Source organism: Arvicola amphibius, chromosome X (assembly GCF_903992535.2).
Source record: "Arvicola amphibius chromosome X, mArvAmp1.2, whole genome shotgun sequence".
In the NCBI taxonomy this organism is placed as follows: Eukaryota; Metazoa; Chordata; class Mammalia; order Rodentia; family Cricetidae; genus Arvicola; species Arvicola amphibius.
The window spans coordinates 59,547,882-59,616,828 of record NC_052065.1 but is presented as its reverse complement, the minus strand read 5'-3'; the positions used below and the strand labels follow the sequence as shown (position 1 = coordinate 59,616,828).

At 49.0% G+C, this 68,947-nt stretch overlaps 3 protein-coding genes across 9 annotated transcripts in view; 1 reads left to right on the top strand and 2 right to left on the bottom strand.

Moving 5' to 3' along the window:
- Positions 1–11,473: 11,473 nt before the first annotated feature.
- On the bottom strand, positions 11,474–29,996 carry Nlgn3 (neuroligin 3). Of its 3 annotated transcripts, XM_038316873.1 has the most exons (7): positions 29,540–29,996; positions 28,860–28,919; positions 24,898–24,957; positions 23,107–23,256; positions 16,149–16,334; positions 12,980–13,769; positions 11,474–12,317 (listed from the first exon to the last, which is right to left on the bottom strand). In XM_038316873.1, the coding sequence occupies exons 1-7, from the start codon at positions 29,994–29,996 to the stop codon at positions 11,474–11,476; spliced, it is 2,547 nt and encodes an 848-aa protein (XP_038172801.1). The 3 variants fall into 3 exon arrangements, with proteins under 3 accessions (XP_038172801.1, XP_038172802.1, XP_038172803.1); XM_038316874.1 differs by lacking the exon at positions 28,860–28,919; XM_038316875.1 differs by lacking the exons at positions 24,898–24,957; positions 28,860–28,919.
- A 4,499-nt stretch (positions 29,997–34,495) lies between these two features.
- Positions 34,496–59,376, bottom strand: Med12 (mediator complex subunit 12). 5 transcript variants are annotated; one of them, XM_038316338.1, is made up of 45 exons: positions 59,065–59,376; positions 58,425–58,529; positions 58,033–58,224; positions 57,740–57,899; positions 57,116–57,297; positions 56,845–56,955; positions 56,480–56,734; positions 55,718–55,864; positions 55,291–55,390; positions 55,039–55,175; positions 54,685–54,816; positions 53,437–53,563; positions 52,217–52,446; positions 51,742–51,822; positions 51,458–51,628; positions 50,944–51,088; positions 50,725–50,775; positions 50,311–50,429; positions 49,988–50,131; positions 49,388–49,551; positions 49,045–49,176; positions 48,475–48,702; positions 48,155–48,299; positions 47,863–47,983; positions 47,352–47,453; positions 47,140–47,253; positions 46,713–46,888; positions 46,367–46,546; positions 45,298–45,369; positions 44,739–44,872; positions 44,455–44,616; positions 42,927–43,038; positions 42,669–42,758; positions 42,047–42,156; positions 41,711–41,846; positions 40,796–40,957; positions 39,052–39,429; positions 38,680–38,830; positions 38,340–38,548; positions 38,101–38,178; positions 37,795–38,012; positions 35,862–36,096; positions 35,226–35,390; positions 34,953–35,034; positions 34,496–34,770 (listed from the first exon to the last, which is right to left on the bottom strand). In XM_038316338.1, the coding sequence occupies exons 1-45, from the start codon at positions 59,161–59,163 to the stop codon at positions 34,727–34,729; spliced, it is 6,588 nt and encodes a 2,195-aa protein (XP_038172266.1). In that variant the 5' UTR covers positions 59,164–59,376; the 3' UTR covers positions 34,496–34,726. The 5 variants fall into 5 exon arrangements, with proteins under 5 accessions (XP_038172266.1, XP_038172267.1, XP_038172265.1 ...); XM_038316339.1 differs by having other exon boundaries at positions 38,349–38,548; XM_038316337.1 differs by lacking the exons at positions 34,496–34,770; positions 34,953–35,034; positions 35,226–35,390 and having other exon boundaries at positions 35,554–36,096; positions 37,795–37,882; positions 37,958–38,012.
- A 5,972-nt stretch (positions 59,377–65,348) lies between these two features.
- Il2rg (interleukin 2 receptor subunit gamma) overlaps positions 65,349–68,947 on the top strand; it is a 3,811-nt gene continuing 212 nt past the window's right edge. Inside the window, exons 1-8 of the mRNA XM_038316740.1 lie at positions 65,349–65,481; positions 65,690–65,828; positions 66,047–66,228; positions 66,434–66,573; positions 67,225–67,387; positions 67,837–67,933; positions 68,123–68,192; positions 68,527–68,947. The exon at positions 68,527–68,947 is cut by the window's right edge and continues 212 nt beyond it. Coding sequence (XP_038172668.1) covers positions 65,367–65,481; positions 65,690–65,828; positions 66,047–66,228; positions 66,434–66,573; positions 67,225–67,387; positions 67,837–67,933; positions 68,123–68,192; positions 68,527–68,712 — 1,092 coding nt within the window. The 5' untranslated portion in view covers positions 65,349–65,366 and the 3' untranslated portion in view covers positions 68,713–68,947. The remainder of the gene's footprint in view (positions 65,482–65,689; positions 65,829–66,046; positions 66,229–66,433; positions 66,574–67,224; positions 67,388–67,836; positions 67,934–68,122; positions 68,193–68,526) is intronic.

The following is a 68,947-nucleotide window of genomic DNA, read 5'->3' as shown; positions in this document are numbered from 1 at the left end:
ATGTTACTTTGGAAAAGTCCCCCCTCCTATCCCCCACAGGCTGTGGTATTGCACACTTTTTTAAAATCCCAGCACCCAGAGGCTGAGGCAGATGGATCCCTGGGTTTTGAGGCCAGCCTGATCGACAAAGAGAGTTCCAGGACAGCCAGGGCTACACAGAGAAACCCTGTCTCAAAAAACAAAAGAAAGACAGACAGAGAGTCTCTATTGTGCAGCTCTGGCTGTCCTGGAACTCTCTTTATAAAACACCTTGCTGTCCTCTCACTCATGGATATCCCCCTGTCTCTGTCTTCCAAGTGCTGGGATTAAAGACGTGCACCACCACGCCGGGCTCGAAAAGCGTCTTAATGAAAGGATTAAAAAGGGATGTGTTCACCTCTCGGGCTAGTATAGTTAAGGGACGTTTATTCGCGGAGCCCTGCTAGTATTGTGGGGGCCAGGAAAGAAAAATTAAAAGGCAATTAATTATCTAAGAGTCCGAACAGTCTAAAGTAGAGATGACACTTTTTCTTGTTTTCTTTCTGCTGTTTTTTTTTTTTTAAATTTTTTTTTTTTTGGTTTTTCGAGACAGGGTTTCTCTGTGGCTTTGGAGCCTGTCCTGGAACTAGCTCTTGTAGACCAGGCTGGTCTCGAACTCACAGAGATCCGCCTGCCTCTGCCTCCCGAGTGCTGGGATTAAAGGCGTGCGCCACCACCACCCGGCCTGCTGTTTTTTAACACCCCCTGCAGTTATGTGCTCTCTTCACTGGTGCTCTAAACTGAGAGCTGTCCCACGATTCATAAGCAAACAGAAGAGGCAGAAAAGCCTAAGCCTGGGATGGGTTATGATGGAAACAAACTTCAAGGGTAGCTGGGATGGAGACTGGCAGAGAGAGTAATGTCTTCACTACTTAGTCTTTCGTGCGCCACTCTGCTCATCCCCCTCCATGCTATTGCTCCTGTATGCTATCTAATACCACGTTATGAGGCATCACCAGGACAATGTTAGTGGATATTTTAAATTTGAGACAGGATTTTTCTTTGTTGTCCAAACTGGTCTTGAACTTGTGATCTTCCTGCCGAAGCCTCTTCTGTATCTGAGGTTACGGTTGGGCCCTAACTTTTTTTTTTTCCATTTCATGGTTCATTAGGAACCCAATCCAAAATGGGTTTTCAGAGAAAGCAGGGCTGCCATCTCTCAGTTCAGTTTTCTGAGGCACAGCTCTCTTTCAACCTTTCAGTGGGGCTGTAGGAGTCCTAAGTATAAGGCTAACCTAATTAGAAGGAAGCATCGCTGAAGCCTGAGTTCACAGAGAACTGGACCCTTTTGCTCAGTGTAAAGGCTCAGGGCAAGTTCTCTGGTCTGGCTGAGAGAGTATGGCAAACCCGATCCTGTAGTGCTCCGGAAAAATACACATCCCCAGAAGCACTCTGGGGAAATGGAAACCCTGACAACATAGAAAAGAGCTCCTTGAGGCTCCAAGCAGCACTTGTCCTCTCCTCTTCCATTCCACAGACCCCAAACAGCATCTTAACAGGCCATTAGGGAAGGAAGCCTGTCTTCTCCCTGAGTGCTGGAAAAGCCTTCGGGAAGGTGGCGGCTGTAGCCCATCATGGACACCAGGTGGCACTAAATCCCAACAGTAGTTCTGAAAGCCCCATCTGGAAAATGGACCTTGAGAGCCCTTGAACTAGTTTCCTACTCAATGTTCCCCACACAGAACTGGAGAATAAGAAGCCTTTCAGGTGTGATGGATAGCCGTTCTTCAGGGAGCCACTTCCAGCTGAAGCTTCTTCAACTCCTTCACCGGGAGTGCTGCCTTCTCTCAGCCACCTCTGCCTGTTAGAGCTGTCCAATTGTTGGAACACCGATTGCCTGAAATACGGCCATAGCTCCTGCTCTTCCCAGACACGCGTTTCTCAGCTGCAGGTAAAGAGGGGCTGGAGAGATGACTCAGACGTTAAGAGCGCTGACTGCTGTTCCAGCAGACCTGGGTTCAATTCCCAGCACCCACAGGGCAGCTCAGCGTAGTCTGAAAAGCCAGTTCCATCCCACATAAAAGTGATGCACACACATGGGGACAAAACACCCATACCAATAAAATAATAACAAAAATGTTTTTCAAAAGGAGAATAGTTTTCTTCTAGGGGGCGTTTCTAGATGTCTTTGCTCCCTAGAATCCTCCAAGGAAGTCAGTTGGTCAAACATGAGAACTAAGTGTTTCTGCTCACATTCGCCAGCCACTTCTTGTGAAGGGCAGAAGGCTGGTGTCTTGGACATGTTGAAAGTGGTGTGGTCTAGAACACTGTGATGTGACTGTCCCGCCCCACTGCCTCTTTCTGTCAGCCATGACCGACCGTTCCCAGCACCTCAAGTCACACTTGAGAAATCACACTTGAGAAATTCTCGCTCCTGGACTCTTCTTCCTGGAAATATTGTCTTCTCTCAGTCATTTCTTTCTTTCTTTCTTTTTCTTTTTTCTTTTTTTCAAGACAGGGTTTCTCTGTAGCTTTGGAACCTGTCCTGGAACTAGCTCTTATAGACCAGGCTGGCCTCAAACTCACAGAGATCCGCCCGCCTCTGCCTCCTGAGGGCTGGGATTAAAGGCGTGCGCCACCACCGCCTGGATCCTCAGTCATTTCTTTTGTCCCATTTGTTGGAGCACCTATCAGGATGCCCGGAAGTCTGTCTTTTCTGTCTTTGAGTCTGATGGACTCCCCGCACATTTCGTTTTGCTTTTGTTTTTGTGATTTGTAATCCAGGCTGGGCTCAGACTCATGATCCTCCTGCCTTTGCCTCCTGAGCTTTGGGATTACAGGTATGTGTCACCACACCCAGGGGGATCATCCCTCTTGTCAGAACGACGTGTGCCCTGTGCCCTGTTCTTGTCCTTTATCTTATGACTTGTGAACAAATCTGCTCTACAAGGACCAGGTCTTATTTACCTTTCTGTACCCTGTTCTGATGAAAACAGCTGGGGCCCACTACGTCATCAGAACAATATGTTATGTTTGCAAAGCGCTGTACAGAGCAGAGGCACCACATTTTCACGTTTCAGTCTCATGACAGCCCTGTGAGGTAGGTGTTATCTTGTCTAGCTTGCAGATGAACAAAGCAACTTGCCCAGGGTTATCCTGCTGGGAGGAGGCGGAGGTAGACCTGCATGCGGGATTTCTAAGCCCCTGTCTAGTTCTTCCATCTGTCTGTGCCTGCGTTCTTGTCTGGAAATTCCTTCTTGGAGTCTGAAAGCATGAGGGCTCATCCTGAGGCCTGGAGAGGAGAGGGACATCCAAAGGCCAGGCTGCCTTCCTTTCGTTCCTGCTCCCCATCCTCCCTCTGCCTGTTTCCAAAGGTGTTTCAGTGCAATCGTGTTTTGATTAAGAATGATTGGCATGAGATTTTCCAGTGGATAAGAAGGGGGAACTCTGGGGTAGAGCAGGCAAGAATGTGTGTCCACTGTTGGTGACTAACGAATTTTTGTCAGCTTGGACAGTAGTCGTTGGCTCATCCAGTTTTGGTATGAGCTCATCTCACTCTGTAACCCATGCTGACCTTGAACTCAAGATTTTCCTGCCTTGGTGCCCGTCTCCCCCGTACTGGATTGAGAAACATGATCCACCAATGCTGGTTGTTTATTTTTTTATTTTATTAAAAGTAAGATTGATTTTTATATGTATGAGTGTTTGCTTGCGTGTATGTCTATACACTTCTGTTAGGCATCAGATCCCCTGGAACTGGAGTTACAGATGGTCATGAACCATCATGTGGGTGCTAGGAACTGAACTTGGGTCCTCTGGAGGAGAAGCCAGAGCTCTTAATCACTGAGCCATCTCTCCAGACCTCACCCCCTTTTAAAGACCCATTTCTATTCATGTGTGAGACTCTTGAAGTAGTTGTGAGCCAGCTGATGTGGCTTCTAGGCCCTGAACTTGGGTTCTCTGTAAGAGCACTGCTCACTCTTCTTTTTTTCTCTTTTGGTTATTCAAGGCAGGGTTTCTCTGTGTAACAGTCCTGGGTGGCCTGGAACTTGCTTTGTAGACCAGGCTGGCCTCGAACTCACTGAGATCCACCTGCCTCTGTCTCCTGAGTGCTGGAGCAGTACTCACTCTTAACTGCTAAGTCAACTCTCCACACTCGCCACCTCTGCCCAGTAATTTAATTAATGACTTGGATGAGGTATCGATGGCATGCTGTTCAAATTTTAAAAGCTAAGGAATGTATCTCAGAGGCAGGGCCCTTGCCTAGCAGCCACAAGACCCATGGTTCATTCCCCAGCACCACACACACACACACACACACACACACACACACTCACGCACGCACATTAAATGCCATGAACCTGCTTTCAGAAAGCTCCCAAAAGGCCATCATGAAATGAAATGTAAATCTTCAGAGCCCAATTTGTCAAATGCTTCAGTACTTGGTAGGAGAGACGTGACTTCCCATCCGTGCATGCTTTCAAGTGTTGGAGGTGGCTGTGTGCTCATCAGTTTTGGGCATTAGCTCCCCAGACTCTAATCAGTTCAGCTCTCCAAGGGGGGAGGGTGCAGCTCTGCCTTCTGTTGTGCACAGTAGGTCACCGAGGATCCAAGATCCTTCTGAGCTTGGACCTGGACACTACAGAGAGACATTAGCACCCTGGAGCAAAGTACGGAAAAGAGAATGTGGGGGTGGAGTGGGGGGCTGCATCCCAGCTGCTGGAGCTGCTTATCCTGGAGAAGAGATGGACAAACTGACAGTGTGCTGGGTCAGGGACCAGTTTGCAACCCTGCACAACAGAAGATTCACCTTGTTTTGCTTGAGACAAAAGCATCGCTAAGAGAAGAGTGTGGGTATATATGGAAAATGAACTTGGGCTCCTTCCAATATGGGACTCCAGAATAGATTGAGAAGATCCAGTCTGCAAAGGTCCGACCTGAGAGAAGAAGACTTTCCCTTCCCTGGAATTACTCAAGCAGGAGCAAGATCAGTACTTGGTGAAGAGTTTGCCTAACCTAGTGAGGCCATATAGCATGAATTTGGAATTCAAATAGAGACTAGAGGTGAAAACCAGCTGTTGCCGGCTGAGAAGGTACCTCTTAACCAGCTGTTCCCTCTGCTTTCAATCTCCCTGTCTCTGGCCCACTCTGCCCCTCTGCTCCAGAAGTATTTTCCTGAATACTTTCTCATGGGACCTTCCAGATCAAGTATCACAAGATCTCAGTGAGCCTAGAGGTTATCTGGTCAGCCCTTTAATCAGACACATCAGCGATTATCCAGTCACTGCTAGACTGTCTCTGGTGATAGGGACTATTGCCCTTTGGGCAGTCCGCTCTAATTGCAGAACGCTATTAACACATCAAAGCGGGCATGATAAGATCTTAGGGCATTTGTTCTCTCCCCCCCACCCCAACACACACACCTTTGAAACGATTGATAAGAAATTCCAAAAGACTCCAAGGGACTGCAATCATGAGCTGAAACTTTTATCACAATTTTTCTTTATTAAAAAAAGGAAAAAGCAGGGTTACCAATGGAGCTCGGTGAGTACAGAGCTTAGCAAGCATGCATAAGGCCTTGGCTTCCATTCCCACCAGTGCCGAAACTGCACATGATGGCCCACACCTGTGGTCCCAGGACTCAGGAGATGGAAGCAGGAAGATCAGAAACTGGAGTCATATTCGCTACACAGAGAATTTGAGGCCAGCCTGGGCTACATGCAGAAAGCAAAGAAAAAGAAAAAAGAAAAGAAAAAACCCCACAAACAAAACAAAACAAAACCAAACCCCCCACAAAACAATAAGCAAGTAAATAAATAATTATTTTTAAAAGGCAAAAATAGCAGTTTTTTGTTTATTTAAAAGAGCAGCTTTTTAATGCTGAATCCAAATCTGCTTTCCTAGAAGGTCCACCCATCAGCTCCTGGAGCATTGCAGTCACATCCACAGAACAAGCCTACAGCTTCAAGCCAGCACTCGGGAAGTAGGTGCAGGCAGATCTCTGTGAGTTTGAAGCCAGCCTGGTCCATAGAGAGAATTCCAGGCTACATATGAAGATCCTGCCTCAAACCAAACCAAACCAATATACCAGGCCTACATTCCTCCCGCACGATCCCATAATACTTTGCCCACATGAGACACCCATCTCCAGGCACACTCTTGTCCCCTTGCTGTCACCACCACTCTTCTCTAAGCATTTGTGGTCATCTTTGTTGAAATCTGGTGCCTGGAACTGAACAGCGGGTGCCAGATGTTATCTGAGGAAGACAGAAGAGGACTCAAGCGGCTCCTCTCTCAGTTTGAGGGCTATACTCTCAGTGATACCGCACACATCCTTCGCTTACGCTGCTACATTTTGGACTTCGGGAAAGGGAATTTACCTCTAGTAAAGTTAGTTAGTTGGTAAAACTGACCTAGTGACCAAAACAGAACCCTTTTGCATATGATCGCTTGAGCAGTTTAGAGTCGTCCCCTGCACCACAGCTACCTTTACCCACTCAGAAATTTTCGTCTTGTCCCAAGAATGCTTTGTCTAATTTCAGGCAAATGTGGCCATGACCTTCTCTTCATGGACTTTTCCGGTCTCCCCAGCGAAAGGGGTGAGCCGACTGGGGAAATGATCTCTGTTTCTGGACTCAGTACAGGGCTGAGCAATCTTTATTTTGTTTTGTGAGTCATACCCGAGGAGCCTTGCATTCATGTGCCTTCCATGGGTTCCACATTTGTTGATCTGTAACTGTGGGATTCACCTTTCCTCATAACAGGTCACCCCAAGGCTGAAGAACACATCCATTGCATTTTCTGTGGGGTTTTCAAAACCACCGCCAGGTGCTCTTCAGATATGCTGTGTGGGCTGTTACCGAGCAAACTGTGATGTGACGTGGAGCACTTCTGAGCAGCCAGAGGCTCCCGGGGGCTACACTGCTTTCCTTTCAGCCTGGTTCCTGATAATATGTGCCCAGATGAGTGTCTTCAGCCCTGATAGTTATATAAGATAGCACAGCGACAGCCCCTCCTGGCTACCATTCTTGCATGGACATTTTAAACCTCTGCATATTCATACACACTGCAAATATAGATCCTAAGATAGTTGTGTCCAGCACCCTATACTTAAATACTACTGATCTGTGAGATGTGGGCTCAGGGCTGCTGCTCAGCAATGCGGCCCAGACCATGAAACAAAACATGGGTCTAGGATGGCTGTCAGTCATCTTAAATTCCTGTCTGTCTTGGAATTCGCCTTATCTCTTCAAGCCTTTGAAAGGTGTGGGGAGCAACTGCAGCTTCTCACTGGGGGAGGGGGGAGGTCCTTGACTTTGTTATGGTATCTTGAGGGTGTGAGAAGAAATGCTGTCTAAATCACCCCAATTTTTAGCCTCTCTACTACGAGAGGACTCAAGGGAATACCGGAAATGGAGCATCTAAAGGTTAAACCTGAAAAATACAGACAAAATGGCCCCAAAAGGTGGCATTAGCCAGGCTCCCAGAGGGTGAAAGATATCGCACGGTCCTTCTATTCGGCAGCTGCCATTGAGGGCTTTTAGGGTACCCAGAGCCCCTCCTCACCACACCTCCACCACTCGTTGGTTTTCTCTTAGTCTTGTTTCTACTCTGTCATCCTAGAAGGAGTGCAGCACACAGGCCATGAAAGAACACAGCTCGGTCTTTATTCAGGAGTCACATTTTAAAGATGCTCATAACACACTTGTTACATAGTAGGTATTTGGCAAACCATTGGATGTTCTTCATCAGTTTCCTTCTTTCTATATTAAAAAAAAGCAACCTAGGGTCGGGCATGGTGGTGCACACTGCCTTTAATCCCGGCACTCGGCGGCAGAGGCAGGCAGATCTCTGTAAATTCAAGACCAGCCTGGTCTACAGAGTAAGTTCCAGGACAGCCAGGGCTACATAGAGAGACCTTGTCTCAAACAAAACAAGACAAGACAAAACAAAACAAACATAAAAAAACAACCTGGTGGGGGGGGGGGGCTGGAGAGATGACTCAGTGGTGAAGGGCATGTGTTATGATTGCAGAGGACTTGAGTTCAGTTCCTAGCACACTTGACCTATGATTGATAGCTGCCTGTAACTACTGCTCCAGGGGATCTGATGTGCACACACATATACATAAACCTAAAATCCGGGCTTGGAGACATGACTCAATAGTTAAGAGCACTTGTTACTCTTGCAGAGGACCTGGGTTCAGTTCTCAGCACCCACGTGGTGGCTCACAATCATTCATAACTCCAGTTCCAGGCAGGGGATCCAATCCCTTCTTCTGATTTCCATGGGCATCAGGCACACACATGTTGCACGTCCATATATACAGGCAAAACATTCATACATATAAAATAAAATAAATAAATCTAAAAAAAAATAAAATCTTTAAAAAGAGAACATTTTGCTGGATGTGGTGGTGCACACCTTGAATTCCAGCTCTCCAGAAACAGAGACAGGTGGATGTCTGTGAGTTCCAGGCCAGCCTGGTCTACACAGCAAGTTTCAGGCCAGCCAGGGCTACATAGTAAGACCCTGTCTCAAAAAAAAAGAAAGGAAGAAAATAAAAAAAGAAAACAAAAGAAAAAGGTAAGAAATCAAAATCAAACCATACAAAGCAACCCATCAGCAGAGCCTTTGGCCTAGAGATGTCACTTTTCTACAGAGCTTTCCTGCTTCCCCACCAACTTGAAGTCTGCTCACCAAAGCTAGATCTGCTGCTGCTTTGGGTGCCTAACCACTGCAGGACGAGAGTTCACGGCAGTGACGACAGGCTCATAAACTATCGGGTCAAACTCTAGGTCTCTTTTTCATTTACTTTTGTTTTTCTCTCTTGACAGGGTATTGGGGATGGAAGAATGGTTAAGTGGTTAGCACCTCCTGCTCCTCTAGAGAACCTGAGTTAGGTTTCTAGCACCCATGTCTGGCAGCTTGCAAACACCTGTAACTCCAGCTCCCAGAGATTGGATACCCTCTTCTGGCCTCCAGGGCACCTGCATATGTATGGCACACACACACACACACACACACACACACACACAAGAAAAAAAAAGACAGAGCCTCAGGTATTCCAGGCATGCCTCAAGTTCACTATGTAGCTGAGGATAACCTCGAACTCCTGATCTTCCCTTTCCTATTCCTCCTCCCAGGTGTAAGTGGGCTGGACTATGCACCTCTGGGGTGACTTATTTTTTAAGAGTCACTCTATGATTACTTCCCAGGTCCTCCCTGATGTTTTTGTTACTATATGCTAGTATCTTTGTTTCAAACAGAATAAAGGAAAGAAGGAAGAGAGGGCCCAAAGCTATTTCCCAATCATGAAATCACTCAAAATGCCCTCCTCTCCCAGCCCTTCTGTTAACTGCTCCTGTGCGTTGGACCAACCATTGACCCCACTCCAGTGCCAGGCACCACATTAGCGTATTAGTCCTGGCTTTGGGTCTTTGTGTGCACTACCCGCCCTTGCTCCCTCTGCACATCAGCCTGCCGTGGGATGGCTCATCTCCCTATTTTATCAGGGTCACTTTGAACAAATTCTATTCCTGGCTTCTGAGGTATCAGCAGCCCTGCCCAACTGTCACACTTGATGAACAGATTTCAAGATCGCCCTTCAAGTCACAGAGGACAATAGGAAGCCCCATGATGCTAACTAATCCTATGGGACCTCTTCCTGACTCCATCCCCCAGAGATGTCAGGGAACCACTAGTGACAGTCCCCGAGAGATCTCCGATGACTTCTGCTATTCCAATTCACAGAAAAGGAAACCTGCATCCCTTGAGGGAAGGAGATTGGCCCTTCTGTAAGTCAATGGAGGCAGAGGCCACAGGCTGGTGCCACGTGTACTGCATTTCCAAAGGAGAAAGAATTTCAGCAGGTCAGAGGTCAAGCCTCCCCCTAGCCACCAGTCCGAGTTGGGGGCAGGGTGATGACCATGGTAGTGGTGGCATTGAAGGAGGTGGTGGCAGCAATGGTGGTGGCCTGGTAGCAGAGGAGGAAGGAAGTATTATTTTTGCTGTTTCATTAGGAGGCCTGAGGCGATGACAGGTTTCAGCTGCAGGAACTCTGAGCGCTGCGGGCAGGAGGGTGGTAGAGCAGCATGATTAGCATCAGAGAGGCTTTAGGCAGGGGGCCCAGGGCAAGTAGAGCACAGCCTGGACTTGCAGGAGCTACCAGGCAGGAGGCCTCAGGCTGCTGGAGGACTGCGCTTCCAGTCTGAGCAGGCGCCTGGCTCCAGGGGTTGCTCGGGCAGGCCTGTGCATGGGAGGCAGGTTGGGAGTGCTAACTGGATTTTTTATTTTTATATCAAGACACTGTGTTTAAAATTTTTACAAAGGACAAACTCCATGGGTTTCCGTTAGTGTTTTAAGAACTTTTCTTAAGAGAAGAAGAAGGAGAAGGAGGAGGAGGAGGAGAAGGAGGAGGAGGAGGAGGAGGAGGAGGAGGAGGAGGAGGGGGAGGAGGAGGAGGAAGAAGAAGAAGAAGAGGAAGAAGAAGAAGAAGAAGAAGAAGAAGAAGAAGAAGAAGAAGAAGAAGAAGAAGAAGAAGAAGAAGAAGAAGAAGAAAGAAAGAAAGAAAAGAAAAAGCCAACAACAACCAAAAAAACCAAAAACCAAAAACCAAAAAAACCACTGCTGTTTTGAAAAAGAAATGTCAGACACAAAGAGACTGTAAAGCAAAGGGGGCAAATTTCTGATATCAATCATTTCCCCAGGGGCAGAGGCAGAACCCAGATTATATACCCAGAGGTCCAATAAGATCTGGGCCTCCACAGTACTTAGTTTACCGAACCTAGGCTCCCCTGGTCTAGCCAGGCTGATGCTGCAGTCCTCTACAGGGCCACAGCCAGTTGGTGCTCTGTCCTTGATGGCCCTCCAGCCCCATCCATTGCTAGCCTCTTCCTCCTTTCACCCCATAGTCTTGCTCCCATCTGTTACTGTCTTGGAGGGTCCTTTTCCTTGGTCTGGTCGTATGAACCAACACTGGGAGTCCCAGGACCAGAGAGTCCTGATCTTCAAGCCCTCCCTTCCAGAGCTGCTTAGCATTCAACGGGCTGGAAAAACATTGGTTCCAATTTTTTTAAAAATCAACAAAAACAAGACCCAGAGAAAAGACCAAGTCTGGGGGAGGAAGAGCTATCCTGCTCTTTAAAGCTCCCAAGTCTGCAGTTGGTAGATGGTGCAGTTCCAAGAAGGCGAGCACCAAGGGGGTGTCCGGCTGTGGCTTCCAGGGCCCCAGGAGTGTCTGGTGGGGTTCAGGGAGCTGGCTCCAGCTGCTATTCCATGGGCCCTTGGTACCAAGGACTCATATGTGTCCCCATTTGAAGGGCCTGTTCAGGTTCACTTCTGGATTTGTGTTTTTGTACATGCGGGTGCATGTCCACATCTGTCTGTGTTTGTGCAGATGGGTCTGCTGTAGGGTGTGGGTGCGTGCGTGTACATATATGTGTATGTGTGTGCATGTGTGTTTGTGGGTCTGGGAGGGAGGGAGCTGGGAGATGGGTTGTGCTCCGCGCTAGAGCTATACACGGGTAGTGGAGTGTGAATGGGGCAGCCCGGTACTGTTGAACCCCGCGGCAAAGGTGTTATAGGGGTGCAAGGTCTGCAGCCCAACCAGGGAATTGGGAATCATAGTAATGGTGTTGGGGGTCATGAGTGGGATGTCATCAGGGGACCGCCGCAGGGTCAGGGTATAGTCGGGCAATGCTGTGAGGCGCAGTGTGTCGTGGGGTGGGCCAGCCTCACATTCGTGGTGAGTGGGCCCCAACTGTAATGCTGCCAGCTCCTCCTCTGGAGCAGTTCCCAATTCAGGGGCACCAGTTCCCCTCTGGGGACTAGGCTGCCTCAGGGGCTCCTGGCGCCTTTTGTCCTTACGGTAATAAAGGGCAGCAAAGGCCAACACATTGAGAAACAGGAGGGAGGCCCCCACGGCAATGGTGACACTTAGTTCAGTGGAGTAGTCTCGAGGGTTTTCGACCAGGAGTGGCCCTGCATCCTGGTCCCCATTCCAGGACCCAGGGGCATTCTCATTGCTGTAGGCGGGTGAGATGGCTGGCCGCTTGGTGCTCCAGGTCTTGCCATTGGGCCTGCGAGTGATGTGGGAGCTGTGGGTGGTGTCCGGGGGCGGCACTTTGGTGGTCGTGGATGTATAGTGGAACATGTCATGCAGGTTGTACAGGTGGGGCACCAGGTGTTTCCAAAAGGCTACCTTGGTGGCTCGGTAATGATCACGAACCCTTGGTTTCAGCCCGATGTGAAGGTAGAGCTGGTCCCGGGGATTGTATTTGGACCAGGCCACTTCCTCAAAGCGGTTGGCCTTGGTGTGAATGAACTTGGTATCCTGGGGTACCGGCTTGTTGGGATCCCTGAAATACCACATTGAAACCTAGGGTCACCATGCTACCTGGAGAAAGGAAAAGGCCCAGCCTCCTTCCTCTCACACCCACCGCTCTAAAATTTCCCACCGCTCCCATGTTTTTCAGGGTCCTGTCGCCGCCCCCCACTCCTTTCTTCCCCAGGGCTTGAACTAGTTCCCATGGCAGGCAGCATGAAAACCTCTCATTCTTCCCTGAGCTCATCTGCTGCCATCAGGCTGTGCTAATGCTTTGTCTTCTCACAACACCATTGAGTATCTATCAGTCCTTTCAGCTGCCCAGTTTTATCAAGAGCCCTTGGAAGACTCTTTCCAAGTGCGCGTTCTTCCCCTTTCATATTGCCTTTGGCCAGCTAACCTTGACTCCCACGATTCTACCAGTAATGCCTTCCTGTTCAGTTCGGATGCCTCGACAGACACAATTATTGTTTGGTGGTACTGGGTACCAGGGCCTGGGGCATGCTAAGCTAAAACTCTACTACCTCCTTTAACAAAAAGTTGAAGGAAGGAAAATAGCACAGAATTGTGACAAGAAGGGGAATAAAGGTGTTACCAAGCAAGATCTAGGGACTTGTGCAGGAAGGTAGGTAATGGAAGAGGTTAGGCAGAGGAGCATGCTGGGGTCCCAAAGAAGACACCCCATTTTCTACTCACCCCGTCTTGGCAAAGTTGGTCCAATAGGTCATAACAACAGCGCTGAGCATAACATCATTCTTGGAGAAGTTGCAGGGGAAAAGGTCAGTGGGACCTACCATAGGGACACCAAAAACATAGGGCACTTCATCCCCATGAGCTGCATCTGACCACGCGGGCTTCATGAGGCTCTGGCAGTGATGGTAGAAGGCGTAAAAGTAGGTAGGTGAGCCATATCGGGCATGCAGATCAGCCGTCACCACTGAAGGTTCCACCCACTGGTGGTCAGTGAAGAGCGCCACCAGGGTTTTACGGCGGGTCTCAGGGTTGTCACGATCTGCCCAGTCTGTGTACATAAACTTGATGGTCTCCCGCAAGGTGTCCTTACCCTCAGGGTAGCCATACAGATTGTCCACAAAATTGGAGACAGAGTAGTCAAAGTCAGTGCCAGAGACACCATCCTCAGGGTCTACCACCCCTTCTACAAACTTGAGACCCTCACCCTGGTTGACACCTAGCATGATATCATAGTTGAGGAACTCTCCCTGTTCCATAAGGATCTCAGGGTCATCAGGAATGACATCACCATCAATCACAGGGCCAAAAGCCACATGGTAGCGGGCTGGCTGAATGTCCTGTTCTACCAGCTCCTTGGCGCTCTTTTGTCGAAGACAATCCACCATATCCACGGTGTCCAGCACATTACAGCCCACTTTGTCTGCCAGCAAACTGGTGTACTTCACTGGTTGGTAGTTCACAGCCCAGCTAGATAGAGCAGAGCCACTTTGGATGATGGCCCTCTGGAAAAGCCCTATAGAATATAGGTGGCACTAGGTCAGAGCTGTCATGTCACATATGACCAGAAAACATCTTTTATCCTTTCTCACTGAGATCACCCTGTGCTGTGGATTGGCTAGGAAGGAGGAGATGGCAGGCCAGAACCAGAGTGGGGCTGCCGAGCTCCTTCTTTGATTCTCTTCCTGTGGATCCCTCCTCCCACCACCCTGCCACACACACACACACACACACACACACACACACACACACACACAGAGTTTCCCAGTCCTGGTACAGGGGCTGGTAACTTGGGGGTTAAAGGAAATGCCAGGGAGAATTAACCCCTTGGGGCCCAGAAATAGGCCTCCTTATGCTCTTTCCTCTCTATCACTCGTTGTCTCTCTCTCTTGCTTCCTGCCCAGCTGGGCCCAGTTCTGTGCCAACACACCACCAGAGAGCTGGCGCTTACACCACAAAGGGGTCTTTTTTATGAGAGATGAGAAATGCAGGCAGGAGAGAGCCCCACATTCTGGGAGTTGAGGGATGAATCCCAAGAGCAAAGGCCCTGGGGTCTGAGAATCTTCTGGCACGTGCCCTGGCAGTGTGGATTCTGCACAGATTCTCTTTCGCTGAAGCTATGGACATATCACATCCAGATTCCCCATAGCTAGAGGGACCCCATCCCCCAGATTCAAAAAGAAGATTCCTCCAGCTCCCAAAAGAAAGAACTATCTTTCTCTAGCCGCAATACTTCCAAGGGAGAATTTGGCTCTCACGTACTCAGGGCCAAAGGACAGATGCTTTTGCATGAGCAGAGTGGAGGAGAGACGTATGGATTACAGAGGGAGAAAGGAGAGAGAGGTGGGGGGAGGAGAGCCATTTTCTCAGATCTCCTCTGTGATACATTTATTAGTGATGGGGATGAAACCCAGAGCATCCCACGGAGTAGGCAAGTGCTTTGTCACTGAGCCACACCTCTACCCAGAGAGAGCAAATCTTTAAAGAAGCCAGGTCTCTAGAGCCACAAACCCCTTAAGATACACAGCACAGTGTTGTTCCAGGAAAGAGTCCCAGTCAGAAGAGGTGCCATGCCTCTCTTCAGACACGGGCACCCTTACAGCCAGTCATCTCACCCTCCTCTAGAGGAAAAAAAAGAGGACTCTGTTCTCTCTACTGTCACCTAGAAACAGATACTCTTTCTGGTGGTGCTGGGGATGTAACTCAGGTCTCCTTCCATTAATTAATTAATTAATATTCTCTCTTTGTCTGTGTGTGTGCACACGCGCATGCATTTGTGTGTGTGTGTGTGTGTGTGCCTTCTTTTTCTGAGACAAAGTCCTGCAGGTAACTCTAGATGGCCTCAAACTTATGGCAGTCCTCCTGCCTCAGTCTCCTAGGCACTGAGATTGCAGGTGTGCACCACCATGCCCGACTTTCCATTTCCTCTCTTTGCAGATGCAAGTGACACTTTAGTTTTCCATCCGTGTCATTTCTAGAGGGACACAGGGGCATAGCTTCTGGTGCGGTAACAATGCCTCCTCGCATTCAGAGACAAGCCTTCTTCAAAAGATGGCCAGGCTTCTTGAAAGAGTGCTCCCTCACGGGGTCAATCTCAACTATAGAAATGTGTTCTCGCTCACGTTTTTCCTCACTTTAGAGAAGGGCACTTGTTTCAAGGACAATTTTTCTTCATAAGAAGCTCAGCTTTGCCTCTCAGAGATATATTGCTCTCTATAGTCTAGATGGAAAGAGAACATTCCCCTGCCTAGCAAAATAGGGCTTATGCAAGTCCTTCGGAAACTCACTGGCAGAGGGACCCACATCAGAAACAGGGTAAAAATGAGTGTTCTTTAAGTGAGATATAGAGCCCTGGAGGGAGTCTCTGGTCTAACAACAGTCTGCCTCCCTCAGAGCAGCCTATGTCCCAGGCCAGAGTCTCACTTCAGACCCATCTCTCATGCTAGAACATTTCTCCTCTTGTTCAGACTTTTTCCCCGAGAAAGGTAGACAATGAGTGTTTCTTACACCTAGAAACCAATTTTCACCTTAGATTTTGACTCTGAAGTAACATGCCCTTCATACGGAAAGATTTCCTCGCCTGTAAGGAACTATTGTCCCTTCAGAGAGGCGTTCTGTTCCCACTCTCCCAAATAAGCCTCCCATGTGAGCCGAGCATAGTTCTCAGGGTGCGAATGGGAATTATTCTTCCATGAGGAGAACTAGCACTTCCTGCAGGAACAATTGCCTTTCCACCCCCTCCCCCTCAAGGGACACGGAACTGGTGGCAGAGGCCTCGTTGATTCTCCTAGGCACATCTGGGATCTGAAGCCAGGCATTCTGGGGCCTAGGATACCTGGAGGTCAAGGTGTACCAGCATCAAACTCTTCTACATGGGTCCTCAAGAGCTACTCACCCTCAGAATGATGAGACAGTGTGAGGAGGCTGACACAGGATGCACCGATGCCCGAGCCAAAGACCGTGATTCGACGGGGATCTCCTCCAAAGAAGGCAATATTCTCACTCACCCAGCGGAGGGCCTGGATTTGGTCAAGGAGCCCATAGTTGCCCTTGGCAGCCTGATCCCCGGTGCTCAGGAAACCTAGATTCAACAGAAGGCAGAGGAGAATGAGGGTGAAGGGATACAGGACTTGGGTTATGATGGCACGGAATGGATTTGGGAAAGTGTCACATGGAGGAGAAGCATGCAGCCATGTAACACTTCCCACCTCACTAATGCTAACATAAACCACTGCTTGTTTTTGCCAGGTCCAGCATCACCAATACAGGCAGGGTAAAGCCCCTGCTTCCCGCCCATGATCCAGTTTGGACAGAAGGGCCAGAGCATTTGAAGTGGTTGTTTCCTCTAGGAAACAATGGAAGGGCCTGCAAGTGGCCAGAACTCAGCATTCTCTGCCCTGATGTAGTATCTGGGGGTGTGATCCTAACATCAGGCAAGATACGGTGAAGAAAGCAAGGACCCTGGAGCCAAACAGCCCTTGGCTAAATTCAGCATCTTAGACATGTGGCCTTCAGCAAGTTATTTAAAATCTCTGGGCTGTAGTTTCCTCTTCTGTAAAATGGGGATAAAAATACCTCAAAGGGTTGTAACGAGGATAAAATGAGCATAAGGCAAGCACATGGTAGAGCTACAGTTACATTCCCCTTCTTTCTCTCTCTGAAGCGAAGAGCCCACAGGCAGCAATCCCTAAGCTTGCCTTGCCCGCCCCGTGCAAATCTGTCCAGCTCCAATTCTTCCTAGGACTTTGGTATGGCCCCCTTCCCATCACTCTCAGGGCAGGTCCTCATTTCCCTTCCTCCAACACCTAAGCAATCAAAAACTCTAGGGGATGCAGCCCAGCGGTCTGTGTTAACAAGCTCTCCAGGTGCTGCTGACGCCTGCTAAAGTTGAGAAGCCACTGGGTCAGATCATCTTTTTCATCTGGTGGAGAGACGAGCAAGTCAGTGCACTGCGTTACCACAGAAACAGGTCTTCCCGCCCACCCACTGGGATTTGCTGCTGAGGAGACTACATGTCACCATGGAGACTACCTTCCCACCCACCTGCTGGGATTTGCTGCTGTGGAGACTTGTTACCATGGAGACCACCTTCCCGCCCACCTGCTGGCTATCCCACAGAGATGTCCTATATCACCCCCCCTCCCATTTTAGGCTGATCTTGCTGTCTCGGTTCCTCTATCTCCTCCTTGATCCCTGAGTTCCTTGCAAGGCTCCGTCTATTTTCTCCTGCCCTAAGCTTCTGGAAGGGTCCTTTCCAGGTGGGTGTAATTGCTGTGCTCCTACACATTGGAAACCCAAACTTGGATCAGTATTCTTTGACTCCACAGTTAAAAGCCTGTTCACAGCACCTGGAATCAGCTTGGTTCAGGGCCATGTTAGAGAAGCCCACAGCTCGCAGAGAGCTGGCTGGCATTTCTGGCAGTCTGCAGGCAAAAAGCTTAATGCAAATAGAGCAGAGCCAAGCAGGCAGAAACCACATCACTACCTTTCCCAGGTCTTTCTGTGCCTAGCTTCTGCAAAAAATTCATCTTACCATCTTTGAGGGTGTTATTAATTTCCTTTGGTAAAATTAAGTATTTAAGTAGTTATTTATTCCCCCAGAACCTTGGCACATGTCTTTCATAACCCCAGGTTCCAGATAAGAAAAGGAGAGGAGATTAGAGTAAGCTTGAGCAACAGTAAGTGGAAGGACTCTAGTTCCTTCAGATGGGGCGGGTGGGCAGCATCTCTGTTGTGGGAGGTCCCATTCAGAAATGCAAGTGACTCCCGTGAATCTTAAAACCTATACTGGGCTGGGGGTGGTGGCAAAAAAACCCCAACCAACTAAGCAAACAAACAACAACAAAAAACCCTATGCCAGCCAACACCCATCTCAGCTACCCAAGCCTTGAGGTGTCCTAGCAAAATTTATCATGTGTCTGCTTTTTCCCCTCTCCCTCCCCTGTATTCATTTTTCCCTTTCTTTCACTTAGACAATAGCCGATTTGGCTTCAGTCTTTGTCAAGGCATGCTCAGTGAGATATGTTAAAGTTTTCTGTCTTCGCTGTGCATGGTTGGTGCACACTTCCATGACACTCAGAAGGCAGAGGCAGGAGAATTTTGAGTTCAAGGCCTCATGGAGTGACTTTGAGGCCACCTGGACTACAGGGCAAGGTCCTAGGGAGAAAGCAGGGAGTTGGGAGGGAGAGGGAGGGAGGGAGGGAGACGGAGATTCACACAGACAGAGATCTGCCTGAAAAGCCCTAGTAGAGGGTTTGCCCATACCTCTGCTCCCTCAAACCTCATGAGCTTCCAGAGAAGGAATAGTGAAGTATGTGGCTGGGGCCAGCCACTGATCCTCACTGCACAGTTCTTCTTCTGGTACCCTAGCCAGCAGGCTCAGAAGGTGATGGGTTAAGAATAACTGACCAGGAGTGCACAAAGCCTTGCAGTCTAGGAAAGAAGCCACTCATCGATTGCTTCCTAGAATTGTGGCCATTCACAGAAACTATGTGAGAATAAAGGCTCCAATATCTGACTCTACAAGTTGTCAAAATAAATCTGAGTCAGCCGCCTTGAACCCAAGTTTATACTGCAGTATACATAAGCTGCTTGTCAACAGAAGATGGAGGAATCTGGCAGATTGTATCAAAACTAGGTATTTGTGTCACTCCAGGACTGTCACTCACCATGCACTCAAGTTTGCCTGGAAGATACCTGAGCAATGATGTGGAATTAAGTTAATTTTGGAACCCCGAATAAAACTTGGCAAGCCCGTATGTTCTCAGTATATCCTCTACTTCTAGATATACCCACATCCTATATCCTGGAGGAGTCCTTTTGTTTTGTTGGCCCCAATCCCAGTGGGAGTGTCTCAAATAACAGCTACCCCTCTGGCTTGGCAGGTCAGGGGTTGGGGGAGATCTCCCGGAATTAACTTGCTGACATTCTCAAGATTCTTAGAGAAGCTTCTTCCACGGGCTGGCTGTACTCAGTGCTCAGGAGATGCTGGTGGGAGGGCAGGCAAGTGAGTGCATGGAACTGGAGTCCAAAACTGGCCACCTGCTTTTTTTTTAAAATATACTTTGGAAAACAAAACAACAGGGCCTCAGCTACACAGCAAGCTCCCCAAGCGTCAGGAACAAACTCATGTTCTACAGCGAGTGCCAAGAGACAAAAACATCTTGTATGTACCCAGAAGGCAATCAGTGGCTTATTGATTATATTTGTGTTCCAGAACAGGCACTGAAGAGGATGTAGGGAGTGGTTGGGAACTCCTGACCGGATCTTAGCCCATAACTCTTTTGAAGTGTGGAGTAATGTTATTTGTAACATTAATTGCTTAGCTCAAGGATGTACTTCTCTGATTACCAGGATGAGAGGAGGTGGTAAAGTCAGTGTTCTTAGCCTGAGTGCCACGGCTGAGCTTCAGGGGGCACTGCCAAGTCCTCTTTTTAACTACTAGTGTGCTGAGTGTGGTGATGTGTGCCTCTATTCCCAGTAGTTAGATGCATGGACAGGAGGGTCTCAAGTTTAAGGTTGCCTGGGCTACACGGTGAGACTTAGTCTTTTGTTTGTTTGGTTAGGTTGGTTGGTTAGTTGGATGTTTTGCTTTTGCTTTTTTGAGACAGGGTTTCTCTGTGTACCAGCCCTGGCTGTCCTGGAACTTGCTCTGTAGACCAGGCTGACCTTCAACTCACAGAGATCCGCCTGCCTCTTAAAGGTGTGTGCCACCACTGCCTGGCAAGACTCAGTCTTTAAAAACAAAAAATACGTGTGTGTGTGTGTGTGTGTGTGTGTGTGTGTGTGTGTGTGTCTGTATTGTTTTGATGAAGATCCATAATCTCAGAAGAGTGTAAGAAGTTCTCATAGAGAAGCTGAAAAGTAGAGTGGCTGAGGAGACGAGAGGGACATTCAGACCAGGACAGCACACAGAGGGCTCCCAACCAGCGACCTTTCATGCAGCCCACAGCTCCTGGCTGCTCCCATGGAGACCTTGAATCCTACTGAAATCTGGTGTTTCCTGTCTGCCTCATGTCCCAGTGGCACTCCCAACCTCTTTTCTCTCATCGGTCATTTCATTCTTTTCCTTACTTTCACCTCGCTTTCTCTCTCCTCCAGTCCTTTCTTTGCTTCCATTCCTTGCCCATCTGCTAACATAGCATCAGCATCTCTGCACATCCCAGGACACCTTGCAAAATGCACTCTTGTATTTAGAATTCTTGAAAGCCACTGAATCGAGTAATTTCTTTTAGTTAGAGAAAGAATAGCCAAATGCTTTGGGCACCGTTACTATGTGTGGAGTATGTTGTCTGTCTGCCGGTTACTGTGTGTGGATGTATGTTGTCTGTCTGCGGTTACTGTGTGTGGATGTATGTTGTCTGTCTGCGGTTACATTTGTGCCTTTGTTGCTCTTTCAGAACTGTGTGGCCCTGGTGTGTGAATTTACAGTCACCTCTGTGGTACAATGACACTTAGATCCCCTTTCTCAACGGGACACAGGAGCCTTGCCATGGTGTCTGAGGCAGTACAGGAAGACAGGGGGGGACATGGAAGAAGCATGAAATCTAGAGCCCAAATCAGATCATGAAGAGACCAAAGAGGTGCCCTACATGTTCCATAACCAAGACCTCAGGGAGCCACTGAAGAAGACACAGTCTAAAGCATTTTTCAGGCGTATCATTTCCCCAGAGGTTTGGTTTTTTTTTCTTTGTTTTGTTTTGTTTTTGAGACAGAGTCTCACTATGTAGGCCTGGGTATTCTAGAACTCGATATGTAGACCATGTGACTTTGAAACTCACAGAGACCCACCTACCTGTGCCTTCTAAGTGCTGGAATTAAAGGCGTTGCAACCACCACACCTAGCCTCATTTCTCCAGAATTGACACCAAATAGGCTGTATATCCCCACACAGCATTGTGGGTAAGTCAAGAGGAGACTGCCATTCTGTGCTTATAACCCCACCTAGAAGCAAAATGCAGGGCCACGGGGGCCACTGGGCCTGGAACTGGCAAAGCAACATAGGCAAATTCAAACAAGCTCCTGCCCAGCAAGCACACGAACTGCTGATTCAACATCTGGGCCCACAGCCCCCCACAGAAACCCTGAGGATACAATCCCCCAGTGAAGAAGATGGCTTCCTCATGCCACCACCAGAATATGAAGCTGGATGACCATCTAAAAGGGAGCAAGGGCCTATATGCTCTGTAACCTTCTCTGGGTGTTTGTTTACCTCAAGACCTTGGCTACCGATGGGTCCTGGCAGTCATCAAAGAAGGCATAGATAAGATAGAGAAACAGCCTAAAGCACCCAAACAGCCAGACTATGCGGTAGGTAGGATACACGGTGGCACATGGGGAGGGGCTTTGGCAAATACATGTGTGTGAGTATGGATAGGTACACATAACAGGTAAGAGTGAAGGGATGAATGTGTCCACGTATGTACATGAGGGAGTCTGAATGTGCTAGGGTAGATAGAGGTGCGTGTGCATGTGTGTGCGCGCACAGATGCAGCTCTAGGTACAAGGATGTGTGAGTATTTGAGAGGTAAGGGTGTGAGCACATGTGTATGTATTGGGTATATCTTGGCAGAGAATATGTAGGAAGACTGTGGACATGTGCATCCAACTAGGTATGTGGAGGGAGGGGTCTATTTGGTGTGCATGTGTGAGGAGTTATATGTCCAGTGACTTGGAATGGTCACTGGTGTGGAAGCAGAGGGTGGGTGTGTGTGTGTGTGTGTGTGTGTGTGTGCGCTGCGTGCGCACGCACACGCGTGCATATAGCTGAAATTTGTGGAGTGGATGCTGTGGACACGTAGGAAGCTAAATGCATGCAAAGAGAAAGAATGTTGGTTTGTGCTGTGTAGAGTAGGAGAGAGAGAGGTGTATGCATATGTGAAGTACATCATGTGTGAAGTGAATGCACAAGTGGGCCAAGTGGGAGGATACAGATGTGTGCATGTGCTTGTGTGTGTATGTGGTGTGTATGTAGGGGTAGTGGAAGGCATAGCTATGTATACATAACTATGTGGAATCTGAGTGTGGATGTACAGATTCTAGGTGTTTATGTAAGGTGTCAATAGAAGGGCAGCAAAACTTGCGACTCTGGGAGTGTGTGGTATTTATGGCGTGGCTGTGGCTAAAAGATGCAGCGCAGCATGTTTAAGAGCGTGTGTATATATAGGGAAGGTGGGAGAAATCTGTGCAGGGTGTGCATGTGGAGCATATAGTGTGTGGGTCTGTGGATATGTGTGTGAGAGAGACTGGATGTGTCTCGCTCTGTGCGGGTTGTGTAGGAGGAGACTGGAGCTGTGTGCGCATGTGCTTCGGGGAGTGAAAAGTATTTGTATGCGTGGGAGTGGGGTATGGAACGTGATGTGTGTGAGTGTTTAAGGGTGTGTGGTTACAGGGTGGATCAGAAGGCATATCTGTATGTGCATATGTACTTAGGACTGTGGGGCTGGGTGGGTAGCCATGAGATATAAGACTCCAGAAACTAACAGGGCCTACAAAACCCAGCCAAGCAGAGGTCTGGTAATAGAGGCCTGACTTGAGAGGTGGTGTGAAGTTTAAACCATACCTGGTGGCCCATGCCCAAAATCTCAGCACTGGGGAGGTGGAACCAGGAGTTTAAGACCAGCCTAAGCTACCCTGTCTAACCCCACCTTTTAAAAGAGTATAAGATTTGAATTGAATTTTCCCATTGGCATCTAAATATTCTGAAATGGGGCCTGGGGATGCAAGAAAGCCCCTGGTCACTGGTCATTAACACCAGTTAGAGAAACAAGACTGCCTGAGTTGACTTCCCCTGGATTCTTTCCCCCTCCCTTCAAAGCCAGCCTGCCTTCTAGGCACCTGGCAGAGAACCATACCTAGCACCCCAACTCGATAGTTGAGGGTGATGACGATGACGTTGCCATAACTTGCGAGAACACTGCCATCAATCATGTTGCCTGTCCCTTCCATGTAAGAACCTCCGTGGATGTAGACCATGACAGGCTTAGCACCACTGTCGCGGATGTCTGTAAGGAGAAGGGGTGAGACACAGGCTAGGTAGGATGCCCTTGCTCCCCTACCCCCGCCAGCCCTGGGGGGGGGGTGCGGGCAGCAAAGCTATTCCAGGTGCCAGGACACCACTGTCATCCCTGAGGGCAGGACTCATGGGGCTGCTAGGCCCAGAGTTCAAGTATTGGCCAGAGAGCTGAACCTGTATAATATTTTGAAAGATTTGGTTTGCAAGCACCTCCCAACTGAAGATGGCCCTGTGGGCATAATTCCTATGGCCTGGGTGACCACAGCTGGCTTCTGGGATAATAAGGAATAACAAGGGCTTGGTGATCCCTTAGCAGCATCAGGTGAATTCCTGCCCTGCATACCCAGGAGTCCTGGGACCTGACATGGCTTTAGAAAGCAGGAGCTGGGGAGCCCTGAAACCCCCAGGACTAGACCAGTTACATGGAAAAACGGCCATTGGCAGCAGCTGGATCCCCCCCCCCCACCAGTGCAGACAAAGACGAAAAGGGTGGGGAGAAGGGGTGGCACAGGGAGAGAACAGGAAGGTGGGGAAAGGAGGGGGAGTGGATGGTAGAGATGGGGTGGGAGAACCTTATAGACATGGTTTCTTAACCACATGCCCGTATCCCCCATTCTTCCTGGGCAAACTTAGCTGGAAACACTGGGGTGGAGCAGAACATGGCATGAGTTAAGATGTAGAAGTCTCTACCCAGGCCAGTGCCTGAGGGCTCAGCAAGGGGTTCTCCCGAGCCCAGGCAGCACCATGTTGGGCTGGAGCAGTCAAGAGAAGGCTCCAGGCCCGACCTTGGCTTGTCTGTCACCTGTCAGTCTGTGAGCTGGCCCACTCTCTGCCACATGGGCACAGCCCTACCAGTCACCACTGAATCCCCTGAACTGCCTGGCCCCTCCAGGGCCTCCAAAGGGGCAGGCCCAGAGCGTGGGTGGAGAAGGGACTGCTCTCGGCTGCAGCACAAACAATCTTGTTACCTCATGGAGGAAGGCTGGTCCCATCACTCCTCGAGAACCTTAGTTCATCTACTGATGGCTGTGGTATCTGGGCCACAGCCTGGCTCATTAGGCCACAGTTTTTTTGGTTCTGTCCCCAACCTACTGCAACCTCTGGCCCTGTGGCCATCTTTCTTCTGGGGAGAAAACTGGGGAAGTTCTAGCCCTGAATGTCCCTGCCTTGCCCCTTGGTGTATCCTAGCAGGGCCACTCTCCCAGGAGCTAGGCTCCTCATGAGACCCAGAGGCCTCCTTAGTGAATCCCAGGCACCCTGTCACCATCCAGTTTTACTTGTGCCTCCTCCCACCCTCCCTGGCCCTGCTTGCTCTTCACCATTTCTGCTACCATATGGGCAGGCGCCCATGAATCATAGAAAATGGGAGAGGGGCAGGGGCCAGGGCCAGGAAGACACCCTCCCTATGGCTCTACTTATGGTCAGTCTCCTGCTCCTGCCAGCCGTATCCATTACCCCAGAAGTCCCAGTGGCCAATAAGACCAAAGACGAAGGAACAGCCCAGCAGCTTTGTACAGGAACAGAAACACACCAACGGACGGACAGACAGACAGACGGGGCTTCTCCCCATTGAGAAGGGGAGGGGCTCTGTGCCATGCACCAGCCGCCGCGCCCTGCAGCCCCCAAATACCTTCATCTTCATCCCCGTCATTATCCGCTAAGTCCTCGCCCTGTTTCTTAGCGCCGGATCCTGGGGACCAGACACGGGGAGACACAACAGCACAGAACAGAGAACAAAACAGAGAGAGAATTCAAAAACAGCATGACTGCAGTGTGGCCCAGCAAGCCAGCTCTGGGCCTGGGCCCAGGACAGGCAGGAGGGATGGCAAGAACTGAGGGAATGGGTGGGCTGAGGCCCAGACCTTCATCAGGATGATGGTGTTGCAGGCCTCTGCTGTGCTGACCTCCCTACACCTCCCTGCCCCGCCTCCCTGTCCCCGACCAAGTTCATTTAGTTAGGAAGGAGGTAGCAGCAGGTGGGCTGGGGCACAAAGCCGGAGGCCCACTTGTGGAAACTTCATTTCAGATGGATGGAAGGGCTGCATGTGTAGGCACAGGCAGGCTGAGCTGGAGGGCAGGGATAGGTCCTGAAGGTGAGGAGTGACATTGCCAGCATCTGCGGATAGCTATGTGATATTCTTAGGGCGGAAGTGATTACCGGAGACCCGGGGTCTGAGCTCCCAGGTCCCAGTGGGCAGATTCGAGCCCAGCCTCAGCTGACCCTGATTCCCGCAGGAGAAGATGAGAGATGAAATTTTTCCTCTGGCCTTGTTCACTGGGCCCCCCTGCTCTTGATAATGGTAAATAGGAACCAGTTTTAAGAGCAGCAAGTGTTGCTCTAGGAGAGAGCCAGAGGGGGAGGAGAGGAGGGGAGGAGAAGGGAATGGAGGAGGGAGGAGAGAGAGAGAAAGAGAGAGAGAGAGAAATGGATCCTACCATATGCTGACTACTGAACATCTACCACACGCCAGACATATTCTACTTCTACTGCTTGATCCTCACATCCCAGTGGGTCGGCATCATTTTTATTCCTCTTTCACTGATGGGGAAACTGAGGTTCAGAGAGGTAAAGTGACTTGCTCAAGATCACACAGCTAGGAAGTGCTAGAAGTGTGGATGAAACCCAGGCCTGCTTGACTCCAAAGCCCTTATGGTCTTTCCACTGCATCATGCCACCTTTCAGGGGTGAGGGAAAGGGAACGAAGAAATAGATGAGAGAAGAGGTGGAGCATGACAGGAGACAAGAGGAAAGAGACTAGAGGAGGAAGGAAGGTATTTAGGACCGGGGGAGGGAGGTAGGCTGACACCATTTCTAGTTCTGAGGAGACTAGAAGAACATCTTAGAATGGCTGTAAAAAGACATGATCTACTAGTGCCTGGTTGCTGGTCAGTGTCAAAAATGGAAGTAATTCTGCTGGTACCACACCTTACCCTCTTGCTTCCATGATCACAGATACCTTGAACCTGGAGCAAGCAGATGGCCCTCTTTCTCTGTTGGTCTGCACTCTGGTGACTGAATATCCTTAGAGTTATTGATCAAAACAGTGACACCCTCATGCTACAAGATGCCGTTCCAACTTGGGCAAAACCCCAGCTCTAGTAGAAATAACCTCTGGCTTCCTGAACTTCCGGTGGCACCTAGTGTCTTAACACATTAGCTCAGCACCTGCCGGTCTTGCCCTCAGAATCTCAATGAGACCACCCAGCAGAATCACTCCTTCCTAAACATAAATTCCTTTCAACTCCATGGAGGCAGGGCTAGGGCAGATCCTTCCCAGGACACCCTTCACTTCGGTGACTCCTTCTGCGAAGCTCTGGGGGTTCTTGGCTTGCTACATCACCCCAGCCTTGCCCCAGTCTCCCCTGTACAGATGTCTTTGCTCCTTCAGCATGTCCTTGATGAACAATTCCTTGCTGCCATGGGATTTACCAGGTAGCACCCCCAGACATGGCACCATGTAGGATCCTACATAGGCCACCCCAGCTGCCCTGTCCTGTACATTTCACACACACACACACACACACACACACACACACACACACACAAACACACCCTGTGTGCCCAAAGAGGCAACATTTGTAGCTTTTTCAGATGGCTAACAGGCCCAGGATAGGGAACTAATTTGAACAGTTAAACAAAGGACCTCCCCTATCCTATCTAAAGCCCCCTTCCCAGTGCCTACGGATTTAAGGAAAGAAATCCAGCCGAGCTTTAATACCAGCCTAGGATCTTTTTCAGAACAATGATTAGACTCCGTTCACATCCCAACAGCACCTTGCCCATCGTCCACAGTTAAAATTGGCAAAATATTCATACTGCATGGTGCCTTCCAGTCAGCAATCTGGCCAAAATCTCAGTATGAGCTTGGCCTGCCCTAGGCTCTTACCGGAGCCCTGAAAGACCTTTCTAAGCAGTGGCTAATAGTAATACCATCTCTTCCTCACCCCACTGCACCCCACTAAGTAGTACCTCATGAGAGCAGCTTTGAAACCCTTTCCCTAAATACACGTGCAGGCTAATGGAAGGTTACAGCCACGATGGTCTTTCTGCCTTCCCATGTGGAAATGGAGGCTCTTAAAAAAAAAGGAGACTGACCTCTGAGCCTGGGCTATATAAAGAGCTCATGGCCAGCCCAAGCTGCATAGCAAGACCCTGCCTCCAAAAGCAAAACAAAACACAGCAAAGCAAAGAAAAACGAGAGAGAATCAAAAGAATGACATATGAGTTGGCAGCGGAGGCCAGGTCACAGGGGTGGTGCTTCCTAGACCAGCGTTCTTGCTGGGGGGGCGGGGGGGCGGTACTAGAGAAATCCTTCATTTGCATGAGAGCCTGTGCACACTTCCTACTGCACAGGAGGGGCCTGGGCTGGATGTCAAGAGAGGTAAAACACTGTTCTTAAGGGCAGCGAGTCGGACTCCCTTCTCCAGTGTGCATCAAAAGCCCTCCACATGAGGAGCTTTAGAATGTGCTGATTCTGCGGCTGTCCTTAGAGATTCTCATTCAGTAGGGATGGTTCCATCCCAAGAATCCTGATGACACGGGAGAAACCCTGCCCTAGAGCATCAGAGGAAAACAAAGGCCAGGCTTGCCATAGGCTTGTAAGGGTTGAGTTGTGGTTGTCCTTGTTCCTTAGGCTGTTACCAGAGTCGACTGAACCAACCCAGTCACATCTGATCTATGTTTGAGGGAGGTGGCATTGGCCAGGTGGTAGTTGCCTCCGCGGGCTACAGTGGAAAGAACATTCCCTGAGGGCTAAGAGCCCTAGGTTTTGGCCTCAGATCTGCTCTAGACTGGCAACAGGGCCTTGTACAGCAAGTCACTCCCCTGGGCTCGGTTCCTCATCTGTAAAATCGGAATACTGCTTCCTGCCTTGCTTGCTTCCCTAATGTGGAGAGGGGTCTATGAGGTAAATATAAGAACCCTTGCAGACAACATAAAGTGGTGTGCAAACAGGAAACATTACAATATGGGGAAACAAATCCCTTCATCAGGAGGGTGAATTTCAAATTGGCTTTCTTTAGAGTCTCCAGTGTGCCGAGGTTTCCAGTTTCTGCCACGGGAGTAGCCTGAGTCCTTCAGCTCTGGTCAGAGGTGGTGAGGCAGGGGCAGGGTGTGCACTACACAAGAGCAGCTAAATCTGTGTACCCGAGTTTCTCCTAGGTTTCAGTAGGGGAGGGTCGAGTATAGACCTTCAACCCAGGACTGAGTACTGGAGAGACGGTCCTCATATCTGCACTGGCTGCAGGGGAAGGTGGAGCTTCTGGCTCCATCTTGACTGCCGGCTTTCTTTTGAGGTGTTACCAAAAGAAGCACTGGGTCTATCTTTGGTACACTCCTTAGGGAAGCTGGGAAGATTGGAAGCAATGGGCTTTCTGCTTCTGTTCTGAACCTGCCTTAGGCCACTGGAACCTTTCTGCAAAATAGCCAGGGCCCTTGGAGGAGGTGGGACCTTAAGCCTGGGACCTTAAGTCTGCTTACAACCCTCGCAACCTGGGCTACTTGAAGGAAGGCTGGGTCCTCAGGGGCAGGGGCAGGTGGGCAAGCAGCCCTCCCTCTCTCTCTCTCTCCCTCCCCGCCGGCTCGCTACCTACCTCCTTTCCTACAAATTTTCTTGTTGGGCTTTCGGGCGCATTCCTTGGAAATCCGCTTTACTGTAAAATGAATAAAAAACTAAAAAATAACAGGAGGCCTCTGCCCAGGGGCATGCATCCCCCCCACCCAGGCCCCAAGAGCTGAGCTGCTCTGCAGCGGCACATGGCAGAGAGCCTGTCCCACCATCTCCTTGTTTCTGTCACTTACCTTAATATGACCCCCGCGGGAGGAGGCATCAGCTAGTGGAAGAGGAGGCACCTAAGCATCTCCAACCAGGCTTGCCCCCCTGCCCCCCACACACACCCAGCTCCCTCAGCCACACACACCTACCACCTTTTGAAGCAGGTGGAAATGGCAACAGGGGGGCCTGGTGGAGCCAGCATCCTCCCGCGGGCAGCTGCCAGCAGTCACCCATACTCCCCCAGGGTACCCCCATCCAGCACTGGACCTAGACCTGTCAAAGCTCTCAGGCCTGACATTAGTGTCACTCACACATGGGAGCTCGGACAATGCTGGGGAAGGAAGAACAGGGAGGGGAAAGGCCAAGCGGAGTGATGGTTAGAAGCATCTTCACGGACAGACAGACGCATGCTGCAGGGCACACAACCACATGCAAGCCACAAACACAACAGGGCAGGCGGGAGGCAAGGAGGGCACAGTGCCTGGCCGCAGCACTCACCATCTTCCGTGGGCACATAGACATTCAAGTAGAGGCAGTCTTCATTGGGCTCCTGGATGTAAGTAGCGACGATATCCAAGTTGGCAGTGAACCAGACTGGCAGCATAACTTCGGGCACAGCTGTGTGGATGTTCTGGGGACACACTGGGGGAAAGTGTGTGGCGTTCCGGATGCCTGACCAGGATGGGGGTGGTTCAGGGGGCAGGAAGCGTTTCTCGCCGATGGGGGGAGCTGCGTAGGGTACCCCCAGGTACTGGTCCACAGGACCCAGGATCTCACTGGGCAATGGTACTCTGGCACCCCTTAGCTTCCCAAAGTGAGTATTGACTGTGGGTGCTGGAGCCTGTGTACTGGCCCTCAGCACCAAACTGAGGAACCACAGCGTGAGACACAGACTCCGGCCAACTGTGGGCGTGGGGCTCAGGGACAGCGAGGGCAGGCCAAGCTGCAGCCACATGTTCCGGGCAGGGGTACTGGCAGGAGAGGCAGACTCCGGGGTCACAGCATCAGCCCAATAGGCAGCCCCTTCATGGCCACACTGACTTGAACCTCAAAACTGAGCTCTCCAGGGACACCTACAGGTGCCCAGCAACGCAGAGAGCAGAGAGCAGAGAGCGGGTCGTCCAAGCACCACCACTTCGAAAGAGGGCTCCCTTAGGGCCAGACAGGCCTGTGGAAAGAGGGAAGCATGTGTCATCCAAGATGGTCTGTGAGGGCTGGACAATCAGTCTTTGGGACCCTGGTGGGCTTAGCCTATTTTCCCACAATTAGAGGTTTCACATGCCCAGGGTTCCGGGCACTCACAGGCGACCCATTGCTTTTCAAAACTATTTTATGTGCCTGGCCATGGTTGGGAAAAAAAATCTAAGGGGATGAACAGAGTGACAGTTGTGGCCATTGCAAATTCAGTTCCCGACTCTGGCTCCATCATCAGTGGAATTCACCATGGTCTTCTGGAGTCAGAGCATGCAGTGATAGGGAGAGCTGGAAGTACGGCTTCCAGTATGGCTGCCAACTTCATTCCAGGACAAGAAAAGAAAAGCTGCAGCCAGGCAGAAGGTCCCACCGAGATATGCCCTTTCCCCTCAGGCAGGGCAGGGAGCACCACAGCCATTCCCCTAAGTCCAAAGATCCTTCCCTGCCCCTCCTTGACTGTTCTCCCCAGCCTCCACGGCTGCCAAGTCCTTAAACCTTTCTCATTGCTGCTGTCTAGCTCTTCATTCACAGCCAATGCTAGAACCAAAGGCAAAAATCCGTCTGCTGAGCACGCTAGGCATTGTGGATGCCAGTCCAGTGTAAAATAAACAACAGGGTGTAGGGACATACACTTGGAACTCATGAAATAAACTCACAAAGACTCAAAGAGGGAGTGAGAGACCAAGCCAGGATCAGACACTGCAATATTCACTGGTAGAGACATACATTCCAAACCCACAGAGATCCCCTCATTCAGTCCCACATTCCAAAACAGTCTGCCTCACACAGCCAGAGCCTCACAGTGATACAGTCATACACACAGAGAGACCTACTGAAGCAAAATCACACATACCCGCATAGGTAAATATCCAGACACAGCGGCATAATGGTGACACATAGGTGGAGACAGAAACAGAAATAGCAACACATTCAGACACACAGGCCTTCTGACACAGTTACAGTCAACACATATACACAGGCACACGGACATGTGTGTCCCACATGGACACACATGCACACAATGAGCATGCAAGCACGCACTTGTACACATGCACACACAGAAGCACATTTAGTTTTTCCCCATTTCTCCCGCCTTCCGAGATTGCAGGCATGTTCCTTTAAGAAGTGGCTGAAGGGGTGGGGGAGGGAGATTGGGAACGACTGACCGGCAAACGGCCACCAAGGGAGGGGAATGTGTGTGTGTGTGTGTGTGTGTGTGTGTGTGTGTGTGTGTGTGAGAGAGAGAGAGAGAGAGAGACAGAGACAGAGAGACAGAGACAGAGAGACAGAGAGACAGAGAGAGGGGGGCAGGAAAGCAGGCAGGCAGATAAAGTGACTAAAGGGATGGGGGCTCAGAGGAAACGGGGAGCAAAGTATGGGGTGGGGAGATCCCAGACACTGCCCAGAATGCACCCGGGTGGAGAGGAGGAGAGGAGGAGGGGAAGGGGAAGGAAGGGGTAGAGGGAGGTGGGGCAGGAGGGAGTGGGTGGGTGTGTATATGGGGGGGGGTAGTCCGCAGCTGAGTTCACACAATCCCCCCATTCACCGTCTCCATGGCAACTCTGGGGCACAGACCGCTCATTCACACGGCTTCCCTGCCAGCACCCCCCCTCCATTAACCCCCTAGATGCTGCCCCCACCTCATAAATTCCATTAACCCTTTCTAGAAGCCTTCTTCTCCAGTAACCCTTCGGCGCCAAATGCCAAATTCCCCTATTGAGTCAGTTCGCTGCAGCCCCTCCCTCTGGTGAACACCTAGACAAACCAACCGACCCCCAAATGCCCTCTGTACCCTAGGACCCACTGTGAGTTCCCAAGGCCAAGATCTCCATTCTGGTCCAACTTGCAATTTGGGAGAAGACAAGGGGAGGCAGCAATGCTGGGATGAGAATGGCATCTAAGGGGACTTTGGGGGCTGGAGCGGTATTGGGTAAGGGGCATTGTGTTGGAATGGACCAGTGTTGAGAACTGCAGAATTGGGGGCTATGTGGGTTTGGAATGGTATTGGAGGATGAAATTGCCCTAGAATGGGAAGGATAGAATAAAGGCCTCCGTTGGGTGGGGGGGCTGCAGAGAGTGGGGGAGGGAACCTGGCTATAAAATGCTATGATGGAAGGGGGATGGGGGTGCACTGCAGGGGAGGGGGTATTGGCAATGTGCAATACTAGAATGGGGCTGGGGGCTCTCGTTAGGGGTATTTTGGTGAGCATGCAGGCTGGATCATAGAAATAGAGGGACCATGGGCGGGAGGATGATAGGGATGCAGGATTTAGCGAGGAGGTAGAGGAGAAAAGCAAAGCGAGGGAGGGTTGGGAGGTCAGGGGTACCTATGGAGAACACGGGGTTGGGAAGGATGGGAGCCACTGGCTGGGGAGGTGGAGGGACCGGGATTGGGAGGGGACAGGATTGGGGAAAGGTATGGGCAGCTAGAGGATGAGAGACCGGAGCAGGCGGCCTCACCTGTTCCCCAGGCGGCTGCAAACGACTGAACCCGGCCAAGGACCACCCATATCGCCTCCAGGCCAAGGGCTCCGCACCCGAATCCCCGAGATCAGCTCTCCGGCAGCCTGGCTGCTGTGCCCGCGCACAGAGGGGGCGCGCTGCGCGTGCCCGGACACGGGGGGCGCGGTCCCTGGCATTAACTCCTTTTGTGCCAGTGATGGCTCAAGTCCTGGGGCATGGCCCAATACCCCCACTCCATGTTCAAGCAAGCTCTGCTCGCACTCTCCCTACCCACTCCACACTTCACATCCCAAGCTATCAGACAGGTAGATGATCTTCCAGGACTGCAAGTCCAAACTTTTATCTGCAAAGCTTGAGACCTTGACACACAGGGAGAAACTGAGGTATTGTATGCAGAAAATCCGTTTCTTGCCACAGAGACCTCAATTGGCAGCCATCACCTCTCCTCAGCCCCAGTACCACCAAGGCAGCAAGCACCAGTGGGGCTGCTTCGCCCTTATCCTGTTACTCTCCCAGAGGTCAATGTCATCCACTTCTGCTTCTACTAAGGCAGATTAGATTCCGACTGCCAGCACACTAATTGCCTGACCATTGTGGCTTCTACCCCAACCCCAATAGCCAATGTTTTTACCTACCTTCTGTATGTAATGCACCTGCCCACTTGACCTAGCACACATACACACCCAAATCCCGGCTGAATGTCCTTTATCCCAGCCAAACTTCTACCCACTAGGGCTCTGGGACTATCTATGCCAGGATAGAGTCAGGAAAAATATGCTTCACGTGTGTTGGCTTTACCATACCTGGGAGTCCCATTCCTTACAACTTGGACAAATCCCATGTGTAGGAGAGCTTTGTGGGCTCAGAGGGACTTTTAAAATTAACTTGGATATTTACTGGCACTCCCGCTTTTATCAGCATACTGAACACTTCCCAGTGATAGGGTGCAACCACAGCTGGAGGGTCCCCTCCAGCGGTCACCCAACCACCTGGCTAGTGTAGTGCTTTTCCAGCCCCAGCTGGGTAGACCAGAAATCAGCATTCTCATAAAGCAACTGGGGTCTCCAGCACAGCCTTGGGTCTAAGGCCCAAGGCAGATAGACCACAAAGACAGTGAGAATGGCTCAGTCCTTGTCCCAAATGTGATTCAGAAGGAAGTTTTGAATTGGGAGCGAGCAACAGTTACCCTGGGAAACTGCCAAGGTGGGTTGTGTAAAAATATGAAGTTCCAGCAGCAGGCCAGAGAAGCAGGTGTGGCTTTTTGCTGGCCTCTCTTCCTGCTAGAGATACTCTGGACTTCTGTCACCTATTTGACATCACACGCCCCTAGAGAGCAACTTCTCAGCCCAACTTCTTTGGGGAAGTTCTCTAGGTAGCTTGGTGTATGATGGGGACCACATTCTCATGGACAAAAGGAAAGGTTTGGCATCTCTGTTCCTACTCTCAGCTTGTCTGGGACCAAGTATCTGGGGTGTTATGAAAGGATGACAGGGTTCCACCAGTTTCTCTCCAGTCTAATGAACCCCTCTTCTGGTGTTCTAGCCGCAGTGGAAGAGAGCTCTGAAGAAGTTGCACTGTTTAGCTGAGGAGGTAAGCAGCCCTAAAGGACTGAGGGTTTGGAGTTCACTGCAGGTTGCTTTTGAGCAGGAAGAAAGGATAGCAGTTAGAATTCCGAAATGGAGAGAGTAGAGTGAGTTGGGGGGGGGTGGTAATATGGAAGGCACGAAGGCTGAGTTGTTCATCCTTTCCCTGACACTCTCAGAGGAGACCCTTCTATGTGCAGATTCACACACTTCCTTTGCAAAGAAGCTCTATGTATTGGGTGCAACAGCTCTGGGGTCTCTATATAAATAATATACAAAACCCGACAGTTCAATGCTTCACATTAACAAAAATACTAAAAATTCATTAAAAATGGAGCCTGAGGGAAGGGCTCCAACCACTACTGGAGCTCGCCCAGGAACGGGACTGAGAATTAAGCAGAAAGGCTGGGCCACTTCCAGTGTACAAGCAGTTCCTCCAGGTGACTCAGAAGCGTCCAAATATGTTGGTACTGGGTTGTGGCTGGGTATCTGTGAAAAATGAGAGATTGTCAGGGGGTGGAAGACCAATCAGGGCTCAGATTCATGAAGAAGGGAAAGGGAAATGGGGAAGGAACTTCATAATCTGGGCCTGACGCCAGCATCTCAGCCACCTCTGCCTACCCCATCCCCACTTCTTCCCCAGCTTCTTCTTGGGAAGGAGGCAGGCTTACTGGAGAGCTGTTGTTGAAGCTGCCGGACCAAAGCTGCTGTCTGTTGCTGCTGCTGGGTCTGCTGAAGCCCCTGGCGCTGGAACTGGGTGGAAATGGAAAGTGGAAGATGGAACTCCAATCTTCCACCTCCTTCTTCACCCATACCGCCAAACCTATTAGTGTTGTGCCTGACCTCCCGACGCTACCCCGTCACACACTGTTCCTAGCATAGGCTGGCTGTGTGCCCATCCTGTGCAGCCATCCCTGAGCCTGTGGCTGTAGTTCAGCAGCTACCTGGGGCTGGGACTGGGGCTGGGGTTGGGGAGGAGCTGTCTGTTGCTGCTGGTGTGGCTGCTGTGGCTGCTGTGGCTGCTGCGGCTGCTGTGGCTGCTGCGGCTGCTGCGGCTGCTGCTGCTGTTGCTGCTGCTGTTGTTGCTGCTGCTGCTGTTGCTGCTGTTGCTATAAGCATACAAGAGATAATTTTAAGGAGAGCAAGGAAGCTATGCCTTTGTATTGAAAAAATGGGAGCAGGAAGGGAAAAGGAAGTTAGAGCCAAGGAATAGTGAGGGAATTCTGGGTTCATATCTGAAAGAACCCAAACACTGTATTTGGCAGACAGTGTACAATTTCCCCTTCATTATGATACTCAGGAAATGAAAAAGAGGAGAAAGGAAGCCACTTAAGCACCATGTTCTAACCCAATATGGTGGTGTAGGCCTGAAATTCTAGCATTCAGGAAGCTGAGGCAGAAGGATTGCCATGAGTATGAGACCCTGCCTAAAGAAACCAAAGAAAACCAAAAGTACAACCATACCCACTCTGCTGGGTGCCTAGCACACGCCGTCATGTTTCATCTTGGGGCCAGTGTGGGAAGAAGATGCCCTTTCCTTCTTGGGCGCCTAAGTCTCAGCCACAATCCCAGGGCCTTACCCGTAGGATCTGCTGCTGCTGCTGCTGCTGTTGCCGGATGTGATACTGCTGCTGCTGCTGCTGCTGTTGCTGCTGCTGCTGCTGCTGCTGTTGCTGTTGTTGTTGTTGCTGCTGCTGTTGCTGTTGCTGCTCAGGCAGGATGGAAGTTGAACGGACGCCTGCCTGGACACCCTGGGCACTCAATGGAGTCATAGTACCCATCATGGGTGTCTGCTGCAGTGTCTGGTGTGAAAACCTCCAAAGACAAGAGGTCCAGAGGTCAAAGCACAGGGCAGGGAAGGGGGTGGTACAAACCCTGGGTCCCTGACCTGAAAGAAACTAACAAGTCATTGTATTCATTCCTCTTGGCACTAACTAGAGGAGCCCTTCTGGAGTCTGACAGATTTCTAGGTCAGGGAATAAAACACAAAGACAATACTCCATTTTACTGTCTCATAACATTAATGCTCAGGAATTTTTCGATTCTCTTTTAGCTATTTTTCTCTTATGAAAAACAGTCTGCACACGATAAGCATTCTATAAACACCTATCAAGGGTTTTATGGTTGCTGTTGTGCCCCAGAAACACCCCCAGCTGTTCTGCTACTCCATATGCCCGTTCTACCCAAATCTGCCCATCCCTGACAATCTGCAGCTGGGCTCCCTCGCTCATCCTCTCCCACCTTCCCCTACACTCTGTCCACTTATTCCACAGTGATCTGTGGCTATGCCAAGCTCCTATCACTCCCCTAAGCAAAGCAGTCCCTTCCGGGGTTGTGTCTCAATGCTGTAGGTCACTGTAATGTTATATGTCAACTTGCCCCTCTAGCCTAGCCCCTGCTCCTTCCCTTGAACAAGTTTCCCATTACATGTAAGCTCCGCTTCTTTCTGTCTTCAGACACTCAACCCAGTCCCATGCTTTTGCTTATGCTGCTTTCTTTACCTGGAATGCCTTTCGTTTCCCCCTTCTCTACGAATCCCAATCACAGCTATCCTTCCATGACCAGCTCGAATCCACGGATCTTTCTAGTGCTTCTGATCTACACTGGCAGTAGCCCATCTTTTCTCAAGTCCCATTTTACTTCTTGGCAGCCAACTGAACACCTGATTATGACTTTGTTCATACCATTCTCTAAACATTCTTCTGCATGGTATCTTCTTCTACATAAGATCTCTACTTCTCAACTAGGGTAAAAGAAAATCTTTGAGGTGAGGAACCTTGTACTTTTTTTTTAACTATCTTTCTTCACTCTAGTCCTAACACAATTTTGGCTACACAGCAGGCAATTAATCAGTCCACTCTAGAGTATTCTGAATCCTAAGGTGTAGAGCCTCATGACAGTTACCCAAGTCTTAACTAAGAGTCAACTAAAATTATCCATGAAATTCATTTGTTAGACCATTCTAGAGTTCAATTATTTTTTCTTCCCTTGAGACAGGGGTCTCATGTAGCTCAGGCTAGCCTCAAACTCATTATGCAGCCAAGGATGACCTTGACTTCTGATCTTCCTCTTGAGGTGCTGGTATTGCAGGCGTGCATCAATACACCAGGTTTTGTTGTGCTTGGGATCAAACTTAGGACTTCATGATGCTAGATGAGCACGCTATCAACTAAACCATCTCCTTAGCCCTAGAGTTAACTGTTTAATACCGGACTTAGGACTCCTTATTGTTTCCTATGTCTAAAAACTCTAGATCCCTTCTTATCAAAGCTAGCTACATTTGTTTCTTCTTTCTCATCCTCAAGGAAGTGACAAGGTTGTAAATGTGAGACTATTGGTCTCTAGGGTCTGTTCCAACTCCGGTTGTTTGTGGTAATGGTTATGTGACAAGATTACTGTTCCTCGTGTCTCCCAAAGTTCAGACCCATCTATTACCTCAAGTATGGGATTTCCCAAATCAGATGCTTGCTTATACCTCAGTGTCCCTTCCCAGTTCACCACTACTTTGGGTACCTTTGAGTGGAAGTCAGTCCATGCCCATAGGTTGGGGCCTGCTGATGCACATAGCCACTGGGCCGCTGTTGCAGGTGGCGGGTAGGATCTACAAGAGTAGGATTGGTAGAAGGGTGGGTGCTCTGATAAGGCTGGCTGGAGTAGCTGGGGGGCACCATGGTACCTGCAGGGCCTGTGTGTTGCTGCAATCCCACATGAGAAACATAAGAAGTATAGCCCTAGAGGGAAGGATGAGAGAGAGTTGGGCATGAGGGTGTTCAGTAGCTTGCTGCCCTTTCCCTGATGCTCACAGTCCCAGGCATTTACCTGGGAAGTCTGCAAACCATAAGAAGAACTAGGAGTCATCTGATGGACAGATGACTGTCCCAACATCCCCTGACTCTGCTAAAGAGGAAATGGAGAAGTCAAATTCAGGAAATGCTTTCTGCTGTGTCTCTTCTATACCTCCTACCCTGCATGTTCTTGTGAAGGTCCCAAGTATCTCCTCAGGCCTGTGACCCACTAAAACCCCTCCCCCTGACAGTCCTCCCTACTGCCCCTCTCACTATCTTTGCCTGGAGCTGTTGGCGAAGGCGCTGTCCCTGGGGCACTGTGGGTTGCTGCTGCCGGTACACAGAGGTCTTATAAGATGTGGGTTCTAGGCCCATGACAGCAGTTATACCCGGTGTGGATAGCACACCGGGATAAGGTGGTCGAGTCGGCAGTTTTTGCATTGGTAATCGCACAGGGCGGTATGGGTCCACACGAGGGCCGCCTGGAAAGGAGAGCAAATTGACCTCTCTGAGATCTTCATCCCTTCAACTTTTTTCAAAAACAGTTCCAGCCATCCACATCTCCCCTGGAGAGAAAGGAATGTTCAACTCCACCATTCCTAGTAACACTTACCAGCAGGTAGCGGTTGATTCTGGGTATACAGGCCTAGGGAGTTCTGCCTGTAGTTAAGGTGGGATATGGAACCAGGATTTGCATGGTGCAGAAGGTCTGGAGGCACTGTTACACCATAGGGGCCACTCCGACCTGGGCCCATGCCATAGTCCTGCATGGGTGCAGAGGACAGAGGTAAGTGGGTTATAGCAGTCCTGGGGTGGGGGGGGCGGTGAGGGAAAAGGGTGTAAGGAGAGCGGTACTGATAGTCACTGTTATCACAATTCTAATGGCACCCCTTCTCCATACACCCCATACCTTCCTTAAACCAGCAACTTTAACCCCTACTACACAAAGTCAGGAAGAGGGGTGGGAGAGGGATGGGGAACTGGCCTCAGTCTTGGTGGCTGGTTGGCTGCGTTTTTTGCCCTTGGTGGATTTCTTCTTGCGCTCCTCAGTGCTGGGAGGAGCAGCTCCTGGTTTGTCAGTCTTGGGGGGCTCAGGAGCCTTTTTCTCAGGCTCTAGTAGGGCAGGGGCTGGTGGCTCCTCATCTTCTGGGGGCAGTGGCAGTGGTTCCAAGTAGTAGGCTCTGGGCCGAGGCCTCAGGTGTGTGTGGTAGAGGAGCAACCGTTGCTGCTCCTCCCCTCGCGCCACTCTGCGGTCCACTCGGACTGTGCCAAACCAGGCCCAGGAGAGCGATGCTGTGGACGGCTTCAAGCCCTCGAAAAGATCCCAGGGAGAGATCTTATGTTTGGTAGAAACTTGTAGACCCTGATCCAGAAAATGAGAAACAATGAGCCATTGAGACTTGGAAAACAGGAAGCAGGACTTGAGAACTTAGAGAAAGGGTAAAATATCTGTGGACAAGTTTTCAAACAAGGAAAGAGTTGTAAGGAGATCGGAGGACAAGATGAGAAGAGGAAAGACAAACAATGACACAGACGTCTGCAGGAAAGAACATTCTTGCTGGGACACTGTTAAATTGCAGGGGGAAGGTGTGAAGGGGAAGGGCGAGGCCAGGAGAAAAACAGGTACTGAAGAGGCAGACAGGAAAACAGACGAGATGGGGTAGACAGAGGCTGACAGAAGATGAGAGGGATAGGAAGAAGCCAGAGAGGGAGAAGGGAGGGGCAAGAGCGGAAGGGAGAGGAGAGGAGAAAAAGACAAGGAGGGGGCTGGAGAGATGGCTCAGTGGTTAAGAGCACTGATTGTTCTTCCAGAGGTCCTGAGTTCAATTCCCAGCAACCACATGGTGGCTCACAACCATCTGTAATAAAATCTGGTGCCAATTTCTGGCCTGCAGGGACACCTGCAGGCAGAACATTGTATACATAATAAATATATCTTTTTAAAAAAAGAGAAAGAGAGAGAGACGAGGAAAAACTAAAGACGGCAAAGAAAGGCAATCAGAGAGAAACAGAAGAGAAAGACAGAGGAGAGGTAGAGAGATAGGGAGGGCAGGAGAGAGACTGATAAGGAAAAATCAAGAGAGTGTGAATATTAAGGGGTTTCACTTTGCATTTAAAGTCTGCATCCCCTTCTATGCAGAGTAATATGGTTAATCAAGAAAATCCTGAAACTAAGGGTTGGATAGATATTCCATTGGTTAAGAGCCCTTGCTGCTCTTGAATAGGACCCAGGTGTGTTTCCCAGAATTCACTCAGGTGGCTCACAATTACTTATAACTCCAGCTCCAGAGACTCCAACTTCTGACCTCTGTGGGCACCTGCACAGGTAAGTGGCATACATACACCCATATACATAAATTTTTTAACCCATACACTGAAACTGACATGAAAAAAAGGAAGTTGAGCTGGGCAAACAGACATGAGAAAGGGATAGGGTGTCAGGGGATAGTGAGGACAGGAAAACAGGTGGCAGAGAGGAAGGGAAAATGGGAGAGGGTCAGGAAGAGACAGTTGGAAGTAAAGCAGAGTCCAAGAAAAGGGAGACTCCAAAAGAAGGGGACATAAAGGGTAAGGAAAGCTAAGTGATTTGCTTAAAGTCCCAGATGGTTTGTCGGTTTTATTGGGGACAGCCTAATGGGCTCCTGAACTCGGTGTGTTAGCTGGAATTGTGAGAATTAACATGGGGTGTAGGTGGTGAGGTAGAGGTCATGGGAGACAAGAGAACATGCCTCCTTCTTGAAGATGGAATCAAAGCCAGCAATCTTGTTGCCCTTGGTGTCGATAAGGGAGCCCTGTGGCTCACAGGCAATGACATCTCGGTTCTGCTTGGGTAGTGGCAACAGTTGGTGAACCTTTTCCAGACTGTCGGACTGGCGTTCTCCCAAGTCCTTCTGCAGGAACAGGAAGATAGGTCATGAGTTCAAAGATACAGAACAAGAGGGACAGGAAGTCTCAAGGAGTAGCACAGAACATAGTAAGTAGAAAGAAGACACTCAGGGGGGCTGGAGAGATAGTTTGGTGGTTAAGAGCACTGGCTGCTCTTCCAGAGGACCTGGGTTCAAGTCCCAGCACCCACATGGCAGCTTGCAACTGTCTGTAACTCCAGTTCCAGGGGATCTGATACCTTCACACCAATGCATATAAAATAAAAGTTAAATAAATTATCACAAAAGAAGATACTCAGAGCTGGGCATGGTGGTGCACATCTATAATCCCAGCACTTGGGAGGGGTGAGGCAATAATAGTATTTTGAGTTTGAGGACCAGCCTTGGCTATATATAAAGAGCCATCCATCTCAAAAACCAAAACTAATCTCAGCACTCATGAGGCTGAGGCAGGAAAAATTACTATGGGTTCAAGTGCAGTATGAGCTATGTAGTGAGTTACAGGACAACCTGGGCTACCAAATGAGATCCTGTCTCAAACCAAACAAACAAAAAGAGTAAATTAAGAAAAGTAATGGCATTGAGTAAATTCCCTTTGCACAGATTAAAAAAAAACAGTCAGGAAATGGGGAGAAAGAGGGCTCAGACCAAAACAAGTCATCTCACTCCCCATTCCCAGGCTACACACTAAACAGAGGCAGGGTAGAAGGCACTGAGCTTCCAGCGCCCCCAAACCTTGTTCTTGTCTCCCTTGCTCACCTGAAGCTTCTTCACCAAGTTCATATATGCACGTTTGTTTTCCTCCATGCTGCCCTGCGAGATACTAGACATGTCTGCAGCCAATGTTCCATTGATAAGCACACTTAGCATGTCCAGCACAGTAGTAAAAAGCTCACTGTAGCCATAGGGAGAAAAACCAGAGAATAGGTTAAGAAAACAAAATGGCCCAAGAGGTCACAGGCAGGAAGGGATACTCATGTTATCCTAAGGGGCCTGAGAATGTGTGGGGAACCCAGGGTCATGGAGTCAATGGTTCCTGCAGCTGGTATGCAGTAGAGACTCCAGGGCATGGCCTGCAGGGTTGGGGATGCTCACTTGTTAGACTGCATGTCCACAGTGCCACTGATGATGATCTCCAGGAGGAGCTGAGCCCACTCTGTAGTCTGTTGGGTGCTACGCTGCACTGTGTCAAACATGCCCCCCACCTGCCAAGACCACAAATCAGTCAGATGGTTCAAGGTGATAAGTGTTTGAGAAAAGCTTAGGTTAGAACCTGGGTGGGTGGGAGCCGAGACCCCTGACGCCCGTCCCATCATTTGTACTTATGATTTACTATCCAACCTTGGGTCAGTGGCTCAATTTGAGATACTAGGATCTGTGTTTCCTTACTCATAAAGAGATGGGACCTGTACTAAATAAATTCTGTAATTACATTCACCATTCCAAAGTAGGTTTCTAGTATTTCTAGGGCTCAGGCAGTGTCGAATACTGAGGCAGGGTCCCTGAAAGCACACAGGATATTCAGTCTATTGGATCCTGGCCACAGGGATTCTCAGTTCCTCTAACCATTTTAGGGTCCTGCATCCTTTAGAAAAACAGGGCTAATATTGGAAGACCTCAACAAACCTAGGGCCTCCATTCTCAAACCTGTCCTCCCCAACCTGGGGCTGTATTTCCAGCTCCACCCTCTCCTCCTTCACCCCAGATTCCCCCTTACCAGGTTGAGCCGCAGTTTGAGGGCCTCATGCATTAGCTGCTTTGGTTTGCAATCATCTAAGTACTGGTTTTCTCGCCAATTAATCACAATCTAGGATAGAAACAAATTTAACATGTGCCCAGGAATCTTCTCCTTTCTAATCCAAGTCACCAAATGGTTTTTATCAGAAAATAATGAAAGGTCCAAGCATGTAGTGGCCTCTTAGGTGCATCCTTCCCCACCCTGATGCCACCATCTCCATGGCCCAGATACCCATACCTGGTGCACCTGGCTGTGGAGGGAGGCAAGGAGTCCCTCACGCTGCTCATCCTGTCCTTTCAGACATGTCAGCACCAGTGATAGGAAAGGCTGCTGGCTCAACAGAGACATGCTAGAGCCATGAGGAGGGGAAGGGCAGACAGGAGACTGCGGGTCAAGCACCTTCCAACTTTCTTGTCCCAGATTCTACTCTTAAAACTTTTTTTTTTAACATTTCTATTTTCTATGTATTTTTTTATTTTATTTTTTGGCTTTCCCAGTAGCTATGGAGCCAGTCCTGGAACTCGCTCTGTAGACCAGGTTGGCCTCAACCTCACAGAGATCCGCCTGTCTCTGCCTCCCGAGTGCTGGGATTAAAGGTGTGCGCCACCACTGCCCAGTTGTATTTATTTTGTGTGCATCCTTGTACACATGACATGCTGCATACTTAGAGGTCAGAGGAAAACCTGCAGGAGTTGGTTCTCGTTTTCTACCATGTGGACCCTAGGAACCGAGCTCAGGGCTGGCAGCAAACATGGTTTTACCCATGACACCCTAGATTCTACTCCTAAGGTGACCTCCTGCTTAGCCACGCCACTCAGCTCTTGACTTGCCACTTTTCTTGTCTTTCTTTTTCTTCTTCTTTCTCTTTCTTTCTCTCTTCTTTCCTTCCTTCCTTTCTCACCCCCCCCCCCCACATTGTGGACTATTATTTTAAGATGTATTATATTTGTTCATGTTGTGGAATATTTGTTTAATGATGCAGATATGTGCTGCATTTATGTTGCATTTGTTTAACTCTGTGAAGCTGTGTTACTGTACCTGTCAAAAACACCTGATTGATCTAATAAAGAGCTGAACAGCCAATAGCTAGGCAAGAGAAATGATAGGCGGGGCTGGCAGGCAGAGAGAATAAATAGGAGAAGAAATCTGGGACGAGAGATCAAGGAGCAGGAAAATGAGAGAAGAGACTAGGGGCCAGCCACCCAGCTATGCAGCAAGCCATGGAGTAAGAAGTAAAGAAAGGTATATAGAAACAGAGAAAGATAAAAGCCCAGAGGCAAAAGATAGATGGGATAATTTAAGATAAGAAAAGGTGGCAAGAAACAAGCCAAACTAAGGCCAGCACTGATAAGAAAGACTAAGCCTCCGTGTGATTTATTTGGGAGCTGGGTAGCCATGTGATTTATTTGGGAGCTGAGTGGTGGGCCCCTCAAAAAAGCAAAAAAGCCGAAAGACTAAGAGTAAAAAACCAACTACACCTTCCTTCCTTTCCTGTTTTGTTTGTTTTGTTGCAACAGGTTTCTCTGTGTAGCCCTGACTGTTCTGAAACTCACTCTGTAGACCAGGCTGGCCCTGAACTCACAGAGATCTACCTGCCTCTGCCTCCCAAGTGCTGGGATTAGAGACACGTACTACCACGCCCCACCCAACCGCCACTTTCTCATGAGGCCTGTTCTCTACCCTGAGCCCCAAAGTTTCTCCTTCCCTGGGCCTGCTGTCTCCTCTCCTTCCTACTCTTCAGTCCTTACCCACAGAGTCCTTTTACCTCTTCTGTTTTTGTCGGTCTCGTTCTTTTCGGGAAGAGGAACCCAGGTGCTGACCCTTCTCCAATTCCTCCCCAGCAGCTTTCAATACGTGGCCCTGGACTGAGGTGGGCAGTTTGGCAATGAGAGGAGCTACCAGCCACACACCAGAACGCTCTAGAGAGCTAGAAGACAGAGGACATGGGTTTCAGGGAAGCCAGGTAGGCAAGATTGAACAATCACTTCTTTTCCCTGTGCATGCCCAGCATCACCATTTTGAGACAAATTCTAATATTTTTCTACACACCTGAGCACAGGTTTGGTCTTGCTACTGCTGGGCATGTTGCTTGTTGTACTTCCAGAAGATGACCCTGTCTCTGCTGACTGTTGGAAAACCTCAATTGTGGCCTTGGCAATGTTCTCCAAGAGGGAGTTCATCTCCTGGGGAGGATAAAAGGTACAAAAGTGCTAAGAGGCAGCTAGCAGTGAGGGGAACACAGCAGGAGAGATGCGAGAGGAGGCGGAAGGAGAGCGAGCATGGTGGCAGTCAACAGTAGGGACATAACTGTCAGCTGTGCCCTCTTGTAGCTCTGTATTCTTACAGTTTGCCACTGTCTTCTCCGTGGCCACAGAAACAGGCTCTATTCCTACCACAGGCACACTTTCACAGCTGAAAGCTCCAGCGCTCTCAACCCATTTCCCTTATCAACAGCTCCATGTGTCTGCCATTCTCACGGCCTCTTATCTCTTTCAGTCAGGAGCTTGAGGGTAGGACCTCAGTTCTTCTATGGTGACTGATAGCCCCGACACGGGGAACTGCACGTGAGCCTGGAAAAGTGGGGGGGGGGCTTTGGAACATTACTTACATTGTTGGGGGTCTGCTTGATCATCAGCTGTAGCTCCAAGGAGGACTGGCGCATGGTCCACTGGTCCAAGTTCTGGTGGTTAAAAATCCATTCCCACACTAGTCATCATTGATGACGACCTACTGTTTTATGGCTAATTCCTAATCCCCCATAACAGATTCCTAGAAGTTGGAAAGGGTCCTCTGTGTCCCTCTCTTTAGGAAAGACTACATTTAAACAAGAATCCAAAATCACTGAAAACAAGCATATTTTACATATGGTTAAAAATGCTTCCATATCCCCCTAGATTCCTGTCCTAGCACCTCACAAAGCTCTGCTCCATGCCTAACCTTTAAATCCTTAATGTTAAGGTTGAAACCTGACTCTGGTGTTTCACATCAGCTGCTCAGAGTCCCCCACAGGGCCTTTACAGGGCACACAAAGTGCTTTAGAGACTGGAAAGCTACTGGTAGGTAGGTAATCTCCCTCTGGCTAAAGAGACCTCATTCCTTTAGTCCTTCCTCCATGGCCTTATTCCCCCTCCCTCCCGTCAGCCATATGTCTGAAGCAAGCGGTATGATGAAGTGAAAGGATACCTATGTCCTCATACTGGCCCTAAACTTCCTAGCTCATGTGAAGCAACCTCACCAGCCTCAGTTTCCTCACTGGTTAAATAAGGATATTCCTATTCACTTCACAGGGTCATAAAGATCAAATGAAAGAAATGAATGCACAGTGCCATGCACAGAGTACCGGAGCATGAAGTACATTTTCAACCACAGTAGCTATTGCCGTTCACTTACTGAATCACAACCAAAGTGCCATCCATGCAAAGCAGAATCGGGCCTCCCTGAGGCAATTCTTGCCACAGACGAGCTAAATACTCACTGCAGACTGTACAGTTGTCACCTAACAGCCTAACTCCCTAGTCTAGACTAGACAGCAGATCTGCTCTGTAAGACCATGTTGGAGCTGTTTTCTTTGCTACCATTCTCCCGCATGCTCATTCATCTTCCTACCTACCGAACAGTTCCACTGTTTCCCACTATGATCCTGCTGCTTCTCCCAGCAACCCAGCATCTTGACCTACCTTGAGAATACGCTTAATGCGCTGCCGCTGGGGGTTTTCTCCATCTTCATTGTCCAGCAGTCGATGTGGGTAGCAGATGAGCTGCATGAGGCGCTGGGCCTGGGCACTACTCAACACTGGGTCTTGTAGATCATTGCTATCCTCACACAGTGACTTAAGGCAACGTTCTCCTACCCATTCCTAAGGAGATTGATAATTATTAGAAGACTGCAGGCAACCCCAGGAAGTTGTGTCAGGGGCAGGTAAAGGACACGATGTATAGCAGGGAGGTAGTGTGCTCATGGGCTAGAAACAAGGTTATATTACATGGAAGCATTTAGGTGGAGTGGGGGAAGGTGAGACTAACCTGTTGGCAGATGCTTCGCAGCACGTACTTGGCATAGACATCCAGACTTGCTGTCTCCACAGAGATGTTGCGGCCACCCTGCCTCCTACCACCACTACCACCTCCTCCCTCCTCTTCTGGAAGTTCTTCTGTTCCTCCTGTCACTGTGAAGCCTGAACCTTTCAGCTCCGCATCCCCTGTGGTTCATGGGTGGGAGATAGAGGGCAGAGTGTGATCAGAATGCTGTGTGGAGACCTGCCCTGTCCCACAGAGGCAGAAATTCCCCAAACGCTGCCTTATGAAACAGAAATATATTTATCTCCCTCCCCTTTTCTCCAAAGGTCAGAGAGACCACCTTTGGGAGGGAGAAAGACTGTCCCTGTAGTTTTGCTGGCACTCCACCCTATACACACTTCTGGCATGTCTTTTTTCCTACCCCCTTGCATACCGAGTACAAACACAGCCTTGAGAACAGCAAACACAGCTCCATCCACGATGCGGTTCTGGGAGGCAGCCAGCAGGTGGCGGTCACAGGAGGACCGGATTCCAACAGTAGGTTTGTCTGTAAGGGAGCCACAGTCAAGGAAAGCAGAAGAAAAAGCAGCGGGTTGGGAGAGCCACAGTTTCTCTAGCTGCCTGGCTCCAATCAGAGTCACTTACTTCCATCAGACTGGCAAGGATTGAGCTGTGGTGTCTTGAACAGGTGGAGGAGGATGCGGCAAGTAAGCCGGGCCCCTGGCTCAGAATCCTGTTCGCTACAAGCTAAAAGACAGACAGCAGATCTGAAAAGAATGAAGCCAAACTCTATGCATGTGTATATGTGTTAGGAGGAAGAATAAGATGAAATACAAGTGAGGTGAAAGGAGAAGCAGAGCACAGAAATGTTATACAACTGAAGGGGCAAAAGCCAAAAAGGTTCAGAGGCTGGGCTGAAGCTCAGGCTCACATATGAGGGAGTTATTGGGTTCCATTCCCAGATACACACAGAGTGTGGAGGTGTTATCGGGGCTGCAATTTCAAAATAGGCCCTTGGAGCCTTCCAGCCTGAAGTACAACAAGCGCTGGCCAGGGAACTACAGCAGGGCGTTCCCCAAGAAGAGGAAGGTTATGGAGTGCGTATTAGCACAGGGCGGAGAACTGACATTCTAGGAGTTCTGGACTGGAACCTTACCAGCATTCAGGAGTGAAGGGATAGCAGCACAGCGAATCAGGTCTTCCAGGAGCAAACATTGACGGGCGATGAGGATGGCAACAAAAGTAGCCAGGGAATCGTGAAAAGACAAGTCACTGACCTGAAAAAAGTGGCCAGACACCGTGACTCAGTGTGGAGGAAGGAGACTTTGCCAGTGTGCCATGCCTCCACTCTACTCAACTCTGACCCTCCATGGTCTTGAGTGTGGCCAGATCGCTACCAAATAGGTAACTGTCTCATTCTCCAGCAAGACCCCCACCCAAAGGCTTACATCTACATTGCACAGGAGATCGTTGAAACCACAAGTGCCATTGTTAGAAGAGCAGCACAGAGCCTTGAGTACTCCTAACCACTCTGCACTCAGTGACTTGCAATAGCCGGTGAGCTCCGCGCACAGGATTGCGATGTCATTTACCCTAGGGAGAAGTACAAAAGCCCTCAGGAAAAGTCTTGCTCTACAAAACTTCAGACTCACAACTTTCTGTCTCTGCCCCAGTAACAATGGAAGGCACAGCATCTCTCAGGTAAGCCACCCCTCCCAAGATCAGATGGCGGCATGATGCCCATTCCTCAACGCAGTATGCCCCATACCTATCAGGATCATGATGCCCCACACAGACGTGCATGAGAGCATTGCAGACAAAGCTGTAGCGGTTAGCAGGGTTCTCGCTCAGACTCTTGCCTAGCCCCGTGTAGGTGAAGGTGTGAGCAGCAGGGTTCTCCAGAGTGTCAATCATGAACTCCGGTGCCCAGCGCATATTGGATTCTGATGGCTCCACATTGCAGTAGATGGTGTTCTTCACTTTTGAGCAAAAGTCACTGCAGGGGTAGGGAAAGGAAACAGCAGTACTGAAGGAGGTCTGGTAGGGTACAGGGATGGGCAGGAAAGGGGAGAAAAGAAAAAGGAGTGAAGGATGGAGGACCTTGGGAGAAGAAAAAGGGAGCTGGGCCACAGCAGACATGGCAGGAAGAGAACCACATGTGATTAAGAAAGAGTGGCCTGTGAAGGCAAGGAGGAAGAAGGTTCACTTTCAGCAAGGAAGTCACAGGTAAAGGACACAGTGCATAAGTAATCCCGCACAGACAGCTGGGTGCTGAGGTGTGCGGTAATGGGAAGGAGGTAGTACTATCCCCATTCTCCTATCTCTTCACATCTCTTACCTGAAGAGCTCCCCAAATTTGCTCTTTAAATGGCTACAGGAAGTATACAGATCATAGAGATAAGCAAGGATACAGCGCTCTGCAGAGGAGCCATCTGAGCGGTTCATTCCATGCTTCACTACGCCACAGAGCCTGTCACAGAAGCAGGGTAGGGAGGATCAACAGGGGGAGACAGGGGACAGAGGCCCTGAAAACCAATTGAAGAGTCTTGGGAAAACTATTCTACCCTACCTTAGTAGCAGACTCTGCCCCACTGTGTGGCCCCACATGTCCTTCCTAGGCCATTTCTAATTGGCACTCACCAGAATCCTGCACATTTCAGTTACTTTGAAACCCTGCTTACCCCTCAAACACTTGTGCCATCTGATCCTGGTTGAGGATGAGGCAGGCGTGATAGTGTCGAAGGACAGCCACGATACATAAGCATAGGCTGGTTGTGTAGCTGCCCACCAGATCAGAGGATTTGAGGAGGAGCTCGGCCTCAACCACGCTCAGCTCATTTAGCAGCTATCAGAGAAATGGAGATGAACCATGAGAAGAGGCCCCTTTCATTGGACGTAACCCATTTTCTGTAAGGAAGCTGCCATTGCCAAGCCTGTGCCCCTTCCTGCTGGAGTCACTTCAGCAGAGAAGGGTCAGGTTCCCATGTGCCAGTGTCCTGCGTCCGCTAGCAGTATCTCTAAGCAGTCTCCAGGCCAGCATGCTGTAAAGTCCATAGGGAGAGGATGCTCTGTACCCAAAGCTCTAATCTGTCTCTTGGGCCTCCCCAGGGAGCACTTAAGTCTCTATTCTGGCACTCTTAGCTCATGTTCCACTCCCACTGTGCTGGTCTTTGGGCCATCCAAATAGCCTGGGAAACTGACTGGAGCCTCTACTCTTGTCTTTTGAGACCCTATAGAGCATGAATTCCTTCTTTTTCCCTTATCTGCCCCAACGTCCCCACCTGAATGGCAAAGTCGATGAGGCCACTGATGCTCAGGGAATATTCCATGAGGTCGAAGATGAACTGCACATGCTGCACCAGAGGCAAGTGGTATGACATGCCAAGGGCAAAGCTCGTGATCTGCTCCAGAACATTCCGGGAGACCTGATAAGAGCAGTGCGAGTGAGAGAGGAATGGAAGGAAGAAGACCTAGGGACGCAGGAAAGGATGATGGTGGAAGGGGATAAGACCAGCAGGCTTAGCCTCTTAGTGGGGGGGGGAGACAAAAAGGAAAACAGGACAGGAGGCCAGAAGGTGGGAAGGGGGCTGGCTTAGGCCCACACCTGAGCCGTGACCTGATGTTGGTCATAATGAGAAAGGTGCTGGAACTTAGCAAAAATATCTTCAGCAGTGGGGAAGGCTTCCGGCCGGTTGCGGCGGCGCTTCTGGCCATCTTCCCCACCTGAGGGGGACAGGTGAAAGCAATGAGTCAGGACAATAAAGAAAACTAGTTGACTAGGGGTCTGGTAAGGGGGTATGGAGAAGGGACTGTGGTGGGAGGGAGGAGGGGAAAGGGGAATGAGGGTAGGAAGAGAAAAGGGAAGGGTGGTCAAGGAAGGGCTGGGGCAGGGACAAATGGGACAATGAAGCACAGGTATAAAGGACCACAGACTGTGGACCTCAAAGGAATGTGTACAGGGAGGTGTTAGGTTAAGGAGGGGAGGAGGGAGGGTAGTAAGGGGCTTACTGTGAGGTACCTAAGAATGTCAGGTCTCCAGGATTCAGAGGCACAATAGGAGCAAGCTGGTCTGTAGAGGGGGGGAATGAGGGGGAAGTTTCAAAAGGACTAGAGCTCTCAGGAGACTCCAAGAGACAGGATATTGGGACATGACTGGGGAGTGCCCTACTCTGGGCATAGAAAGACTGACTAGGGCATTCTTTGGGGGAGACTTTTGTTTAAGGAGCCTCAAACCCACCAGTTTCTGCTGTCCCCTTGCGGTTCAGAACCTTCAGGATATCCTTGGTAATCTTCTTGATGGCATGGCGGGCATCATCTCGCTGCTTCCCCACCCCAAACAGTACGACCAACCGCTGGTTGCACTCATGGCTGCATGACTCCTCCTGCATCCCAGCAGCACCATCAGACTCCATCACAGGTCTCCTGCCCTCCTCTTTTTGTTTTGTTTCTTTTTTTTTTTTTTTTTTTTTTTTTTTAGACACGGTTTCTCTGAAGCTTTGGAGCCTGTTTGGAGCCTGTCCTGGAGCTAGCTCTTGTAGACCAGGCTGGCCTTGAACTCACAGAGATCCGCCTGCCTCTGCCTCCCAAGTGCTGGGATTAAAGACGTGCACCACCACCACCCGGCTTCCTGCCCTCCTCCTTAAGAGCATGCTTTGTAACTCTCAACACTCCCATGTTCAAGCCCCTCAGCAAATTCCTTGAATGAAAATCCGGGCTCAAAACAAGCCATCACAAATGTTGGAGAACAGTACCTGTGGAATTGGAAAATGTGTGGCATACTGCACATGTCGTGGCTGGTCATAAAGAACCCCAAGTGTCCCCTCGATCTTCTCTTTGGGTGGGGGCTTCACTTCCTTTTCGACATCTGGTTTCTCAGGGGATGGACTTCCCTTCCCCTCACAAGGCATAGTAGGAGAGAACAACTAAGAGGGCGAAAGGCAGCAAGTTCAGGAGAAGCAAAGGCGGCAAAGAAATTCCCAAAGGAGGCATAAGGGGAGAACCACGGTGCTAGATTCTTTCATGCTCAGGATCTTACTGAGAAATCAGGTTTCTCCATGTCTTCAAAGAGCACACTGGAACTAGGGTCGATGTCCATAGATTCAGAGAGCCCTGGATCCTGCAGGCACACAACAAACTGCATTTCTTAAATGCAGCTTTAAATGCAAAAACAACTCCCTGCTTTAGTCCCACGGAGTGCTTCTTCACTGTCCAGGAAGTTCACTGAGAACTGAATCAAGGAGGCATGAGGAAAGCCCAAGTTCTGTATTCAAACCTTGTCCAGTTACTTAACCAGTAAGTAAAGCCTCAGTTTCCATTGGCTTTAAAAGGAAGGCAGGAGTACGTCACAGATCTTTCGTGAAGAGCAAGTGAAAAACTGACATGAGACTATTCTATAAACCACAAAGTTCTAATACCATTCTTGGGTAAAAGAGATGCTCGGAAGCTTCTAGAAGCTGTGAAAATGGGAGTGTTGAAATGTAATAATTATGAGCAAGGAAAAAGACACACACCTCTAGCTTGCTACTGCTGCTGCCTTCAGCCTCCTTGCGCTCTGGGTCATCTGCAGGATCATCAAAGGGAGAGGGAGGCCGAGGACCAGGGGCTCCAAATGCAAGGTCCCCCCGAGAGATGAGAGTGCAGGTGTACATGTTGTGGGAGAAAACATCGTGTCGGATCAGTTCACAGAACAGCAGTACTAAGTTAAAGAATTCTACTCGCTCACTCTCACTGCGGGGATCAGCTAGAAAGGAATGAGGAAAGCTAAGTTAGCAGAACACAAGACGGGACAAAAAGAGATAGAGACACACTTCAGTTATGGTGCTCTTAGAATACTACAGAGAGAGACATCCCTGAGGCAAGAACAGGAAAAAAAACCCAGAAACTGCCTAGACATACAAAGTATGGTTGGTGGGGCTGGAAAAATGCCTCAGTGATTAAGAGCATTCACTGGCTGCTCTTCCAGAGGGTTTGATTCCAAGCACCCTCATAGCAACTCACAACTGTCTATAAACTCCAGTTCTAGGGCATCCAAAGCCCTCCACTGGCCTCTGCAGGTATCAGACACACACATGGTGCACAGACATACATGCAGGAAAAATAACCATACTCAAATATTTAAAAAATGGTTGGCTACATCACTCCATGCTGTCCACCACTACCTCAGAATGAACAGACTATCATTGCTCCTGTGCATATAGTAAAAATGCTTTGCTCAAATGTTCTGCTGTTTATTCTTTGCATTTCTCTATTCTATGAAAATTGTGAGATCATCAAGGAATAGAATTATGCCTAAAAGTAATTTTTCACAGAGTCAAAGACAGAAGTATAGATCAGAAGGTCCTTTTTTGTGCTTTTGAGGCAGAATTTCTTTGTGTAGCCTTGACTATCCTGAAACTCTGTACAAAAGGCTGATCTCAAACTCAGAGATCATCTGCCTGCCTTTGCCTCCTGAGTGCTGGGATTAAAGGCATGCGCCACCACTGCCTGGCTTTTGCTTTGGTTTGTTTTTGGAGACAGTTTTTCTGTGTAGCCCTGGCTGTCCTGAAACTCGCTCTGTAGACCAGACTGACCTTGAACTCAGAAATTCACCTGCTTCTGCCTCCCTAGTGCTATGATTAAAGGTGTACACCACCACTTGTCCAGTGCCAGAAGGTCCTTCCTCAAGTTTTCTGAGTACATAGCTTATAGGTGAATTTAGGCAAGGTAACTAGAAGATTATAGGTGTCCATACTCAGCATGGGAGCCTGTGTATCCAGAAACTGCAGGAGGACATCCTGGAATATGGGTGCACTAGGAGCAGAAAGGGAACCAGAGGCGATGGAACCCTTCTCATCAGCTGCTTCAGATTCTCCACAACGCTGCAAGATGAGAGAACAAAGTGAGGAGCGACTTTTCCCTGCTTCTTCATCTTCACTATGGAACCTTGGGAGTCACCTGTCTTGCCTCCATCCCATACTTCTCATTTCCTTTACCACCTCCCAACTACAGCCTTGATCTCTTCTCTAACCAATTAATCCATCAGCTCTTTTCTATTTGTGTCTTATGTCTTTAACATTCCCTGTAAGGTCTCTACCACTTTTATTTATTTGCTTATTTAGTTTCATGAGGCAAGGTCTCACTATGCATCTCTGGCTGGTCGCAAACTCATAAGAGATTGGCCTGCCTTTGCCTCCCAAATGAATGCTGAGATTAAAGCCATGCAAGACCATGCCCAGCTTTTTTTTTCCCCAAGACAGGGTTTCTCTGTAGCTTTGGAGCCTGTCCTGGAACTAGCTCTTGTAGACCAGGCTGGCCTCGAACTCACAGAGATCCGCCTGCCTCTGCCTCTGCCTCTGTCTCCCAAGTGCTGGGATTAAAAGTGTGCACCACCACTGCCCGTCCCAGCATTTTTTTTTAAACTTTTTTTTTTGAAACAGAGTCTATGTGGCACTAGCTGTTCCAAATTAGACCAGGTTGGCCTCAAATTCAGAGATCTGCATGCCTCAGGCTTCTGGGTGCTGGGATTAAAGATATCCACCACCACACTCAGCTTTTTTAACTTTTGAGACAGGGGGCTGGAGAGATGGCTCAGTGGTTAAGAGCACTGGCTGCTCTTCCAGAGGTCCTGAGTTCAATTCCCAGCACCCACATGGTGGCTCATAACCATCTATGAGATCTGGTGCCCTCCTCTGGCGTGTGGCAATACATGGAGGCAGAATGTTGTACACTTAATAAATAAATCTTTAAAAAAAATAAAGATAACTTTTGAGACAGTCTCTCTAGCTAAGCCTGGTTAGCTTTGTAACCATGATCCTCTATATAAACCTTTCACATGCTGGAATGTTACAGGTACGTGCCAAGACGAGAGCTCTCTATGGGTTCTTTCCAATCCCTCAGGTCCAGTCCCAGTCCCACCTCTATCTCAATCAATCACTCCAATGTGTCCAAACCCAGTTATTCTTTCCATCGGGCAACCCACTCCCTTTTCTTAGCCTCTAACCTCAGCCTCAATTTCGGCCTGTCTCTTCTCCAGGAGCTTGGCTACTACCATAGCACGATGCCGACCAGAGCGCTTGCAGCTCACAGCCCATTCACATAATAATGATACTACAGCATCATCATCTGAGGAAATCTGCAAGCAAAGGATTTGATGAGGAAAAGTAATGGAAGGATGGGGACAAAAGAACTGAGTTCCTCTTTCAAAAAAATAGGCCCCACCTAAAAACATCCTGGGACCAGGCACCAAGAAGATCATCAGTTCAGGGGTCTCCTACTATCAATGTGTTACTAACCTTACCCTTATCCAGACTGCTTCTCCTGCAAGGGTTTTGCTCTTTCTGTTTCTCTTACTCACCTCATGACCATCCTTACTAGGCCCCAGTCCAAAGATTCGATTACAAAGGGAGTCAAGAGAATTACTAAAGTCAGAGCGCTCAAAACTATGGCTGTCTAGCACTTCTAAAGTGTGGAGCACCCGTCCAATGGTGAAACCTGAGGACAAAACAAACAGTAGAGGGGAGTTAACCAGAGGTTCCGTGCATGCAGAGTCTCAGATATCTACGCAGCCATCACCATCCTTTCTTAGCTTCTGCCCTCTGACACCCACCTGCAGTAGCTTCCTGGCACTTATCAAAAGACCAGCGAACCTCAACTGCTTGTCCTCGCTCCTTGATCTGCTGTTCAATCTCTCGCAATTTTGCACGCACCTGCAATAATTTTTTTAAAAAAAGCTTTAAGGAAGCACCCCCATACATAAAAAGCTAAAAGAAGAATAGCCGAAAGCTGGGCATGGTAGTATATGCCTGCCTGTAATCTAGTTCTTGGGAGGCAGAGGCAGAAGGATCACCATTAAGTCTGAGGCCTGCCAGGTCTACACAACAACTTTCAGGTCAGCAAAGGCTACTTAGCAAGAGTCTGTCTCAAAAAACAAAACAGAAACATAAAACAGTAGCAGACGCCAAACCACTATTTCTGGAAAAACAATTTAGCATCGCATCGCAACTTTGAAATACCAAGGCAGTGTTTAAACTTACCTGCTGAGTGAAGGCACTATTACCCTCTGGCATGGGCAAGTTGGAGGGAGCAATGGGCAGGTGGTCAAGTGGAGAGCCAGTCTTAATTCGACTATCAGTCAATGAGTAGTGCCAAACTAGGGCACTGGGACAACACAGGAGGATGGTCTGCCAGACAACAGATAAGTCAAACCCAGTTAGCATGGCTGCCTCTCTAGAATCCCCACTTCCGAGAGCCCATCTGAATTAGGTTTACTATGACTGAGTCCTTGGGGCAAGTATCATTCCTGATCCCCTCCTCCTCACCTTCCTCTTTTTAATGATTTGTATAGTATTTCAGACAAAGGCTCATTTGGCTATGGAGCTTATGCTGACTTTGAACTCACAATCCTCCTGCCTCTTCTTTCTAAGTTTTGGGACTGCATACACTATTCATCATACCCAGATTCTCAGGCTTTCCTAAGAAGCCTTGGGCCTACTACTTAGTTCTGGGAGAAAATTCCAAAACCTCTAAAAGGGAACGTCCTAGTATAGAGAAACAGTCCTAGCACTTGGGGGGTTGAGGCAAGCAGTTTTCTGTGAGTTCAAGGCCAGCCTGGTCTACAGGGTAAATTCCAGGACCAGCTCGAAAAACAAACAAACAAACAAACAAACAAAAAGCTGAGAAACACTAATTCTTGAAGGCGTACTTAGCGTCAGCTCCCACCTCTGAGTTGAACTCACCCCCATTCTCCAGGACGAGCTGTTAGTCCTTTACACTTTCTTGGGCCTTCTAGTACCTACCTGAAGGATACAGCTGAGGCCAAAAACCAGGGGCCGGTGCTGAGGACACATAAGCAGGTCACTAAAGGGAGTCGTGGGTGTACTGCTAGTTGGGGGCTGAGGTGCAGGGGTGGTGGGCAGAGAGCTTGTTGACTGAGCAGATATAACATGAGATGAGTGACTGCTCACGCCATCCAGCTGTAGAGCCAGTCTCCGGGTACAGAAGTAGGCAAGGCGGCGGGACAGATAGGCAGACTGGACAAATTCCCCTGAGTACTGTGAAGACATGACCAACAGAGCCCCTAGTTTTCTCCAAGAGACACTGCTCTGATCCTAATCCTTCCTCAAATCCCTTCAAACACTCCCTCCTTAGGTCTAGGTCTTACTCGAAGCAGTAGAGGAAGGAGCAATTTAAGCAATTCGTCCTCTCCAGGGCGTATTTTCTCAAAACACTCAAGTACCCAAGTCAGGAACTCATGTCTGTCCAGCATTCCATCCTATGGATAGCAGGGAACTATTAGAGGTAAGGCAGATAAAGGAAATGGAAGGATAAAGAGAACCACAGTAAGGGCAAGGCAACGGGCAAATTCCATTCTATACCGACAACACAGGATAAGGTGTAATTCAATGCCATGTACGACATGCCCTTGCGCCTACCTGAAACATGAACATGGCGAGCTTCTCATTGTAGTCCCACTGCCTGATTGCCACCTCTACATCATGGGGCAAGGGTCCTATAGTAGAACCACAGCCTCCACTTCCTGCAGGCCCTGGCCGATAGTATTCAGCCATCTTCTGTAGCTGTTCCCATAAGTACTTTGTGATGATTTGAGTCCACTCTAAAGAAAGTACGGAAAAGGGGGCTATTTGATAGTATTCTTAGGCTTCGAATACTCTTGTCTCCCCTGCCTCCACCCACAATCACCACAATCCTGAGCTCTACTCATCCTCTTACCCTGGAGACAAATGCCACCTCCTTAAAGCAAGTAATCATTATGTCCACTGAAGTCGCAAAGAATTGTCTGCCTACTCTGTTGGCATTCACCACTTTCTATATTGAATTATGCTACATATGCCTTCGTATCTCCACTAAAATCCAAAGAGCAGAGATTATATGCTGGTCATCTTTACAGCCCAGTACCCGAACACAGTAGATAAGCAAATCACTCCATGCTTACCAACTGAGTGAGTGTGAGATTCACGCAGAAGCAAGGAATACAGACTAAGGCGTCTGTCACTCCTTGAAGCCATCAGTGGTACACCAGGTGTGCAGTCACTTACCCGTGAAAGGGTCAGCAGTATTTTTCTTCTTAACCTTAGTCTCAGACATTGCTGCATAATAGGCACAGGTCATCTTAATGAGCCAAGCAGCCCGCATCACAGGCACCGTGTATTTGGCTAAGTATCCAAACACTTCTTCCTTTTTACTGAAAATGGGGACCTGGATGGGACATCACAAATAGTGAGGTCTCTATTACCCCAGGAGCTGATACCACATAGCTTAGTATCAGAACATAGGTAGGTATCTGATACATTCCCCACCTTGACCCTAAGAACAAAAAACAGTACCTCACCTTTTTAGCCAGGTGTGTGAGTGGTTTGGTGCCAGCCAGGTCGGTGAACCAGGTGTTAATAGCACTCTGAGATCGTGCAGTCACCAGCCAGAAGTTGTCCTTCTGGTTCATGAGGGACTTTTTGCGACCAGTGTCAGAGAAAGTATTGCAGCGTAACTTCTCGGCAATAATGCTGCTGAAGTTGGAACTGATCTAGAGGAAGGAAAGTGTACCTCAGTGTGGTAAGAAGGGGTAGCCAGGTGCCACTGTGGTAGGTAGCACCGGGTTAGCAGCTGCCCTGGGTTACGAACTCTGCCATTTAGGTTATCCCTTTAAGTTTTTCCCAACCCAGAACCTTTGCTCTTTCCCAGATGCTTCCAGCCTTTTCCTTCAGCCTGGCAGGGTTCTCTCACCTTGGCAGGATTGAAGTTGACGTTCTTGGCACTGCCATGTTCATCCCCAGAGACAGCAGGCTGGTTATTGAAACCTTGTTTTACATTCAAAGCCGTCAGTTCATCCTGAGGCAAAAAAAAAAAAAAAAAAAACCAGCATTTTAGCTCACCCCCATTCGCCTTGTAGAAGAGGGTGTAAGAAAGGGCAGAAGGGAAGAAAGGGTAGAAGGGAAGAAAGGGAGGAGTATTCCGAGTAGAAGAGGTGGTTGTTTAAAGCCCAGCCCTAATGTTCATTCAGACCCCACCCTCACTCCCACAGTCAATGAGATTCCCACATCCCCCAGAGCGACCTCAACAGCACTCTTCCCTTGCAGGCACCTCACCAAGCTGGCCCTAACAACTTTCTGAGGTTTGTGTGTGAGCGCCCGCACGAGTGTGAAGGGGGGCACCTCTGGCGTGGCTCGCGAGCCATTGCCTGAACACCAACCGGAACTGCCGGCTGCCCCTACTCTAGGGCACCAGTCCACTCTACTCTTCCCCCTTTTGGGACTTTTGCTCTCACCTACTCGCCCCGCCCCCCCCCCTTCCCTGAACTGTCAGTGTCTCTTCCAATACTAATCACCTGCCCGGACCCTGCGGGAACCGGGATTTGTGAACGCACCTCCTTCTGTTTGGGATCTTGAGGGTACACATCGGGAGGCCCCAACCGCAGCCGCTTCAGGGGTCGGTGCTCGTAGCTCAAGATCCCGAAAGCCGCCATCTTGCCCAGCCCGTACCGCCGGAGGCGCCTGCAGGGCCAGGCGAGGTGGGGAGGGAAGGGGCGGAGGGCCGAGGACCGGAGGGAGCAAGCCGGGCGGCGGTGGAGAGGACCGAGGCCGAGAGAAGGGGGGTGGCGGAGGCGGGGCACGTTAGAAACTCTCGATTACTGCCGGAAACTGCCGAGGGACGCTGGGTACCGTCGGACAATACTGACTGCAGAGGGGGTGGGGCCTCGCCAGCGCGGGGCGGAGCACAACCCGGGAGCTTTGGGCCCTAGGAGGGAAAGTCAATTTCACCTACAAAAAATCCACCCTTATGGCCTATGCTGGAGGCACAGAACTGAAATGGGGAAGGCTGCCGCTGGGCTGAGCTCTAGATGGAACTGGGTTCCCGTCTCCTCACTCAGTTTTTGGCCTAAAATAAGTGCTCAGGAATGTTTGGTTTGGTTAATAACTGCTTCTTTTACTAATCACTGAGTTTCTTAGTTTTCACATCTGGATAATGGGTATGCTAATACTTCCTTTAAACGACAGTCGTAAAGATTAGAGACTGCCATTGTTTAAGAAAGCACCTATGGACTGAGATACAAAAGATCCTGTCTCAAAAAAGAAAACATCTCTATAAATCTGAAATGCTTGCTTTCATCTCCCCAGGCAGTTACAGCCCCTCTGCACCAAAACTTTCCAATCTTGTTTTCTGTTCTTTATTAACCCTTAGTCAGGCTTACTCTGTGAGTTTGAGACCAGCCTGATCTATAGTGACTTCCAGGGCAACCAAGTCAACCAAGTCTTATGTACTGTGACCCTGTCTCAAAATACCAAAAGAAAAAAAAAAGTCAGGTTGCTGGCACACGCCTTTAATCCCAGCACTGGAGAATCTCTGTGTTCAAAGCCAGTCTGGTCTACACAGTGAGCTAGCTCCCGGACAGCCAGGACTATACAAAGACAGACCCTGTCTCAACAACCAAAAAAACCAACCAACCAACCAACCAAACAAACAAACAAAAAATGCCAACACAGAGACAGATGTGGTGATGTCAGCAGGCCATCCACAGCAGCCCCTATCTCAAAAAGACCAAAGGGTGTAGCTTAGTGTGTTGCACACCTGTAATTCCACAACTCAGTAGACCGGCAAGTTCACTTCCAGCCCAAACTACATAGTGAGACACACCCCCACCTCCTTTTTGAGACAGGGTCATCCCACTGTAACCACAGGTGGCCTGGAACTCTTTATATAGCCCAAGCTGGCCTAGAATTCACAGAAAGCCCAGAGAGCCACCTGCCCCCTAAAGCTTCCAGGCCCTATCAAAAGGAAAAGGGAAAAGGAAGAGGAGAAAATGGTCATGTTCTTCACAGAACAGTGTTTATACAACGTATCAGATATTTTCTATCACGAAAAATTGCATCTATGAACCCACAAACTATCCATGCACGCCAAGTTAAAGGCCAGCCAGAAGGCAGAAGATCTTTGCCACTACATAGTACCAGAATAGAATCCTTACTTTTTATATGATGGAAGCAGAAAAATGACTCTTGCGACCTGTCCTCTGACCTCCATGTACGGACATACAATAAGCAAACAAATAAATAAATGGAAAAAAAGAATATTTGCCAGGCCTGGTGGCAAAGGGCATTAACCCTAGCACTCCTAAGGCAGAAGCAGGCAGTCTCTGTGAGTTCCAGGACAGCCAGGGCGACACAGTGAGACCCTGTCTCAATAAATAATCAATTTTAAAAAGAGAACCTACAGAGGTGGCAGAAGGGTTAAGAGCACTACCTGCTGTTCCAGAGGGCAAGGAGTCAATTCATGGCACCTATTTGATGACCTAACAATAGCCTGTAACTCCAGTTCCTGGTGTTCTGAGGCTTTCTTCTGGATTCTTTTGGCATACGGTGCATAGACTGACACGCAGGCAAAGCACTCAAACACGGTGAGTAAAAATTAATAAATCTTGGAGCTGTGGTGGTGCACGCCTTTAGTCCCAGCACTCAGGAGGCAGAGACAGGCTGATCTCTGTGAGTTCAAGGCCAGCCTAGACTACAGAGTGAGTTCCAGGACAGGCTCCATAGCTACACAGAGAAGCCCTGTCTAGAAAAACCAAATAATAATAATAAATCTAGGGTTGGAGAAATGGCTCAGTGCTTAAGAGCATTTGTTGCTCTTGCAGAGGACCTACATCGGACTCCCAGCACCCACATGGTAGCACCCAATCCTTCATGACTTCAGTTTCAGAGTAGCTTCTCACCTTCACAGGCACCACGCACGCATGTCATAATATACATACATGCAATCAAACACTAGTATGCATAAAAACAAAATAAATAAATCTAAAAAATTATTAATATTTTTATTTGTTTGTTTGAGACAAGATTTCTTTGTATTGCCCTGGCTGTCGAGAAATGTGATCTTTAGACCAGGCTGGCCTTGAACTCACAGAGATCCACCTGTCTCTGCCTGAGTACTGGAATTAAAGGCGTGTACCACCACCACCCAGCCATTAATCTTTTTTAAATTAAAAATAAATTTTAAAAATTAAAAATAAATTTAAAAAAGAACTTGCCAGGCAGTGGTGGTGCACGCCTTTAATCCCAGCACTCAGGAGGCAGAGGAAGGCGGATCTCTGTGAGTTTGAGGCCAGCCTGGTCGACAGAGTGAATTCCAGGATAGCCAAGGCTATCACACAGAGAAAACCCGACTCAAAAAAAACAAATAACAAAAAAAGAAAAGAAAGAAAAAAAGAAAATAACTTTTGCTGTAGTGAGAGACACCTACTATGTCACATGCTTTAGACATTATCTCCTTTAATCCACACTCCCCGTGATTTAGGGACTGTTTGTATCTCCATTTTCTAGATGAAGAAGCTGGTTTTCTTTTTCTTTTCTTTTTTCTTTTTTTGTTTGTTTTGTTTTGTTTTTCGAGACAGGGTTTCTCAGTGGCTTTGGAGCCTGTCCTGGAACTAGCTCTTGTAGACCAGGCTGGCCTTGAACTCACAGAGATCTGCCTTTGTCTCCTGAGAGTGATGGGATTAAAGGCGTGCATCACCACCACCTGGCTGAAGCTGGTTTTCTTTATTTGAGATGGGGTGTGTCACTATGTAGTACTGGCTGTCCTAGAGCTTGCTGTATCTAGACCATATAGAGTTCCAAAGATTCTCCTGCCTTTGCTTCTCCTGTGCTGGGATTAAAGGTGTACCAACATACTTGGCTGGAGAAAGCTGGTTTTCAAAGAGTGATAATTTGCATGCCCAGTATTATATAGCTGATAGTCTATTATGGTTTTTTTTTAGAGAAAAAAACTGTTAAAGTGCCATAATTGAAGTACCAAAATCAGGGCCAGCAAAACGGCTCATCAACTAAAGGTGTTTGCCACCCAGCCCGATAGCCTGAGTTCAATCCCAGGACCCATATGCTGGAAGGAACTTACTTGTTCACACAAATATGTACACATGCACACAAAATAAGTATCTGGTCATGGTGATGTAATGACCATAATTCTAGCACTCTGGAGAGGAGGACTGATCTCTGAGTTTGAGGCCCATAGAGAGTTTGGGGACTGCCAAGGCTACATAGAGAGACTCTGTCTCAAACAAACAAACAAACAAACAGCAAGATAGATAGATAGATAGATAGATAAATAGATAGATAGATAGATAGACAGACAGACAGATGAACGAACGGATAAGTAGCAAGTGAAATACTGATAACGGTCCACAAGTCTAAACCCTTAGCAGTGGGGCCACTGGAGGAGGAGAATTACAAAGGCCGCCTTTAAAAACTATAATCTTATTGCATAGAGGAAAATCTACTGATGTGGTGACTTTTGAATCACCTCTGAAGGCTTTCAAAGACAGAAATGGCAGCTAAGGATAGTGGGATACATGCCTGTAATCCCAACACTTTCGACTGGAGGTGAAAGGCCAGGATTCTAGATCATCTTCAGCTACACAGTGAATGTGAGACTTTGAAAAAAATTGGAGCAATTTCAGGTTCACAGCAAGGTAGAGTTAGTTCCGTTTGCTTAATATTGCTGTGAACCTGAACCTGAAACTGCTCCAACTTATTCCCTCTGCCTCCTCATCTCACCCTAGAGTGGTACATTTTGTTACAGTTGCTGAATTTATATTCTACATTGGTGCATCATTATCACCCAAAGTACAGCAAGCTTTTTTTTATAAGTACAGAGAGCTGTAATGGGGAGAGGATAGAAAAATACAGCCAGCCGTGGTAATGCATGCCTTTAGTTGGGAGGCAGAGGCAGGTGGATCTCCGAGTTGGAGGCAACCCTGATCTACAAAGCGAGTTCCAGGACAGCTAGGGCTACATAGAGAAACCTTGTCTCAAAAAGACAAAACAAAATCAAGAAGGGGGAATTAACCTAGAATCTTCCATTTCCACCAGCACTGAATGAGAGTTCTTATTGCTTCCCATTGATTCCCCTGGCAACTCAGGTTTGGTGGTAGATTTTGGCCATTCTAAGAGGGGATCCTTCTCTATGTTAGGCAGTAGCTAAATCAAAGAGTATGCAAACAGGTATGCAGTGTGGCTAGTATAGATGAATGGAATCTTAATCCTAAAGGCTATGGATAGTGTCTGAAGACTTAAGGTGAATAACCCCCTCTGTAATAGGCCAAATGGTGGCCTCCCAAAAGACATGTGCACTCCAAATTGGTAATTTTCTTTGACCAAAGGGGGTTTTTAGAAGGTATGGTTAAGGTGAGGATCACAAGCCAAGCATGCTGGCACTTCCTTGTAATTCCGGGCACTTTAGGAACGGGTGACAGAGGGATCAGGAGTTCAAGGCTGGCCTCACTGCATACCAAGTTTGGGGCCAGCTTGCGTCCATGAGACCCTGTCTCACCATCACCACCCCACCTTTCCCAGAAAAAGAGAAGTAACTAAATTGACCAACATGGAAAGAGGGTAGTTCAAGGGCACTTTACTGAAGAGATGCTTTTAAAGCAGAATCTGGAAAAATGAGTGTAATTTTACCAGAGAAAATGGTGTAGCAAATCAGGCTTAGGAAAAGAGCAGCTGGCTGGTTCCAACCTTTGTACAACTGTGTTTCAGAGAATCTCCACATCTATTCTGTAGAACTCATTACAGTATATTGTATTATTTATATGTTCCCCCACTTATCTATGAGCTTCTAAAATGATGACATCTTATTTGTCTTATGTTCTCAGAACATAAACACTGTACCTAGCACATAATAAAGACTCAATAAATGTTGGCTGGATAAACAATTTCAGTAAATGGCTTCTCTAATCAACCCTGTGCTTTGAGGGAAGGTAAATCTAGCCACAGAATGAAGAATGGACTGGAGAGCAGAGGCCCTTTAGAAAGGGGACGGGGATAATCATGACTTAGAGGTAATGAGAGGTTGATTTAACACAGTGGCTGTGGTACCAGAAAAGAGGAAACTGCTGGGAGAAATACCACAGAACCAGGGCAGATTGGATTCTCAGCGTGGGAGAGAAGAGGGATATGAAGAGGATCCTGAGGTTTCAAGTCTGGCAGGTGATGATACCTCTAACCAGGACAAGAAAGACAGGAAGAGAAGCAGATGTGCAGGGAATGAAGGAGCCTGAAGCTAGTACTGTTGTTCCTTCATTTGAGAAGCCAGCTCTAGCGGTGTCAAGAGGAACCAAGCTCAGGCAGCAGCCAGGGATGGCTATTCTAGTTCAGGTTAGGTCAGAGGAAAGACAGCTATATATGTGCCCAAATGAATCAAGCCAGTATTTTCCATCCTCCCAAGACTGTAGAACTTTGATAGAGGTTTAAGGGTGACTTAGTTAAGGAAGGATCATAACACAGAATGAGGGGTGTTCAGACCCTCTAAAAGATAACTTACTGTAGAAGATGCTTGGGAATGATGGAGTGTAGTGGGGTAAGAATTCAGCAGCTCCTTCTTTGACCTAGGTGGCCTGAAGATTCTTAACTCTGTGACACTGTTGTTGATCAAGTATGAATCTTGCCCTAACATCACCTTACAGCAGAACCCAATCTCCCAGAGGACTTAGCCTAAGTCACTGAACTCATTTACCAACCCCCCCTCCACACACACACACAGACGTGGTTTCTAAGGTTCTTTCCACCGGATGCTACGACAAAAGGAAATGTATGGGTGGGGCGGGGTTTTCAGAAACCAGTTCAAAGTTCCCACACAGACTACACCACTACACCGAGAGAAAGAGGAGCAAGCGCCATGTTGAAACCATTATTGCCACCTAGATCCTTCTTACTGCTTCAGCTGCTCCTGCTAGGGGAAGGGTGGAGCTCCAAGGTTCTCATGCCCAGTGGAAATGAAGACACCAAAGCTGGTAGGAAATCTAGGACCAGAGGGGGTTGTAGAGAGGAGAAAGGCTATGGGGAAAGGACTATATGGAAGAAATCAGGAGCCTGATAGTGGCCATTCTAATGACTCTAAAGAGTAGAGTGGGGAGGGCCTGGGGAAGGGCTCTCTGCCTCACTCTGCTTCTTCTGATCAAGACTTTTCTTCTACTCCACTTCATTTTGTTCCCAAATTAGGTTTCTTCCATGGACACATCAATCTTCCTACTCGGCCCCTCCCAGAGGTTCAATGCTTTGTGTTCAATGTCGAGTATATGAATTGTACTTGGAATAGCAGTTCTGAGCCACAGCCAACCAACCTGACTCTGCACTATAGGTATGAGAAGGGAGAGTGGGTAGCACAGGAAAGAAAAGAAGGTGGACTAGCTGAGAGAGACTGCATGGGAATCCAAAAAGAGGGTAGCCAGCTTCTTAGGCACCATACTGGTTTCTCATGGGCTAAGTTGTCAGTTCCCACGAGATGAGGCTAGGCTATGGATGTATGCAGTGCCCACGTTTGCCCCATCATCGTTCTTTCTTGTAACTGTTCTCTAGGTACCAGAGATCTGATAATAAATTCCGGGAGTGTCGCCACTATCTGTTCTCAGAAGAGATTACTTCCGGCTGTCAGATACAAAAAGAGGAGATCCAGCTCTACCAGACATTTGTGGTCCAGCTCCAGGACCCCCGGAGACCCCAGAGGCAGGCTGAACAGAAGCTAAACCTGCAGAATCTTGGTAATCAGGAAAGAAGTAACCAAGAGGCCAGGGAGTTTGAGGGCACTGAACTTTAAAAAATTTTTTTCCTTCCTCGTTGTTGGCCATGGGCAAAAGGGAGAAGATAGGGGTTTGGGATTGGGGAGGGGGAGGGATAAGGAGAATTACCTCCAAGATAATGACTTGTCTAGGCCAGGGCAATGACCACACGCACACATATCTCCAGTGATCCCATGGGCTCCAGAGAATCTAACACTTTACAACCTGAGTGAATCCCAGCTAGAGCTGAGCTGGAAAAGCACATACATGGAACACTGTTTGCAACACTTGGTGCAGTACCGGAGTGACAGAGATCGAAGCTGGACGGTGAGAGACTTGCGGGTGTGGATGCGGTAGCTAAGGCCAACCAAGAGAGGAGAAAGGACTCAACTAGCCAGATAGAAGGACCTAATGCCAAGCTCCAGTTCTCTGCCTCCCAGCTCCTCTAGCCATACTTTCTTTCTCTTTTTGCCTTTGGTTTTCCGAGACAGACTTTCTCTGTGTAATAGTCCTGGCTGTCCTGGAACTTGCTTTGTAGACCAGGCTGGCCTCGAACTCACTGAGATCCATCTGCCTCTGCCTCCTGGGTACTGGGATCAAAGGCGTGTGCCACCACCGCCTGGCTTCATTTCTTCTATCATGGCCAGTGAGCTTTGGCTCTGGCTCTCCCACCCACCCTCTTCCTGATGCAGACATGAGGGAGGCAGTGAGTGGATCTGGAGGGGAGACCCACTTCTGAGCCAAGTTAGAAAAGGGACCAGCACGTTGTGAGTAGTCAGGAAAGGAGCCAAGTAGACCTGGGAGGAACCAGAACCAGTTTCTTGTTTTGTTTTCCTGGAACTGGAAAGAACCAGAAGTCGGAAGAACCCGAAGATAAATTGGAAGAATCAGAAGATGACATTAAGGTATAGGCAAGAATGTTTCCATTCTCTCTTCCTTTATAGACAACCATCTTTCCCTCACCCTTCTTCTCCCCAGGAACAAATAGTGGATCAGAACCCTAGATTCTCCCTGCCTAGTGTGGATGGGCAGAAACTGTACACATTCCGGGTTCGGAGCCGCTTTAACCCACTCTGTGGAAGTGCTCAGCAGTGGAGTAAATGGAGCCAACCTATTCACTGGGGAAGCCAAACGGCAAAGGGTAAAGTGACCCAAATACATGACCCCTAAATCATAAACCCAGTATCCCAACCTTTGTAACACATTACCACTATTGTTTGCTTTATCTCTCTATTCCTAAGCCTCTACCTCCACCCACTGTTCAAACTCAATCATTATGAAGCAGGGGTGCAGCCAGAATAGGCGAGTGGATCCCCAAGGAGGCCAAAGGGTGCTCAAGGGGAATATGGAATGTGTAGGCGGTCTGGACAGCATTCCATAGAATCTGCATAGTGGAGATGCCCCTGGATCAGGGCTGACCTCTTTGATTTGGTTTATTCATCTGTAAAATGTAGATAAACACTGTTCCTCCCTTTCAGGAGCTGTGGAGAAAGTAAGCATAAGGAGTGTGTTTGGCATGGTGCCTGGCATCCATGTCTTATGAGTGCCACAAATGCAAGGCTCATTTTCCTTTCCTTTTTTTTTCTACAGAGAATCCTTCCATGTTTGCACTGGAAGCTGTGCTCATCCCCGTTGGCTCCATGGGATTGATTATTACCCTGATCTTTGTGTATTGTTGGCTGGAACGGTGAGAGTTCAGGAAGCCCTGAAAATGAGGTGGGGGTGGCGGGGTTATTTCAGGACCAGCAGAGGGAGAGCATCAAGAGCTATGATGAAGGCGTGGAGAGGAAGCTATAGGTTCCACGCTGACCAGTTGAATGCAGGGTCATAAAGGAGCTTTAATTTAATGCTTCTGCTCCCCCCTCTTTCTGCTCAGGGCAATGCCTCGAATTCCCACCATCAAGAATCTAGAGGATCTGGTTACTGAATACAACGGGAACTTTTCGGTGAGAACACCGCCATACACATACTGCAGACTATCAGCTGCCAACTGCCAGCTAGCAGCTAGCGAGACAGACTGTGAGGGGGGCAGAGTGGAGGCAGGAGGGGGCCTGCATCATCAGGATGTGGCTGACGGAGTGGAGGGTGGGCTAGGCAGAGAGACAGAGCAAAAGAGATTTGTGATGCAGATGGCAGCTGTGGTATTAGGGGCCCTGGAGCCTGGGTATCTTTTCTGTAATCACAATGGTTGCAGAGTTGTGAGGGCTCCTTGGGCCCCAAGCATGGGTCTTTTGCTTCCTGCCTCTAATTGACCTCTGACCTGGGGATATCTGTCTTTAGGCCTGGAGTGGTGTGTCTAAAGGGCTGACTGAGAGTCTGCAGCCAGACTACAGTGAACGGTTCTACCTCGTCAGTGAGATTCCTCCCAAAGGAGGGGCCCTAGGAGAGGGGCCTGGAGGGTCTCCTTGCAGTCTGCATAGCCCCTACTGGCCTCCCCCATGTTATTCTCTGAAGCCTGAAACCTAAGACTCAATCCCTTGATGGAACCTCAGGGTCCTATCACCCTAAGTGATGCTAACTTCCCCCTGCTCATCTTGCCAGTCTGAATCCAATGCCAATTGCTACCCCCCCCCCCCCCCGTGGCTAAATTTCAATTTCATGCCCCATGTAGCTGCTCCTCCATTCAATATGCCCTACTTGAGAAATGCCCCTTGCCCCTTTTCCCTGCGCAAGCCCCACCCCCACCCCCTTCTGGCACCTT

Coding starts and splice junctions, on each gene's coding strand:
- Nlgn3 (XM_038316873.1), bottom strand. CDS start 29,996: ATGTGGCTGCAGCTTGGCCTGCCCTCGCTGTCCCTGAGCCCCACGCCC. Junction 13,770..16,148: donor ACTGTCTCATCATTCTGAGG/GTGAGTAGCTCT, acceptor TATATTCTATAG/GGCTTTTCCAGAGGGCCATC. Junction 12,318..12,979: donor ACCAACTTTGCCAAGACGGG/GTGAGTAGAAAA, acceptor GTGGTATTTCAG/GGATCCCAACAAGCCGGTAC.
- Med12 (XM_038316338.1), bottom strand. CDS start 59,163: ATGGCGGCTTTCGGGATCTTGAGCTACGAGCACCGACCCCTGAAGCGG. Junction 52,447..53,436: donor TACACAGGCTCCCATGCTGA/GTATGGACACCT, acceptor ATTCCTTTCTAG/CTGATCCCCGCAGTGAGAGT. Junction 51,089..51,457: donor CACATTTTCCAATTCCACAG/GTACTGTTCTCC, acceptor GCTGGGATGCAG/GAGGAGTCATGCAGCCATGA.